General features: G+C 38.4%; 1 protein-coding gene across 1 annotated transcript; it reads left to right on the top strand.

Annotated features, from left to right (window-relative positions):
* The first annotated feature begins 26,735 nt into the window (after positions 1-26,735).
* IL33 (interleukin 33) lies at positions 26,736-55,794 on the top strand. Its single transcript, XM_052645263.1, has 9 exons — positions 26,736-26,789; positions 35,749-35,904; positions 38,665-38,772; positions 48,973-49,095; positions 49,631-49,771; positions 50,913-51,020; positions 51,590-51,640; positions 52,462-52,559; positions 55,568-55,794. Exons 3-9 carry the CDS (start codon positions 38,676-38,678, stop codon positions 55,772-55,774), a joined length of 825 nt encoding a protein of 274 aa, XP_052501223.1. The 5' UTR covers positions 26,736-26,789; positions 35,749-35,904; positions 38,665-38,675; the 3' UTR covers positions 55,775-55,794.
* The last annotated feature ends 16,295 nt before the right edge of the window (positions 55,795-72,089 follow it).

Raw genomic sequence — 72,089 nt, 5'->3', positions numbered from 1 at the left:
AACTTTTCCTAGAAATATGTAGCTTTTTATTTATATATTACACTGAAGTTAATATGTACAGTTAACTACATATTGTTAGTTGACTTAATATGTAAGTCATATTATATATTAATATGTAATAATTACATATTATTTGTAATTAATGCAACTACACTTAAGTTAGTTGACAAACCTAGGTTGCTTCCATGTCCTAGCTATTGTAAATAGTGCTTCAGTGAACATCTGGGTACATGTGTCTTCCTGACTATATTTTTCTGAAACCCAACTAACTTAGTTAACAAACACTTTAGAAAAAGATATCTTCCCTATGACTATATTTTGGAGTTGAAGTATTCCTCTCTTGTATACCAATAGCAAGAAAACATTAGTTAGAGAGGAAAACATTAAAACAAACCATTATGCTATATTTGGGTTTCAGAAAAATAAAAAAATTGTCAGGAAGACAAATGGACAGATGAATGGATAAATAAGTTGTGGTACATATAAACAATGGAATTTTAAAAAATGCTCAGCCATAAAATGGAATGCATTTGATTCAGTTCTAACGAGGTGAATGAACTTAGAGCCTATTATACAGATGGCAGTAAGTAGAAAGAGAAAGACAAATACTGTTTATTAGCACATATATATGGAATCTAGAATGATGGTACTGATGAACCTATCTCCAGGGCAGCAGTGGAGATGCAGACATAGAGAACAGACTTGTGGACACAGGAGGGAGGGAAAGGGTGGAACAAATTGAGAGAGTAGCACTGAAACATATACATTACATATGTAAAATTAGATAGCTGTATGATGCAGGGAGCTCAAATCCAGTGCTCTGTGGCAACCTAGAGGGGTGGGAGGCAAGAAGGAATTTAAGGAGGTTAAGAGGGGACATACGTATACTTATGACTGATTCATGTTGATATATGGCAGCAACCAACACAATATTGTAAAGCAATTATCCTCCAATTAAAAATAAAATAAAAAGTTACACTATAGGGGGAAAAAATGGATAATTTCTCTTATCCCCATGATCACAAATGGAGTTTCTATAGACCTTGAACACAACATACTTTAAGAAAATTTAGTCAAGTATTGTTGAATTATTATGAGCTAATAATCCACCTCAATGTTTTCTTAATTAAAACATAGTTCAAATGACATAGAATTTAATTTATAACAAGCAAAGTAATAAACCAGATAAAATAGAGGCTCTACTTGTGACATCAAAACTTTAAAGGCTGACAAACTGGCTGGTTTGGGGTCTTTATTAAGCACAAGGACAATTCTTATCTTCATTTCTTAATTTTTTGGTTGTCTATTTATTTTATGATTTTTTCTTTTTATTTATTTATTTATTTTTAATTTATTTTTTTATTGAAGGATAATTGCTTTACAGAACTTTGTTGTTTTCTGTCAAATCTCAACATGAATCAGCCATAGGTATAAATATATCCCCTCCCTTTTGGACCTCCTTCCCATCTCCCTCCCCATCCCACCCCTCTAGGTTGATATAGAGTCCCTGTTTGAGTTTCCTGAGCCACACAGCAAATTCCCGTTGGCTATATATTTTACATATGGTAATGTAAGTTTCCATGTTACACTTTCCATACATCTCACCCTCTCCTTCCCTCTCCCCATGTCCATAAGTCTCTTCTCTATGTCTGTTTCTCCATTGCTGCCCTGTAAATAAATTCTTCAGTACCATTTTTCTAGACTCCATATATGTGCATTAGAATATATTTATCTTTCTCTTTCTGACTCACTTCACTCTGTATAATAGGTTCTAGGTTCATCCATCTCATCAGAACTGACTCAAATGTGTTTCTCTTTACGGCTGAGTAATAGTCTATTGTGTATATGTACCACAACTTCTTTATCCATTCATCTGCTGATGGATATCTAGGTTGCATCCATGATCTAGCTATTGTAAATAGTACAGCAATGAACAATGGGAAACATGTGTCTTTTTCAATTTTGGTTTCCTCAAGGTATATTCCTCAGGGATTGCTGGGTCATATGGTAGATTTATTCCTAGTTTTTTAAGGAATCTCCATACTGTCTTCCATAGTGGCTGTATCAATTTACATTCCTAACAACAGTGCAAAAGAGTTCCCTTTTCTCCACACCCTCTCCAGCATTTATTGTTCGTAGATTTTTTGATGATGGCCATTCTGACCGGTGTGAGGTGATATCTCATTGTGGTTTTGATTTGCATTTCTCTAATAATGAGTGATGTTGAGCATCTTTACACGTGTTTGTTAGCCATCTGTATGTCTTCTTTGGAGAAATGTCTGTTTAGGTCTTTTTCCCACTTTTTGATTGGGTTGTTTGTTTTTCTGGTATTGAGTTGTATGAGTTGCTTGTATATTTTGGCAATTAATCCTTTGTCAGTTGCTTCATTTGCTATTATTTTCTCCCATTCTGAGAGTTGTCTTTTCACCTTGCTTATAGTTTCCTTTGTTGCGCAAAAGCTTTTAAGTTTAATTAGGTCCCACTTGGTTACTTTTGTTTTTATTTCCATTGCTCTAGGAGGTGGGTCATAGAGCACCTTGCTTTGATTTATGTCATCTACTGTGCTGCCTATGTTTTCCTCTAAGAGTTTTATAGTTTCTGGTCTCATATTTAGGTCTTTAATCCATTTTGAGTTTATCTTTGTGTGTATTGTTAGGAAGTGTTCTAATTTCATTCTTAGCTACATTCTGGACATGTAGCTGTCCAGTTTTCCCAGCACCATTTTTTGAAGAGGCTATCTTTGCCCCATTGTATATTCTCCCTTCCTTTGTCAAAAATAAGGTACCCATGGGGCATGGGTTTATTTCTGGGCTTTCTATCTTGTTGCATTGGTCTATATTTCTGTTTTTGTGCCAATACCATACTGTCTCCATGACTGAAGCTTTGTAGTATAATCTGAAGTCAGGAAGGTTGATTCCTCCAGCTCCATTCTTCTTTCTAAAGACTGCTTTGGCTATTCAGGGTCTTCCGTGTTTCCATATGAATTGTGAAATTTTTTGTTCTAGTTCTGTGAAAAATTCCATTGGTAATTTAATAGGGGTCACACTGAATCTGTAGATTGCATTTAGTAGTGTAGTCATTTTCACAATATTGATCCTTCCTACCCAGGAACATGGAATATCTCTCTATCTGTTTATGTCATCTTTGATTTTTTTCATCAGAGTCTTATAATTTTCTGTATACAGTTCTTTTGTCTCCTTAGGTAAGTTTATTCCTAGATATTTAATTCCTTTTGTTGCAATGGTGAATGGGATTGATTCCTTAATTTCTCTTTCTGATTTTTCATTGTTAGTATACAGAAATGCAAGTGATTTCAGTGTACTGATTTTGTATCTTGCAACTTTGCTAAATTCACTGATTAGCTCTAGTAATTTTCTGATACTATGTTTAGGGTTTTCTATGTACAGTATCATGTCATCTGCAAACAGTGAGAGCTTTACTTCTTTTCTGATCTGGATTCCTTTTATTTCTTTTTCTTCTCTGATTGCTATAGTTAGGACTTCCAGAACTATGTTGAATAGTAGTGGTGAGAGTGGACACACTAGTCTTGTTCCTGCTCTTAGGGGGAATGCTTTCAGTTTCTCACCATTGAGAATAATGTTTGCTGTAGGCTTATCATATATGGCCTTTACTATGTTGAGGTAGATTCCTTCTATGCCCATTTTCTGAAGAGTTTTAATCATAAATGGGTGCCGAGCTTTATCAAAGGCTTTTTCTGCATCTATTGAGATTACCATATGGTTTTATCTTTCAATTTGTTAATATGGTATATCACATTGATTGATGTGCATATATTGAAGAATTCTTGTATCCCTGGAATAAACCCAATTTGATCATGGTGTATGAGCTTTTTGATGTGTTGCTGAATTCTGTTTGCTAAAATTTTGTTGAGGATTTTTGCACCTATGTTCATCAGTGATATTGGCCTGTAGTTTTCTTTTTGTGTGTTGTCTTTGTCTGGTTTTGGTATCAGGGTGATGGTGGCCTCGTAGAATGAGTTTGGAAGTGTTCCTTCCTCTGCAATTTTTTGAAAGAGTTTTAGAAGGACAGGCATTAGCTCCTCTCTAAATGTCTGACAGAATTCCTCTGTGAGGCCATCTGGTCCTGGGCTTTGTTTTTTGGGGTGATTTTTGAGCACAGATTCAATTTCAGTGCTTGTACTTGGGTTGTTCACAATTTTTATTTCTCCCTGGTTCAGTCTTCAAAGATTGAACTTTTCTAAGAATCTGTCCATTTCTTCCAGGTTATCCATCTTATTGCTGTATGGTTGTTCATAATATTCTCTTATAATCCTTTGTATTTCTGCATTGTCTGTTGTAACCTCTCCTGTTTCATTTCTAATTTTGTTGATTTGATTCTCCTCTCTTTTTTCTTGATGATCTGGCTAATGGTTTGTCAATTTTGTTTATCTTCTCAAAGAACCAGCTTTTAGTTTTATTATTCTTTACTATTCTTTTTCATTTTTTTCATTTATTTCTGCTCAGATCTTTATGATTTCTTTCCTTCTACTAATTTTGGGGCTTTATTGTTCTTTTTTCAGTTGTTTTAGGTGTAAAGTTAGGTTGACTATTTGATGTTTTTCTGATTTCTTGAGGTAGGATTTTACTGTTATACACTTCCTCTCAGAACTGCTTTTGCTGCATCCTATAAGTTTTGAGTTGTCATGTTTTCATTGTCATTTGTTTCTAGAAATTGTTTGATTTCCCTTTTGATTTCTTCAGTAACCTTTTGGTTATTTAGAGCATATTTTTTAATCTCCATGTGTTTGTGTTTCTTGCATTTTTTTTTCTTGTAATTGATATCTAGTCTCATAGCATTGTGGTCAGAGATGCTTGATACGATTTCAATTTTCTCAAATTTACTGAGGTTTGATTTGTGACCCAAGATGTGGTCTATCTTGTAGAATGTTCCATGTGCACTTGAGAAGAAGGTGTATTCTTCTGCATTTGGATGGAATGTCCTGAAGATCAATGAGATCCATCTTATCTAATGAATCATAATGTATCATTAGACTTGTGTTTCCTCATTAATTTTCTATTTTTATGATCTGTCCATTGGTGTGAGTGGGGTGTTAAATCTCCTAGTATTATTGTGTTGTTGTCAATTTCTCCTTTTATGTCTGTTAGTGTTTGTCTTATGTGTTGAGGTACTCCTATGTTGGGTGCAAAGATATTTACAATTGTTATGTCTTCCTCTTGGATTGATCTCTTTATCATTATGTAGTGTCCTTCCTTATCTCTTATAATATTCTTTATTTAAAGGTTTATTTTGTCTGATATGAGGATTGCTACTCCAGCTTTCTTTTGCTTCTCATTTGCATGGAATCTACTTTCCCATCCTCTCACTTTCAGTCTATATGTGTCTTTAGGTCTGAAGTGGGTTTCTTGTAGACAGCATATATATGGGTCTTGTTTTTGTATCCATTCAGCCAGTCTGTGTCTTTTGGTTGGAGCATTTAATCCATTTACATTTAAAGTAATTATTGATATATGTGTTCCTATTGCCATTTTTTAATTGTTTGGGGTTGATTTTGTAAATCTTTTTTCTTCTTTTGTATTTCTTGACTATCTAAATCCATTTAATATTTGTTGTAAAGCTGGTTTGGTGGTACTGAATTCTCTTAACTTTTGCTTGTCTGAAAAACTTTTGATTTCTCCATCAATTTTGAATGGACCCTTTCCAGGTACAGTAATCTTGGTTGTAGATTTTTCCATTTCAGTACTTTAAATATATCCTGCCATTCCCTTCTGGCCTGCAGAGTTTCTGCTGAAAGATCAGCTGTTAAGCATATGGGGTTTCCTTGTACGTTACTTGTTGCTTTTCCCTTGCTGCTTTCAATATTCTTTCTTTGTGTTTAGTCTTTGTTAGTTTAATTAGCATATGTCTTGGTGTGTTTCTCCTTGGGTTTACCCTGTATGGGACTCTTTGTGCCTCTTGGACTTGATTGACTATTTCCTTTTCCATGTTGGTGAAATTTTCAACTATAATCTCTTCAAAAATCTTCTCATACCCTTTCTTTTTCTCTTCTTCTTCTGGGACCCCTATTATATGAATGTTGGTGGTTTTGATATTGTCCCAGAGGTCTCTGAGACTATCCTCAGTTCTTTTCATTCTTTTTACTTTATTCTGCTCTTCAGAAGTTATTTCCACCATTTTATCTTCCAGCTCACTGATTCATTCTGCTTCAGGTATTCTGGTATTGATTCCTTCTAGAGTATTTTTGACTTCAGTAATCATGTTGTTTGTCTCTGTATGTATATTCTTTGACTCTTCTAGGTCTTTGTTAATTGATTCTTGCATTTTCTCCATTTTGCTTTCAAAGTTTTTGATCATTACTATCATTATTCTGAATTCTTTTTCAGGTATTTTGCCTATTTCCTCTCCATTTATTTGGACTTCTGTGTTTCTAGTTTGTTGCTTCATTCGTGAGTATTTCTCTGCCTTTTCATTATTATTATTATTATTCTTATTATTTTAACTTCTTGTGTTTGAAGTCTCTTTTTCTCAGGCTTCTAAGTTTGGTCCAGTGATTTGTGTAAGCTTCCTATAGGGTGAGATTTGTGCTGAGTTTTTGTTTGTTTTTCCTCTGATGGTAAAGGCTGAGTGAGGTGGTAATCCTGTCTGCTGATGATTTTGTTTGTATTTTTGTTTTGTTTGCTGTTTAGATGAGGTGTCCTGCACAGGGTGCTATTGGTGATTGGGTGATGCCGGGTCTTGTATTCAGGTGGTTTCCTTTGTATGAGTTCTCATTATTTGATACCCCCTAGGGTTATTTCTCTGGTAGTCTAGGGTCTTCACTTCAGTGCTCCCACTCCAAAGGCTCAGGGCTTGATCTCTAGTTTTGCATGCATCTATATATTCTTTTATGCTAGTCATTTACTCCTGTTTGCTCTCAGCTGGTGTTCTGCATGCACTTCTGTGTGTGAATGTGTATTCCTGATGTACCTTGTGCTGTGAACTGGGACAGCAATCACATGTCTTAGGGGTTTAGTTTTCTTCCAGATCTCTTCATGACACTGGGGAAGGCAAATTTTTCTTAGGTTCAGTTCAGTTCAGTTCAGTTGCTCAGTCGTGACCTCATGAATTGCAGCACACCAGGCCTCCCTGTCCATCACCAGCTCCTGGAGTTCACTCACACTCACGTCCATCGAGTTGGTGATGCCATCCAGCCATCTCATCCTCTGTCATCCCCTTCTCCTCCTGCCCCTAATCCCTCCCAGCATCAGGGTCTTTTCCAATGAGTCAACTCTTCACATAAGATGGCCAAAGTATTGGAGTTTCAGCTTCAGCATCAGTCCTTCCAATGAACATGCAGGACTGATCTCTTTTAGAATGGACTGGTTGGATCTCCTTGCAGTCCTAGGGACGCCTAAGAGTCTTCTCCAACACCACAGTTCGAAAGCATCAGTTCTTCAGTGCTCAGCTTTCTTCACAGTCCAACTCTCACATCCATACATGACTACTGGAAAAACCATAGCCTTGACTAGATAGACCTTTGTTGGCAAAGTAATGTCTCTGCTTTTGAATATGCTATCTAAGTTGGTCACAACTTTCCTTCCAAGGAGTAAACGTCTTTTAATTTCATGGCTGCAATCAACATCTGCAGTGATTTTGGAGCCCCCCAAAATAAAGTCTGACACTGTTTCCACTGTTTCCCCATCTATTTCCCATGAAGTGATGGAACCAGATGCCATGATCTTCGTTTTCTGAATGTTGAGTTTTAGGCCAACTTTTTCACTCTCTTCTTTCACTTTCATCAAGAGGCTCTTTAGTTCCTCTTCACTTTCTGCCATAAGGGTGGTGTCATCTGCATATCTGAGGTTATTGATATTTCTCCCGGCAAAATTGATGCCAGCTTGTGTTTCCTCCAGTCCAGCGTTTCTCATGATGAACTCTGCAGATAAGTTAAAGAAGCAGGGTGACAGTATACAGCCTTGACGTACTCCTTTTCTTATTTGGAACCAGTCTGTTGTTCCATGTCCAGTTCTAACTGTTGCTTCCTGACCTGCATATAGGTTTCTCAAGAGGCAGGTCAGGTGGTCTGGTATTCCCATTTCTTTCAGAGTTTTCCACAGTTTATTGTGACCCACACAGTCAAAGGCTTTGGCATAGTCAATAAAGCAGAAATAGATGTTTTTCTGGAACTCTCTTGCTTTTTTGATGACCCAGTGGATGTTGGCAATTTGATCTCTGGTTCCTCTGCCTTTTCTAAAACCAGCTTGAAAGGACCTTGAAAACACCATCTCTCAGAGTTCAGTCTTCTTGGATGCTCAACAGCAATTCTTATTTTTTGCTGAGTGTCAGAAGCTTTAAAGTAGAAAGTTCAGACAAAGGAAAACATATTTTTAGAATTTACATTTAATCTTCATAATATTGCTAGAACGTACTATGTAGCAGTTGACTTCCATTCTTAAAGAAGCTTTTTCCTTAACTGTTTTTATTTTTAAAGCAGGTCTGGTACATTTATCTTCCACCAATGCAAAGATTTGCTATATCAACTACTGCTTTGGGTTGCCTTCTCTTGGCCCTTAATTTTTTTTTTTTTTTTTTTGCCTACACTGTTGCTGTGGAAGTCCCCTTTGGTCTTAAATTTTAGAGATTAGATTCCTTATTTCTTCACTACTATAAATATCTGGCTCACCCTTTCAGAAGCTCCTCTTGTTATTCCTCAGTTTTCCACATCTGCCTTCAAATGAAGTCTACTACCTCCAGGATCAATTCCAGAAGTATCTAGTGGCATCCCTTTGCACTGGGAATGGAAGTTAGGTACACTTTCACTGGCTTTAAAGATATATATATATCTGTGGTATCTGGAGGAAACTCTTCTTATCAATGTTTTATGTAGTTAATAAATGCACCACACCCAAATCAGGCTACTACTTTAGGAATTGAAAAATAAATATTGCATTCTTTGAAGATAGGCTTCAAAATCTAATGCTTTTTCTTGTCTAAAATCTGATGTTTCTCTTAAAAAAAAAAAAAAAACAAACATCAAGTCATCTGATAGAATTTTGGATGCTGCCCAAAGAACCCTATCCTTGTTAGGATTTGGAATTATAATAATTCACAAATAATAAGTCATGTTAGGCTCTGGAATCTGGGCACTATTCCCAGAGTCAGTGGTGAAATTAATGGGCAAATTCTTATCTTTGAGTAAGCAATTGTTTTGGTTGAATTGTTGCCATCCAGATTGGTGTTCATACTTGTTAATATGTATTTGCAGAGACTAGGCAAGAAATAACAGAAATAACACTTCCAAGCCTACATACAAACAGATACAATTACTATCATTAATAAATAACCAGGAATAATAGAGTTTGATATATCTTCATTGTCTTCCCTTGCAAGTTGTCTTCCTTTGTGGATCTAGGTATAAACTGCTTTTTGGCAGTGCAATTTCTGATAATATTTATTTTCACAAGTTTTCTGACACATAGATTAATTTTATAATCAGAAAAAGCTTATCATAGTATATTGCTAAATGAAAACAATTATAAAATAGTAACAGATGGTGGCTATTTAAAAATATATGTATATAAAAACACTAAGATAGATAACAGAATGTAAAATAATTCCACTTGAGTAATGGAATTATAAATTTTATTCATTATTTCCTAAATTTCTTATAAAAAAACATTGCTTTGGTAAAATTAACTTATGTTAAGTGGAGCGGGAGTTCTGGCATGCATTACCAGGAAGGGCATCATACCTCATGATCTCAACTAACTTGACCTGTGGCCATATGGCTACTTCCCATCCTAGTTTTTCTTCTCATTTTTTCACCCCTCCCCACAACATACCTAAATCTGCTCTTTTTACTGCTTAGCTCTGAAATCCCCCAGAAATGGTTCAGGCTACCCTCATAGTCAAGGTGAGAGGTGTGGAACACCACTAGGCAGTGGCATGAGAAGTGGAGAGAGAGGCTTGGCTGGATTGTGGGGATTTTTCTAAGGTGGAAGATTTTAGACTCTGGTGGTGAAGGAGAGGGAAGAGCAGAGATTTCTAATCTGGACAGCTGACTGGATGGTGGCAGGAATACAGGAAAGGTGCAGGTGTGGACAAGTTGAGTTTGCACAGCCACAGTCCTGGGGGTGATGTGCAATAGGTGGTTAGGTATGTGGATGCTGAAAGTTCAAGAAAGGTCTAGATTTGGGCATGAGGAATGCAGGGGTGAGCAGTACTGAAGTCATGGAGTGGGTAAGGTCAGCCACAAATGACAGAAAAGAGTAAATCAGGTTGATAGAATCTTGGGGATTCTCCCTTTAAGAGGTAAAGAGAACTCTTAAAAAGGGAGGGTAGGCAGCAACTAGACTTCAGTGGCTGAAATAAATGAGTTAGGAGAGTGGAAGCAGAAAATATTTAGATATCTTTACCACTTGGTGGTAGAAGAAGCCACAAACTGATGGTCTACCAGGCTTCTGTAAAATACTGAATTTATTGTCAGGATTTAAGTTAAGTAAACTTCTCATAAATCTGGATTTCTGGCTTTCCTCAAGAAATAAGGAGATTCAACAACACTGGACAGTTATTTCTGTTTGGCAATAAGCAGCAGGAATCACATACAAGCTACTTCATAGTTCTTAGACATAAACTTTTTAGAAAGCAAAGCAAGGCAAGTCTAAACAGTGAACTGGAGCAAAACAGATGGGATTTTGTCTTCAGTTTTGAATGCTGATTTTATGACCTAGTGACTCAGGTATATTCACACACTGTAGTTTGACACCTGCTTTTACCTTGTGTATTTTTTAGCAAAACCTTTGTCCAGGCTGGAATTTTGCTCCCGCTCCTTGTTCCCCTGCCATTAATGTAATGCTATGCCAGTAATATTTTCTGTAATTCAGTCTTAATTACATCTTCTAAAACCTTTCTCACTCTTCCCGCACTTTGTCCTACAAGCTAGAAGAAAACAAAGCAAGACTGCATGCCCTTATCCCCATCCAAAAAAGTGAGCAGTTACCTTGGTTCCTAGAGATGGGACATTATACTGTGGAAGAAGTTATTCAAATATTTATTAAATTCTGTAAGTGAGACAAAACAACAGCATCAAAAAGTTACCTGATAAAATGGAAGTCTTCCCTGTACTTTCTTCATTTTGTTTTTATTTGCTGCTGTTGCTTAAATTTTTAAAGAAACAGCATCAGGTTATAAAGGAAAGAGCAGTCATAGCTATGGCTCTGTGAGTTGGGGACCTAAGTTCTGGTCCTGGCTCCACCATGTACTCACTTCCTAGCTGTGTGACCTTGAAGAAGACCAGCTTTGAGTGTCACTTCCCTCATCTGTAAAACAAGGAGTTTTAGACCAGCCCTACAGTTTTTAACGGTACTCAGTGGACTAAAAAAATGTGCTTTCGTGGTTCTACAAATATCTGATGCTAATTTCATGGATTCTGGACTACATAGTTCTAAGACTACATACTCACCCATAAATCCAATAAAAAAATTCCTTTCTTCTAATCCAAATTGTTTCATTGTTTTTAGTGGCTGACATTACAATCTTCTCTTTTTAAAAATGTCCTGCAGTTTCATAATTAATATGTCAAGATGTTTATTTCTTTCTTTTGTTTTTTAAACCCACATTGGGATTTTTAGATCTCAGGATTTGAGTCTCTCAATAATTCTGGAAACTTCTCAGCCTTTATTCCTTCAAATATTGCTTCTTTCTTATTCTACTGCCTTTTAAAATTCCAACTAGATACACATTAGACTGTTTCATCCTGTTCTTTCAGTTTCTTACCCCCTTTTTATCTTTAAGTATTCCTTGACTATATTCCAAGGAATATTTTCAGGTATATTTTCTAGTTTATTGACTCTTCATTTGTGTCTAATCCATTTAATCAATCCATGGAGCTATAATTTCAATAATATGTTTTTCATTGCTAGATATTCTATTTGGATCTTTTTCATATCCATTTGTTCTTTGTTCATGTCTTCAATCTTTTTAGAACACTACCTAAATATATTAAAATCAGCTGCTGTATATGTCATTTCTGATTGTCCTAATACATAAAGTCTTTGCCATTTGGTTTCTGCTGTCTGTTCCCTTTTGGGGCTCTCGACATGGTGCCTACTATTCTTGTTTGCTTAACAAATCTTGGCTGCAAATAACTAATTCATCTGGGCAATTTTTTTGTGTGTAAATGTTTTGCAGCTTGGTATGCAGTTCACAAGATTCATCAGATAAGATTTGAGTTTGTCTTTCCAATATGACTTGGGATACTAGCAACCTACAACCATTTTATATTTAATTCTCTATTTCAGGCTTTTGGAAGCACACAGGTAGTGAGTATGATTTCAAGCTTCCAGCACTTGTGGGGGCTGATTTTTCATGTTGTTGTTGTTCAGTCGGTGGTTCGTGTCCAAGTCTTTGCAACTCTATAGTCTGTAGTGTGCCAGGCTTTCCTGTCTTTCACAATCTCCCTGAGTCAGTAATGGTATCTAGCCAGCTCCTCCTCTGTCACCCTCTTCTCTTCCTGCCCTCAGTCTTTCCCAGCATCTTTTCCAATGAAAAGTTGGCTCTTCGCATCAGGTGGCCAAGTATTGGAGCTTCAGCTTCAGCATCAGTCCTTCCAGTGAATTTTCAGGGTTGATTTCCTTTAGGATTGACTGCTTTGATCTTCCTGCTGTCCAAGGGACTCTCAAGAGTCTTCTCCAGCACCACAATTCAAAAGCATCAATTCTTAAGCCCTCAGCCTTCTTTATGGTCCAAATCTCACATCTGTTCATGACTACTGGAAAAACATAGCTCTGACTGTAAGAACCTTTGTCAGTAAAGTAATGTCTCTGTTTTTAAATACACTGCCTAGGTTTATCACAGCTTTCCTTCCAAGAAATAAGTGTCTTTTAAGCTTCAGGCCTGCAGTACCATCCACAGTGAGTTTGGAGCCCAAGAAAATAAAGTCTGTCACTGTTTCCATTGTTTCCCTATTTGTTATGAAACGATGGGACCAGATGCCATGCTCTTAGTTTGTTGAATGTTGAGCTTTAAGCTTTTTCACTCTCTTCTTTTACCCTCATCAGGAGGCTCTTTAGTTCCTCTTTGCTTCCTGCCATTAGAGTGGTAACATTCGCAAATCTAAGGTTGTTGATATTTCTCCTGGCAATCTTGATTCCAGCTTGTGAGTCATCTAGCCCAGCATTTCACATGAAGTACTCTACATATAAGTTAAATAAGCAGGGTTACAATATACAGCCTTGATGTACTACTCCTTTCCCAATTTTGAACCAGTCTGTTGTTCTATGTACAGTTCTAGCTGTTGCTTCTTGACCTGCATACAGGTTTCTCAGGAGGTAGGTAAGATCTAGTATTTCCATCTCGCCAGGGTCCAGCCCCGGTGGATCCAGGGTAATTCGAAGTAGCGATGGTGTCGGCGATCTGATAAGATTATTTATTTAGAGATATAAAGAGAGATTAGGAAAGAATAGTGTAGTGGAGAAAATAGAGGAGAAAAGAGGCTGTGTCCCTTGGTTTACATAAGAAGCCAATGAAGTCTCAAGACAAGAGACTTGCACTATCTGCGTAGGCTGCAGGTGCCTTCCCGGGTCTCCCAAAGGAGTGGAGATGCAAAGCGCCTCCCCGTTCTGGTCTTAGAAACCCAGGCAAAATTAGTAGACTCGGCGAGCCTTTGTGTTCCAGATGGGAATTCAGCCTGAAAAGGAGAATGAGAGAAAAGACGACATGGGGAGACCAGTCTTTCCAGGAACTGATCCAACTCTTTATTTTTCGGGGCAGCTTTTATACCTCAGGTTGTACATAGAGATAAATGGAGAATACAAAGTCATGCAGGGTCAGTAGTCCTGACCTTTGTTGAGACCAGACACTTCTTTATACATACGTACAAAGGTCTTAGATGGTTTTACATCATCTTCTGGCTAAGGGGCCTGCCAACATTTTATGAACCTTTCTGTCTGATAACGGTCAGTCAACCAGAAAACTTATTTTCTCCAGAGGTGATTTTTCTTAAACCAGGCACCACCCTCCGAAGGCACCAGATAAAGTTGCATTCCTATAGGGCAAAGGTTCAGTGGGCTATAATCAAGAAAAGAATTTACTAGCCTAAGGTCTAACGTGATTAATATCAAAGATTATTACTTATTTTTCTCATATGCTAGTTATATCAATTAATGTATATAAGGGACAAGGGATATGGAGACTTAGCAGCAAATATTGGCTCAACAATAAAACCCTCCACCAGTATATTTATAAAAACCCACTAATACTACACTAATAATTTCTAACTTCTCATAAGACTTTGTATTTAGAAAGTTCAAAACATCCCATGCCTCTCACGGTTGGGAGGCAGTGAACAATTATGTGTGGTTTTAAGAGGCCGGACAAACTTGTCAGACAGGATAGAAAGCCATCAGAAGAGTTTTTGGACTGAAACACTCTTGTTATGCCCAGGAGACTTATTAACTGGAGCTGCAAGTTAACTCCTTTTAGAGGAAGGTTGCAGGGGACAGCCCCCCTGTAATGTCAGAAGAGTAGGTGGAAAACATAATGCAGTAAGGCAGGCAGACTCTGGTTTTGGGGGTAGATGCTCAAGGAAGTCTAGGGGGACCCCTGAGGCCTGATCCTGCCTTTGCGTTTGTCAGGCCCCTTTCCTCATGACCTTTGCCATGGGCAGGATTCCCTATGCTGGCTCCCGGCACATCTCTTTAAGAATTTTCCAGTTTGTTGTGATCTACACAGACAAAGTCATTAGCACAGTCAATGAAGCAGAAGGAAATGTTTTTCTAGAATTCCCTTGTTTTTTCTATGATTCAACAGATTGGCAATTGGCAGTTTGATCTCTGGTTCCTCTGCCTTCTCTAAATCCAGCTTGTACATCTGAAAGTTCTCAGTTCAGGTAGAGTTGAAACTTAGCTTGAAAGATTTTGAGTATTACCTTGTTAGCATGTGAAATGAATATGGTAGTTTGAATATTCTTTCTCATTGCCTTTCTTTGGGACTGGAATGAAAACTGACCTTTTCCAGTCCTGTGGCCACTGCTGAGTTTTCCAAATTGTTGGCATATATTGAGTACAGCACTTTATTTTTTTAATATAAATTTATTTAATTGGAGGCTAATTACTTTACAATATTGTATTGGTTTTGCCATACATCAACATGAATCTGCCACGGGTGTACACGTGTTCCCTATCCCCTCCCACCTCCATCCCCATACCACCCCTTTGGGTCATCCCAGTGCACCAGTCCCGAGCATCCTGTATCATGCATCGAACCTGGACTGGTGATTGGTTTCACATATATTATACATGTTTCAATGGCATTCTCCCAAATCATCCCACCCTTGCCCTCTCCCACAGAATCCAAAAGACTGTTCTATACATCTGTGTCTCTTTTGCTGTCTCGCATACAGGGTTATTGTTACCATCTTTCTAAATTCCATATATATGTGTTAGTATACTGTACTGGTGTTTTTCTTTCTAGCTTACTTCACTCTGTACAACAGGCTCCAGTTTCATCCACCTGATTAGAACTGATTCAAATGTATTCTTTTTAATGGCTGAGTAATACTCCATTGTGTATATGTACCACAGCTTTCTTATCCATTCGTCTGCTGATGGACATCTAAGTTGCTTCCATGTCCTGGCTATTATAAACAGTGCTGCGATGAACATTGGAGTACACGTGTCTCTTTCAATTCTGGTTTCCTCGGTGTGTATACACAGCAGTGGGATTGCTGGGTCGTATGGCAGTTCTATTTCCAGTTTTTTAAGGAATCTCCACACTGTTCTCCATCGTGGCTGTACTAGTTTGCATTCCCACCACAGTGTAAGAGGGTTCCCTTTTCTCCACACCCTCTTCAGCATTTATTGCTTGTAGATTTTTGGATAGCAAACATTCTGAGTGGCATGAATTGGTACCTCATTGTGGCTTTGATTTGCATTTCTCTGATAATGAGTGATGTTGAGCATTTTTTTCACGTGTTTATTAGCCATCCATATGTCTTCTTTGGAGAAATGTCTGTTTAGCTCTTTGGCCCATTTTTGATTGAGTTGTTTATATTTCTGGAATTGAGCTACAGGAGTTGGTTGTATATTTTTGAGATTAATTCTTTGTTAGTTGCTTCATTTGTTATTATTTTCTCCTATTCTGAAGGCTGTCTTTTTACCTTTCTTATAGATTCCTTTGTTGTGCAGAAGCTTTTATTTTAATTAGGTCCCATTTGTTTATTTCTGCTTTTATTTCCAATATTTTGGGAGGTGGGTCACAGAGGATCTTGCTGTGATTTATGTTGGAGAGTGTTTTGCCTATGTTCTCCTCTAGAAGTTTTATAGTTTCTGGTCTTATGTTTAGATCTTTAATCCATTTTGAATTTATTTTTGTGTATGGTGTTAGAAAGCATTCTAGTTTCATTCTTTTACAAGTGGTTGACCAGTTTTCCCAGCACCACTTGTTAAAGAGATTGTCTTTCTCCACTGTATATTCTTGCCTCCTTTGTTGAAGATAAGGTGTCCATAGGTGTGTGGATTTATCTCTGGGCTTTCTATTTTGTTCCATTGATCTATATTTCTGTCTTTGTGCCAGTACCATACTGTCTTGATGACTGTGGCTTTGTAGTAGAGCCTGAATTCAGGCAGGTTGATTCCTCCAGTTCCATTCTTCTTTCTCAAGATTGCTTGGCTATTTGATTTTTTTTGTATTTCCATACAAATTGTGAAATTATTTGTTCTAGCTCTGTGAAAAATACTATTGGTAGCTTGATAAGGAGTGCATTGAATCTATAGATTGCTTTGGGTAGTAAACTCATTTTCACTATATTGATTCTTCTGATCCATGATCACGGTATATTTCTCCATCTATTAGTGTCCTCTTTGATTTCTTTCACCAGTATTTTATAGTTTTCTATATATAGGTCTTTTGTTTCTTTAGGTAGATATATTCCTAAGTATTTTATTCTTTCGTTGCAATGGTGAATGGAATTGTTTCCTTAACTTCTCTTTCTATTTTCTCATTATTAGTGTATAGGAATGCAAGGGATTTCTGTGTGTTGACTAAACTTTACTATATTCATTGATTCAGTTCGGTTCAGTTGAGTTCAGTCACTCAGTCGTGTCTGACTCTTTGCAACCCCATGAATCGTAGCACGCCAGGCCTCCCTGTCCATCACCAACTCCTGGAGTTCACTTAGACTCACATCCATCAAGTCAGTGATGCCATCCAGCCATCTCATCCTCTGTCGTCCCCTTCTCCTCCTGCCCCCAATCCCTCCAAGCATCAGAGTCTTTTCCAATGAGTTAACTCTTCGCATGAGGTGGCCAAAGTATTGGAGTTTCAGCTTCAGCATCATTCCTTCCAAAGAAATCCCAGGACTGATCTCCTTCAGAATGGACTGCTTGGGTCTCCTTGCAGTCCAAGGGACTCTCAAGAGTCTTCTCCAACACCACACTTCAAAAGCATCAATTCTTCGGCACTCAGCTTTCTTCACAGTCCAACTCTCACATCCATACATGACCACTGGAAAAACCATAGCCTTGACTAGACAGACCTTTGTTGGCAAAGTAATGTCTCTGCTTTTGAATATGCTATCTAGGTTGGTCATAACTTTTCTTCCAAGGAGTAAGCGCTCTAGTAATTTTCTGGTGGAGTCTTTAGGGTTTTCTAACGAGAGGATCATGTCATCTGCAAACAGTGAGAGTTTTACTTCTTCTTTTCCATTTTGGATTTCTTTTACTTCTTTTTCTGCTCTGATTGCTGTGGCCAAAACTTCCAGAACTATGTTGAATAGTAGTGATGAAAGTGGGCACCCTTGTCTTGTTCCTGACTTTAGGGGAAATGCTTTCAATTTTTCACCATTGAGGATAATGTTTGCTGAGGGTTTGTCATATATAGCTTTTATTATATTGAGGTATGTTCCTTCCATTCCTGCTTTCTGGAGAGTTTTTATCATAAATGGATGTTGAATTTTGTCAAAGGCTTTCTGTGCATCTACTGAGATAATCATATGGCTTTTATTTTTCAATTTGTTAATATGGTGAATTACATTGATTGATTTGCAGATATTGAAGAATCCTTGCATCCCTGGGATAAAGCCCACTTGGTCATGATGTATGATTTTTTAATGTGTTGTTGGATTCTGATTGCTGGAATCTTGTTAAGGATTTTTGCATCTATGTTCATCAGTGATGTTGGCCTATAGTTTTCTTTTTTTGTGGCATCTTTGTCAAGCTTTGGTATTAGGGTGATGGTGGCCTCATAGAATGAGTTTGGAAGTTTACCTTCCTCTGCAAAGTTCTGGAAGAGCTTGAGTAGGATAGGTGTTAGCTCTTCTCGAAATTTTTGGTAGAATTCAGCTGTGAAGCCATCTGGACCTGGGCCTTTGTTTGCTGGAAGATTTCTGATTACAGTTTCAATTTCCATGCTTGTGATGGGTCTGTTAAGATTTTCTATTTCTTCTTGGTTCAGTTTTGGAAAGTTGTACTTTTCTAAGAATTTTCCCATTTCTTCCACGTTGTCCATTTTATTGGCATATAATTGCTGATAGTAGTCTCTTATGATCCTTTGTATTTCTGTGTTGTCTGTTGTGATCTCTCCATTTTCATTTCTAATTTTATTGATTTGATTTTTCTCCCTTTGTTTCTTGATAGGCCTGGCTACTGGTTTGTCAATTTTATTTATCCTCTCAAAGAACCAGCTTTTGGCTTTGTTGATTTTTGCTATGGTCTCTTTTGTTTCTTTTGCATTTATTTCTGCCATAATTTTTAAGATATCTTTCCTTCTACTAAGCCTGGGGATCTCATTTCTTCCTTTTCTAGTTGCTTTAGGTGTAGAGTTAGGTTATTTATTTGACTTTTTTCTTGTTTCTTGAGATATGCCTGTATTGCTATGAACCTTCCCCTTAGCACTGCTTTTACAGTGTCCCACAGGTTTTGGGTTGCTGTGTTTTCATTTTCATTCATTTCTATGCATATTTTTATTTCTTTTTTTATTTCTTCTGTGATTTGTTGGTTATCCAGCAGCGTGTTGTTCAGCCTCCATATGTTGGAATTTTTAATAGTTTTTCTCCTGTAATTGAGATCTAATCTTACTGCATTGTGGTCAGAAAAGATGCTTGGAATGATTTCAATTTTTTTGAATTTACCAAGGCTAGATTTATGGCCCAGGATGTGGTCTATCCTGGAGAAGGTTCTGTGTGCCCTTGAGAAAAAGGTGAAATTCATTATTTTGGGGTGAAATGTCCTATAGATATCAATTAGGTCTAACTGGTCTGTTGTATCATTTAAAGTTTGTGTTTCCTTGTTAATTTTCTGTTTAGTTGATCTATCCACAAGTGTGAGTGAGGTATTAAAGTCTTCCACTATTATTGTGTTATTGTTAATTTCCCTTTTATACTTGTTAGCATTTGTCTTACATATTGTGGTGCTCCTATGTTGGGTGCATATATATTTATAATTGTTATATCTTCTTCTAGGATTGATCCTTTGATCATTATGTAGTGTCCTGCTTTGTTTCTTTTCACAGCCTTTGTTTTAAAGTCTATTTTATCTGATATGAGTATTGCTACTCCTGCTTTCTTTTGGTCTCTATTTGCATGGAATATCTTTTTCCAGCCCTTCACTTTCAGTCTGTATGTGTCCCTTGTTTTGAAGTGGGTCTCTTGTAGACAACGTATATTGGGGTCTTGTTTTTGTATCCATTCAGCCAGTCTTTGTCTTTTGGTTAAGGTATTCAACCCATTTACATATAAGGTAATTATTGATGTGTGATCCGTTGAGTTAAATTCACCCATTCCAGTCCATTTTAGTTCCCTGATTCCTAGAATGTCGACGTTCACTCTTGCCATCTCTTTCTTGACCACTTCCAATTTGCCTTGATTCATGGACCTGACATTCCAGGTTCCTATGCAATATAGCTCTTTACCGCATTGGACCTTGCTTCTATCACCAGTCACATCCACAGCTGGGTATTGTTTTTGCTTTGGCTCCATCCCTTCATTCTTTCTGAAGTTATTTCTCCACTGATCTCCAGTAGCATATTGGGCATCAACTGACCTGGGGAGTTCCTCTTTCAGTATCCTATCATTTTGCCTTTTCATACTGATCATGGGGTTCTCAAGGTAAGAATACTGAAGTGGTTTGCCATTCCCTTCTCCAGTGGACCACATCCTGTCAGACCTCTCCACCATGACCCACCCATCTTGGGTTGCCTCGTGGGCATGGCTTGGTTTCATTGAGTTAGACAAGGCTGTGGTCCTAGTGTGATTAGATTGACTAGTTTTCTGTGAGTATGGTTTCAGTGTGTCCGCCCTCTGATGCCCTCTTGCAACACCTACCATCTTACTTGGGTTTCTCTTACCTTGGGTGTGGGGTATCTCTTCATGGCTGCTCCTTACCTTAAATGAGGGATATCTCCTCACTGCCGCCCTTCCTGACCTTCAACGTGGGAAAGATACTACTGCAGGCAGGAATCCTTCAGAAGAAATGGAGTAGCCATCATGGTCAACAAAAGAGTTCGAAATGCAGTACTTGGATGCAATCTCAAAAACAACAGAATGATCTCTGTTCGTCTCCAAGGCAAACCATTCAATATCACAGTAATCCAAGTCTATGCCCCAACCAGTAACGCTGAAGAAGCTGAAGTTGAACGGTTCTATGAAGACCTACAAGACCTTTTAGAACTAAAACCCAAAAAAGTAGGAAGTCAAGAAACACCTGGAGTAACAGGCAAATTTGGCCTTGGAATGTGGAATGAAGCAGGGCAAAGACTAATAGAGTTTTGCCAAGAAAATGCACTGGTCATAGCAAACACCCTCTTCCAACAACACAAGAGAAGACTCTACACATGGACATCACCAGATGGTCAACTCCAAAATCAGATTGATTATATTCTTTGCAGCCAAAGATGGAGAAGCTCTATACAGTCAACAAAAACGAGACCAGGAGCTGACTGTGGCTCAGATCATGAACTTCTTATTACCAAATTCAGACTCAAATTGAAGAAAGTAGGGAAAACTGCTAGACCATTCAGGTATGACCTAAATCAAATCCCTTATGATTATACAGTGGAAGTGAGAAATAGATTTAAGGGCCTAGATCTGATAGAGTGCCTGATGAACTATGGAATGAGGTTCGTGACATTGTACAGGAGACAGGAATCAAGACCATCCCCATGGAAAAGAAATGCAAAAAAGCAAAATGGCTGTCTGGGGAGGCCTTACAAATAGCTGTGAAAAGAAGAGAGGAGAAAAGCAAAGGAGAAAAGGAAAGATATAAGCATCTGAATGCAGAGTTCCAGAGAATAGCAAGAAGAGATAAGAAAGCCTTCTTCAGCAATCAATGCAAAGAAATAGAGGAAAAGAACAGAATGGGAAAGACTAGAGAGCTCTTCAAGAAAATTAGAGATACCAAGGGAACATTTCATGCAAAGATGAGCTCGATAAAGGACAGAAATGGTATGGACCTAACAGAAGCAGAAGATATTAAGAAGAGGTGGCAAGAATACACAGAAGAAATGTACAAAAAAGATCTTCATGACCCAGATAATCATGATGATGTGATCACTCATCTAAAGCCAGACATCCTGGAATGTGAAGTCAAGTGGGCCTTAGAAAGCATCGCTACGAACAAAGCTAGTGGAGGTGATGGAATTCCAGTGGAGCTGTTTCAAATCCTGAAAGATGATGCTGTGAAAGTGCTGCACTCAATATGCCAGCAAATTTGGAAAACTCAGCCGTGGCCACAGGACTGGAAAAGGTCAGTTTTCATTCCAATCTCAAAGAAAGGCAATGCCAAAGAACGCTCAAACTACCACACAATTGCACTCATCTCACATGATAGTAAAGTAATGCTCAAAATTCCCCAAGCCAGGCTTCAGCAATATGTGAAACATGAACTTCCTGATGTTCAAGCTGGTTTTAGAAAAGGCAGAGGAACCAGAGATCAAATTGCCAACATCTGCTGGATCATGGAAAAAGCAAGAGAGTTCCAGAAAAACATCTATTTCTGCTTTATTGACTATGCCAAAGCCTTTGACTGTGTGGATCACAATAAACTGTGGAAAAGTCTGAAAGAGATGGGAATACCAGAGCACCTGACCTGCCTCTTGAGAAATCTGTATGCAGGTCAGGAAGCAGCAGTTAGAACTGGACATGGAACAACAGACTGGTTCCAAATAGGAAAAGGAGTACATCAAGGCTGTATATTGTCACCCTGCTTATTTAACTTCTATGCAGAGTACATCATGAGAAACGCTGGGCTGGAAGCAGCACAAGCTGGCATCAAGATTGCCGGGAGAAATATCTAGAACCTCAGATATGCAGATGACACCACCCTTATGGCAGAAAGTGAAGAGGAGCTAAAAAGCCTCTTGATGAAAGTGAAAGTGGAGAGTGAAAAAGTTGGCTTAAAGCTCAACATTCAGAAAACGAAGATCATGGCATCTGGTCCCATCACTTCATGGGAAATAGATGCGGAAACAGTGGAAACAGTGGCTGCCTTTATTTTTGGGGGCTCCAAAATCACTGCAGATGGTGATTGCAGCCATGAAATTAAAAGACGCTTACTCCTTGGAAGGAAAGTTGTGACCAACCTAGATAGCATATTCAAAAGCAGAGACATTACTTTGCTGACTAAGGTCCGTCTAGTCAAGGCTATGGTTTTTCCTGTGGTCATGTATGGATGTGAGAGTTGGACTGTGAAGAAGGCAGAGCACCGAAGAATTGATGCTTTTGAAGTGTGGTGTTGGAGAAGACTCTTGAGAGTCCCTTGGACTGCAAGGAGATCCAGCCAGTCCATTCTAAAGGAGATCAACCCTGGGATTTCTTTGGAAGGAATGATGCTAAAGCTGAAATTCCAGTACTTTGGCCACCTCATGCAAAGAGTTGACTCATTGGAAAAGCCTCTGATGGTGGGAGGGATTGGGGGCAGGAGGAGAAGAGGACGACAGAGGATGAGATGGCTGGATGGCATCACTGACTCAATGGACGTGAGTCTGAGTGAACTCCGGGAGTTGGTGATGGACAGGGAGGCCTGGCGTGCTACGATTCATGGGGTCGCAAGGTCGGACACAACTGAGCGACTAAACTGAACTGTGATATCGTTGCCATTTACTTTATTGTTTTGGGTTCAGGTTTATACACCCTTTTTGTGTTTCCTTTCTAGAGAAGATCCTTTAGCATTTGCTGGAGAGCTGGTTTGGTGGTGCTGAATTCCCTCAGCTTTTGCTTGCTTGTCTGTAAAGCTTTTGATTTCTCCTTCATATTTGAATGAGATCCTTGCTGGGTACAGTAATCTGGGCTGTAGGTTATTTTCTTTCATCACTTGAAGTATGCCCTGCCATTCCCTCCTGGCCTGAAGAGTTCCTATTGAAAGATCAGCTGGTATCCTTATGGGAATCCCCTTGTGTGTTATTTGTTATTTTCCCCTTGCTGCTTTTAATATTTGTTCTTTGTGTTTGATCTTTATTAATGTGATTAATATGTGTCTTGGGGTGTTTTGCCTTGGGTTTATCCTGTTTGGGACTCTCTGGATTTCTTAGACTTGGGTGATTATTTCCTTCCCTATTTTAGGGAAGTTTTCAACTATTATCTCCTGAAGTATTTTCTCATGGTCTTTCTTTTTGTCTTCTTCTGGGACTCCTATAACTCGAATGTTGGAGCATTTAATATTGTCTTGGAGGTCTCTGAGATTGTCCTCATTTCTTTTAATTCATTTTTCTTTTTTCCTCTCTGATTCATTTATTTCTACCATTCTATCTTCTACCTCACTAATCCTATCTTCTGCCTCCATTATTCTACTATTTGTTCCCTCCAGAGTGTTTTTGATCTCATTTATTGCATTATTCATTATATATTGACTCTTTTTTATTTCCTCTAGGTCCTTGTTAAACCTTTCTTGCATCTTCTCAATCCTTGTCTCCAGGCTATTTATCTCTGATTCCATTTTGTTTTCAAGATTTTGGATCATTTTTGCTATCATTATTTGTAATTCTTTATCAGGTAGATTCCTTATCTCTTCCTCTTTTGTTTGGTTTGGTGGGCATTTATCCTGTTCCTTTACCTGCTGGGTATTCCTCTGTCTCTTCATCTTGTTTATATTGCTGTGTTTGGGGTGGCCTTTCTGTATTCTGGCAGTTTGTGGAGTTCTCTTTATTGTGGAGTTTCCTCACTGTGAGTGGGGTTGTACGGGTGGCTTGTCAAGGTTTCCTGGTTAGGGAAGCTTGTGTCGGTGTTCTGGTGGATGGAGCTGGATTTCTTCTCTCTGGAGTGCAATGAATTATCCAGTAATGAGTTATGAAATGTCAATGGGTTTGGAGTGACTTTGGGCAGCCTGTATATTGAAGCTCAAGGCTATGTTCCTGCATTGCTGGAGAATTTGCATGGTAGGTCTTGCTCTGGAACTTGTTGGCCCTTGGGTGGTGCTTGGTTTCAGTTTAGGTATGGAGGCGTTTGATGAGCTCCTGTTGATTAATGTTGCCTGGAGTCAGGAGTTTTCTGGTGTTCTCAGGATTTTACTTAAGCCTCCTGCTTCTGGTTTTCAGTCTTATTTTTACAGTAGCCTCAAGACTTCTCCATCTATAAAGCACCATTGATAAAACATCTAGGTTAAAGATGGAAAGTTTCTCCACAGTGAGGGACACCCAGAGAAGTTCACAGAGTTACATGGAGAAGAGAAGAGGGAGGAGGGAGATAGAGGTGACCCGGATGAGATGAGGTGGAATCAAAAGAGGAGAGAGCAAGCTAGCCAGTAATCACTTCCTTATGTGTGCTCCACAGTCTGGACTGCTCAGAGATGTTCACGGAGTTACACAGAGAAGAGAAGAGGGAGGAAGGAGACAGGTGGCCAGGAGGATAAAGGGGGGAATCAAAAGGAGAGAGACAGATCCAGCCAGTAATCCGTTCCCTAAGTGTTCTCCACTGTCCGGAATACACAAAGAGATTCACAGAGTTGGGTAGAGAAGAGAAGGGGGAGGGAGGAGATAGAGGCGACCTGGCGGAGAAAAAGGAGAGTCCAAAGGGGGAGAGAGCAGTCAAGCCAGTAATCTCGCTCCCAAGTAAGAATGGGTACTGAAGATTGGGTTCCTAAAAGTACAAAATTGATAACAAATACCAAAAGTCAAAGATTAAAAAGCTAGAGTAGAGGTTGCACTTTCAAAAATGCAATATTAAAGAAAAAAGTCACAAAAATTATAATATATATATATGAAGTTTGCTTTAAAAATAGGGTCTCTCTTTTTTCTTTTTTGCAAAGTAATAGTAGGTTACAAAAATGAAAATTAAAGGAGTAATACAGAACTTAAAAATAAAAAAAGATTAAAGAATGATAGTAAAAATAGTAAAAATGTATCTAGGACTTTCTCTGGTGTTGTTATGGGCAGTGTGGGGTCAGTTCATTTTCGGATAGTTCCTTGATCCAGCTTATATTTCTTAAGATCTATAGGCCCTTTCCTAGGTAGTCAGTACTAACTACAGGGTTTTAATCGATTGCACCTGTCACTTCCAAGGAGGTTCCCTATGTTTTAGCTTCTTCTGTTTGCTGGTCTCTTCAGTGTCTAATTTCTGCCCTGACACAAGGGGGCAGTGGTGGACACTTTTTTAGGCTCACTTGTTCAGTCGTACTGCGGGGAGGGAGGGACGCTGCAAACGAATAACACTGGCATGTGCTCACAGTGTCTCGGCCACACTGGGTTTGTCCCCACTCACTGCATGTGTGGTTTCCCTGTCAACACTGCTTAGGCTCTAGGTTGCTCTGCTGGGAACTATCTGAGGCCAGCCCTGGGTTGTATACACTTCCCAGGTCTAAGCTGCTCAGGTTCAGGTACTCGGGTAGCCCTCAGAGGCGCAGACTCGGTTGGGCCTGCGTTTTGTGCCCTTCCCAGGTCCGAGCAGCTCAGGTGACCAGGTGTTTGGCAAGCGTGGTCACTGTGACTTATCGCCTCCCTCGTCCCTGTCACTCAGTTTTCTGGGTGTACAACTGGCGCACCTTCTCAGGAGGATGTTGAGCATCCAGAATCCCAAGAAGTCTTGGTTAGCAACGAAGCATGTTTGCAGTTTGGTAGATAATGCCTCTCTGGGGCCATGATTGCCCCTTCTGGCTTTGGCTGCACTCGCCTGCCCCTCCTTTGTTCTGTGAGTGGGCCTGGTGGTGTCTTAGGTTAGGGCTTTTCGCGTGGTAGCTATCCCACAGTCTGGTTTGCTACCTCAAGTTAGTTCCCTTGGATTGCCCTCGGGGCATTCAGGCCTGGTCCCTACTCTAAGCAATGCAGCCCACGCCTCCCTGCCCAGCCCCGGCTTGCTAGCGGCAGATGCAGGCGTCTGTGCTGCTTCTCCGCTGGGGCAGTTACCGTTGGGCACGTAATCTGTGGGTTTTAATTATTTATTTATTTTTCCTCCCGGTTATGTTGCCCTCTATGGTTCCAAGACTCGCCACAGACTCGGCAGTGAGAGTGTTTTCTGGTGTTTGGAAACTTCTCTCTTTTTTAAGACTCCCTTCCTGGGACAGAGCTCTATCTTTTATATTTTTTCCTACCTCCTTTCTAAGACAATGGGCTGCTTTTCTGGGTGCCTGATGTCCTCTGCTGGCATTCAGAAGTTGTTTTGTGGAATTTACTCAGCGTTCAAATGTTCTTTTGATGAATTTGTGGGGGAGAAAGTGGTCTCCCTGTCCTATTCCTCTGCCGTCTTAGGACCGCATCCCCCTGAGTGCAGCACTTTAAAAGCATCATCTTTTAGGATTTTAAACAGCTCAGCTGGAATCCCATCACCTCTACTAGTTTTGGTTTTTTTTTTTTTCCACAGTAAAGCTTCCTGCGGCCCACTTGACCTCATACTCCAGGATGTCTGGCTCTAGGTGAGTGACCAAACCATTGTGGTTATCTGGTCATTAAGATTTTTTTCTGTATAGTTTTTCTATGTATTCTTGCCACCTCTTCTTAATCTCTTCTGCTTCTGTTAGGTCCTCACCATTTCTGTCCTTTATTGTGCCCATCTTTGCATGAAATGTTCCCTTAGTATCTCCAATTAAAGAGATCTCTAGTCTTTTTCATTCTATTGTTTTCCTCTATTTATTTGCATTGTTCACTTAAGAAGGCTTTCTTATCTCTTGTTGCTATTCTGTGGATCTCTGCATTCAGTTGGGTATATCTTTCCTTTTCTCCTTTGCTTTTCACTTCTTTTCTCAGCTACTTGTAAGGCCTCCTCAGACAACCACTTTGCCTTCTTCCCTTTCTTTTTCTTTGGGATGGCTTTGGTAACCACCTCCTGTACGATGTGAGGAACCTCTGTCCATAGTTCTTCAGACATTCTGTCTACCAGATCTAATTCCTTGAATCTATTTGCACATATGTGAGGCATGAGGTGGGGCAACCAAAGGGAATAAAACAACACATTGAACTGAATAATTCAAAATGTTGATCACACGAAAACCACAGAGCCAGAGACTAAACATAAAGTCAGCTTCTTTAAATGCTTTAGAACAAGCACTGACCCAAGAACAAGAAGACCTGGGTTCTATCAGGTTGAGTCATATACAAGTGTTATTTTTATAGGTCAAAATTCAGTAGTGCCAGTTTCATATTGCTCAACCCACAGTTCCTGCTACACCACTCTGTGGTGATCTTTGGGATTTGGATAGGGCTTCCACATCTGTCCAGCTGATGATGCCTGCCTTGCCTAGTTTGTAGGGTTTCTGCAAGGACCTATACAAATTATACAACACTTTATTGAGTGTCTGCTTATGAGTAGTTGCTTGGAAAACAAAAAATGACTAAGGTATAATGTTCATTCCCAAGGAGCTAACAGCCAATGAAGGAAACAAAGAGAAACAACATTGGATATGAGAAGCAAGTAAGGAAGGAAACAATAAATTCTATTGGATTGGTAGACAAAGTCATTTCAATTGAGCTCTAAAGGTTAAATAGAAGTTTCCCATGTAAAGGGGAAGAGACAAATTTAGCAAGAGGAGCAACTTGAACAAGGCATGCAGGTGTGAAAGTGCATGGTAACTTGAGGAACAGTAAATCATCCAGTGGGTCTAAAATGTACAGGGTAATGAGGAAAGGGGTGTGTGAGGCCAAAAAGTTTGAAGGGGTGGGTCACACCAGGGTATGAAAATGATTGGATAAGATGCATCTAGAGGAACTGTAAGAAAGCATAGAGTGTTTTACAAATGCTGTTATTTACCTTGAATACATAAAAGAAAGTTTCCCTGAAAACTCACACCATCCCTCCCTGAAACTCACATCATCCCTTCCCTGAAAACTCACAAAAGGTTTGGCTTGAGTCATAGATTGATTTGCCAGATTTCTAATAGAGTGTTTCCTCTCCCTAGGAGGCACGTAGAAATTTTCAGAGTGGTGGGGAGTGGAGAACAGGAAGTGATTCAGTTTGAGTGCTATCTCATTGTTGCCCCCTTCTTCCATATCAGTTAGTCTGATCTCCCCCAAGAAAGAATTAAAGCCACCACAAACAATGGAGGAGAGGGTCAGTGTAAGCACACTTCCTTCTTATCTTTTCCCTTCTGCTTCCCTGTAAAATCTCTCAGAATTAAGGCATTTAGTGTTGCCAAGCTTAGTCATATTTTCCATTTCCCCTCTCTCCTACCAGCCAGGATCAATTTTGGGGTGCTGACTTCTTTCAATAATTTTCTTGTACCCAACAATGGGTTAGTATAATTCCACTATACCCTCAGAGTTCCTCTGCACAAACAAGAACATGCAAGCCTGACAACACAGTGAATGGCATTGAAGGCCCAGGAATTCAATTTCACCTGATTCTACCAATGGCTCCCATGGAATAAGAGAAAGAACCAAATGGACTTGATTTCAAATTCTGCCTTTGCTACTTACTGACTATGTGGCCTTTTGCAAGACAGTTAATCACTCTATTTCCTCACTTCTAAAATGGAGGAAATAATATCAAATACTGGTGATATGGTGACTATTATAAACAATGTATGTAAAATATCTGATCCACAGAAGATGCCCAAGATACTGTAACTGTTATCACCATTAGTGTTATCGCCACCACCATCATTATTAAGAGTCTGAACTAATGCAGACTCCCTGCTGGTCTCATTCCTTCTCTCTTATTGCCCTCCATCTGTTCCTCACATGGCAGCCAGAGCACTCTTTAAAAAACTAAGTCATATTCCACCTTACTTAAAACCCTTCTTTGGCTTCCCATTGCACTTTGAATGAAATCCAACTCCTTCCCCTGGCCTCCAGGGCCCAGCCCTACTTGGTTTCTTCCTCCTTCCATCTCCAACCCCATTACATTATACTCTCCCAATTGCCCAATCTGCTCCAGCCACACTGGTGCTCTTAGTTCCCTAAAAACTGCAAGTTCTGTCAGGGCCTTTGCCCCTGGAGTTTTCTCTATCCAGAAGGCATCCTCTGTCCCCTTTCAGCCATATGTTCTTCACATCCTTTGGGCACAGCTTAAATGCCACCTTCTCTGACCACACTATCTTAGTTCCATTCTAGTCCTTAAACTTCCTCATCAATCTAATTCTTATTTATCATATTGATTTATTTGTATGGTTTATTTTCTCAAAATATATCTCCCCAAAAAAGAATAAACTCCAGGAGGGCAGGAAGAAGTTTGCTTTATTCACTACTGTATCCCTAGCACCTAGCTGAGCACTAGAAAAGTGTTTGATTTATTATTGTTATTCTTAGCACTCTGTGCAGATACAAATCCATACCACTTGTGAACTCGGGACCTCAGAGAGGTTGGGATTTCTCTATAATGATTACTAGCTATATTTCTTTTCAAAGCATTTAACTACTTTGTAGGACATCAAAGATTAAACTTTCTATTTTCTGTATCATCCAAATTGTCCATAATGAACATATATTTTTAATAAAAATTTCTCATAAACTCTGCATTTTAACAAGACTCCTCACTCCAATTTGATTAAATTCATTTATTTTAAAAGTAAAATCCACAAAGAGGAAAGAAAGACCAGCAGCCAACTTAACACTCTTAAGGGTATCAATTTTGGGAAGAGAGAAATTGCTAATCAAACCTGATATATAAGAGACATTTACTGATTCAATAAACAATTTTCCATTTGATCAAATGTAGATTATATGACAAAGTAAAATGAAAACTGTTGTGCAGTGTCCCATGGGTTAATGCTGATGGAATACATAGTCCCTGGCAACTAATGGGCACTCACTATTTGTGGAATGTAGGTTTCTGGAAGCCTTCTCCAGCCAAAGAAGCAATCATACACATGGCAACTTTGGAAATGATAATATCGCATACATTTTTGTTGTTGTTGTTGCTCAGAAATGAATTACCAACTAATGAATTTCTTTTTAAGACACTATTCCTTGATTAAAATCTCATTTCAGGTTTTTATTTTACTTTTTTGTGATTTAGTGTTAGTCGCTCAGTCGTATCCGACTCTCAGTGACCCTATGGACTGTAGCCCGCCAGGCTCCTCTGTCCATGGAATTCTCCAGGCAAGAATACTGGAGTGGGTGGCGATTTCCTTCAGGGTTTAGTGATTTAAATGTATGTCATTTCCTCTGAAATGTTCCTCTCCACTACACATACACTCTTACCCTCTTCTTCCTCCTTCTTTCTTAAAAAGTTCCTTTTCTTTCCTTGTATTGTCTAAAACATGGCTTTCCCCTTGTGACACCACTATTCTTAAGTCCACTCTCCTTCATTGTGTGCCCATTTCCTAGCACCAGTACAGGAAGTGGCACATTTCTCATTTTCCACTGCCCTTGGTAACCTCAACCCTGGGCCCAACTACTTATGTTAATGTCTTTCCATTCTGGTTACCAGGGATCCCAACATCCTTTTCTGTTTGAGTTGCCGCCTCTATCATCACCCTCAGTTGACTTCACTGCCTGTTTTAATGATTCTTTAGTCCTCTACAGGGCTTTGCTGGTGGCTCAGATGGTAAAGAACCCACCTGCAATGCACAGCTCACTGACAAAGCCTCATCCTGACCACCATTATCATCAGAACATCTCCACCTCCAAGATAAGAACACTGGAATTCACCTGTTTATAATATAAAACAAGCTTCTGTAATTTTACTTCTCCCACTCCCATTTTTAAAACCTTTAGAAATTGTGCTAAAATGTAACAATAAATATAACACATCTGATCTTCATTTTAATCATTTTAAGTGTATATGAAATACACTGACATTAGTGAGCAACCATCATAATCCAGCTCCAAATTTTTTTCATCTTCCCAAAATGAAGCTTGATATCCATGAACAGTATTACCCCATTCCCTAGTTAAGTCTTTTAAGCATATTTATATTTCCCTTAATCGCTGTAAAGCTTCTCACAACCTACTTTATGAAGAAGAATCAGGCCATTTTACAAGACCCTCAAGTTCATGTTCCTAGACCTGACATTTCACATCTCCCTCATTCTCTCACTTTCCCTCCTCTCCTGCACAAAGAAATATGCCCCCTCCTTTTCAAAGCTGACCTTCCACTAGTATTCTTTCCCCCTCTCTCTTCTCTGTCTCCTCTGGGACTTTGATATAGAAAACTATTTATATAGTTTTGATATAGAAAACTATATCAGTTTTCTCTTTCTCATTCACTACTTTCTCTCTACATTGAAATACACCTAGGAGTTTAATATTCTAATAAAAAATAATAATAACGGGTTAAGTTTTACTATGTTCTAGCTATTATGCTAAGTGCTTAAAATGTACCTCCTTATATAATTCTCATAAAAATCCCATGAGTTCAAAATATTATAAGAAAAAGTGTTATTATGAGGAACCTGAGGCTTTAGAGACATCAAGTAACTTGCCCTAGACTTTCACCTGACTAGTTAGCAGCATCCTCCCTTCTCCATGCTGCTGTCAAGATACCATTTTCTCTGTGTTTCCCTTTCATTACTGTACTTTTTAAAAAGTCTTTATTCTTTCTTCTTCACACTGTGCAGTGCACTACAGTTTCCTACCTTGCCTAAAGGACTCTCTCCAAGGCCTCTAATCTGCTAGTTCTCTGCACTGCTCATCAAATGTTCCTTTTTGAGAGGATCTGCTTTCTTAGCCTTCATAATATGACCTGTTTTTTTTTTTTTGTCCTTCTCTTTCTGATCTTCTTTGCTAACTCCTTTTCTTCTCTTACCCCTTAAATGTAAGTCTCCACAGTTCCATCTAGACACAGCTTTCTCTTCCTGCTCCACACTCAGCTGAGCCAATCTCACTTTGCTCCCACATAATCAACAGTTATGCTTTCACAAATGAACAAATCCACATGGCTAACTCTGGCCTTCTCAACCCACAACCCAGCTCCAGCTCCCTGCTGAAATTTCCATATAATTGTTCCTTAAGTTTGAGATACCATTTGCCCCATATTACTCATTACTTGTTCCTGTCAATGAACTCTTCACCTGAGTTTCCTACCCAGACCACTGGCACCAATTTCACTTCCCTTTGCCTTCCCTTCCCCTGTCCAGAGCTAATACACCCACATCCAAAAAGAGCTATGGAGGCTCTGTGGCAGACACAACACTGAACTGCGAATGAATTTTTGTTCTAATCCTGACTCAGCCACTAAAGACCTATGCAACAATGGAGGTAGGACCAGGGATCTCTGGGGCCCTTCCTCATTCAACATTCAAGGATTCTTATGAAATATGCCTGAAGCACTAATCACATTCATCCCCTCCTGACTACTCTCACTGACACTGCCCTAGCTCTATCCTCACTGCTTTTTGCCTGGGTTATTTAGTTGGCCTCCTAACTGGCATTCTTTCCTTTCTTCTAGTCCTTCATACAGCCATAAAATTACATTCATAAAACACATCTTTGATATTTCTCACTTGCTTAAAAAACTTATAAAAGATTCCTGTTAGCTACAGAGTAAAAGTCAAACTCCTTACCATTATATTCACAGCTCCTTGAATTCTACTCCCCACATAACATATGAAGCCTCACTTTTTCTAAATTGGATTACAAAGGTGTTTGGGATAAGCATTTGGGGAAAAAAAAATCCCTAAATTACTCTTTGTACTAGACATAATAAGGGATTAAAGATTTAAATATTAAATAGTAAAGAATAAAACTTTTAGAAAGTGGCATGATAAGTTAATTTATAATCTTTGAGGAGGGGGTGTCTTCAAAGCAGGACACAAAATTCAGAAGTTATAGAAGGAAATGTTGATTAAAATTTATGACATAACATGGGTGTACCTATGCCTGATTCTTGTTGATGTTTGACAGAAAACCACAAAATTCTGTAAAGCAATTATCCTTCAATTAAAAAATAAATAAATTGGCAAAAAATCAATCAAACATGAGTAAACCTATGGCTGATCATCTTGATGTTTGCTAGAAACCGGTGCAACACTGTAAAGCAATTATCCTTCAATTAAAAATAAATAAAATTTTTAAATATCTTAAAAAAATTTGCCACATAATACTGGAAAACTTTTATGAAAAAATATTTTAAATGCAATTAATAAAGTAATAATCGGTACTGGGGAAATTTTTTCACAGACAACAGTTTCACCTCTTGATTTACAAAGAGTTCATATAAGTCATTAATTTACAGACAATGACAACAAACATGTTTTTTAAAAAATGCTAAATCTCACTAAATAATTAAAGAAACAAAATTCAAAACCATGAGCTATTTCCCACTCTTTAGAAAGCAAACATTTTAAAGGTGGTGACCTCCCCTACCCGCACTGGACCCCTGCTGCTAAGGCAATGGAGAAAGGGCATGCACTTGAATTGCTGAAATTACAAATCAATAAAAACTTTTTGAAGTCAGTTGGATAATATCTATCAAAATATAAGATGCTTATACAGTTTGATCCAGAAATCTTGCTACAAGGAATGTATGCTACCAATGAACTTCCAAAGGCTTACCAGAATCACAACACACAAACACACACACACACATAGACCTGTAAGTTACAACACTGGTTATAGCAGAAAAGAAGAAAAGGGGAAAACTGGAAACGGCCAAGGAATTCATCAACACAAGATTGCTTATAGTATATTTATATGATTATATATATTGTTGTTGCGGCCCTGTAATGGACCGGAACCTGGTGGTCCAGAGTCGACGTTAAGAAAGTGAAAGAGAAAGAGAGAGAGAGAGAAAGACAGACAGATAGACATGGGGACCCAAGCTCTGATGGAGAAAGGGTGCTTTATTAGCAGAAATGCAGGCTTATATATCTTTATAACAGACTGGTTCCAAATAGGAAAAGGAGTACGTCAAGGCTGTATATTGTCACCCTGCTTCTTTAACGTCTATGCAGAGTACATCATGAGAAACGCTGGGCTGGAAGAAGCGCAAGTTGGAATCAAGATTGCCGGGAGAAATATCAAGAACCTCAGATATGCAGATGACACCATCCTTATGGCAGAAAGTGAAGAGGAACTAAAAAGCCTCTTGATGAAAGTGAAAGTGGAGAGTGAAAAAGTTGGCTTAAAGCTCAATATTCAGAAAACGAAGATCATGGCATCCGGTCCCATCACTTCATGGGAAATAGATGGGAAAACAGTGGAAACAGTGTCAGACTTTATTTTTTGGGGCTCCAAAATCACTGCAGATGGTGATTGCAGCCATGAAATTAAAAGACGCTTATTCCTTGGAAGATAGCTATGACCAACCTAGATAGCATATTGAAAAGCAGAGATGTTACTTTGCCAACAAAGGTCCGTCTAGTCAAGGCTGTTTCCTGTGGTCATGTATGGATGTGAGAGTTGGACTGTGAAGAAAGCTGAGAGCCCAAGAATTGATGCTTTTGAAGTGTGGTGTTGGAAAAGACTCTTGAGAGTCCCTTGGACTGCAAGGAGATCCAACTAGTCCATTCTGAAGGAGATCAGCCCTGGGATTTCTTTGGAAGGAATGATGCTAAAGCTGAAAGTCCAGTACTTTGGCCACCTCATGTGAAGAGTTGACTCACTGGAAAAGACTGTGATGCTGGGAGGGACTGGGGGCAGGAGGAGAAGGGGAAGACAGAGGATGAGATGGCTAGATTGCATCACTGACTCAATGGACATGAGTCTGAGTAAACTCTGGGAGTTAGTAATGGACAGGGAGGCCTGGCGTGCTGCGATTCATGGGGCCACAAAGAGTCAGACATGACTGAGCACTGAAATGAACTGAATACATGCAAGGTCGCTGACGCTGAAAAGAATCGCTGCATGTCTCATCCTATGACTTCAGTCCTGAGAACTGCTTGCAGCTCTACTCATTCTCGGAATAGGAACAAATAAGGAACAGAGAATCCTTGAGAAATAAAAAACAGCATGCAGGAATAGGCCTGTTAAATGTTCTCTGACAATTTGTAATGCTCCCTGTAAAAAGAATTATTCTGACATGTAAAAATGTCATGTTTATGCTTATGATGTATGTTAACTGTATAATGAAAAAGCTTACAAAATAACATCTGCCGTATGATTCTACTTTTTATTTAAAAACATAGATATATATAGTACTTCTTCACTGAAAAAAAGAATGTTAGGATCTACAGTATACATGCTTTCCTGTCATTTACACATTTCCTAAGTGTACATATATCATTTTTATAACCAGAAAAAGATTACTTGAAAAGTTTTCAACTTTCTGTAGGAAAGAGAAAGGCAATTAAATAATCTGGGTCCTTATATGCTCCATGGTGAGTAATAAACAGTATGTAGAGTCCAAATGACAGAGGTTTTATCAAAGTTAATGATTAACTGAGTACAGCTCATTGAAAGTGCTATGGCTAAAATAATCTAAAAGCTCTGTTTAGGATTTAGTTGTGGGAATGGGAATGCATTCCCACCCATTCTAACCCATTCAACTGGCTCTATTAGGATTGCCTCATTCATCTAATGCTGTCATCCAACGTTGCTTAATCCAAGAGTGTGTATATATAAGTAGAGTTGGAATATAACTGCATCAACTACTACCAAGTGTGGACAACAGGAAGCCTCATCATTTGAGACCAGCCCTTCACATTTATAACTTAGGTGGGTATCATAACCAGTATGCGAGAATATTTGCCATATATTATTGGAAAGAGCAGCTCAAAAGAACCAGTAATGTTTACAATGCCATACTCTAATATTTCTGATTTTAAAATAAGAGAATAAACAATAAATTTTAAGCATAAAAATTTTTTTTAAAGAGTGATTGTATTTTTTAAGGTAAAAGATTTGTAGGTTGTTTAAAGAAAATGTTTTGTTTTTCAGACAAAGATTAGAAAATATTTCCTGTTTTTGACTTATTGCATGCTCCTTAAAAAGCAGTTGACCTTTTCTGTGTCAGTGACTCCATTTTAAATGTTATATTTCAGTTTCTTATCTATCTTACATGAATCTACAGGCTAATATTGGCTTAGAGCAGAGTTCCTCCAAGTGTGTTCTCTCAAACTAACCATGGGAATGTTAACAGAGTGAACTGAGGAGATTATTTGAGATCAAATAATCACTGAAAATAATTAGTTAAACAAAGGTACCCACAATTCTACAGTGAGGGAATGTCAGTACCTTTACTATGCTAATATGAATTCTGACTTTCCAAGAAGTGGAATATAGATTGAAATATTTCCCAGATTTATTTGAAAATACAACTTTTAAAAATGTCTATCCAAGAGATTTTTTTCTAGGACATAAGGATTCTTGGATAAAAGAGAAAAACAAATCCAGCAATGTAATCTTCATGTTATCAGTAAAATATTACCTGAACACCTACTGTGTGCAGGGTACTATTTGAACTATTTTCTATACAATTTAAAATTTAACACAATAAAGCTACTTAAATGCACTATCCCACATTATGGTTACAAATTAAATATCATATTCTGAAATTTATTATTTAAAAGAATTTGAACAATTGCTTGAGCATTTGAAGCTGAGTTCTCATTTCTGCTTACTTTCTTTCTACATTTGGAGGGAGAAGAGAATAGCCAGGGTCAGGAAGCTCTGGCATAAAGATGGAAATCATGAGACTAGATTCTAGTCCTGGTTCTGCTTTTGTGAACCTGGGCGAGGCACTTAACCTTTCAGACCTAGCCTACTCAACTACAGAGTTGGGGTGGGTGGGGTGCTCAGGAAATGATGTCTAAGTTTCTCTGCTTCTTATGTTCAACTGTTCTTGATCAATAAAGGCAGCAGAATCAGAGGAAGAAGGTAAGGATTGATGTGAGCCCCCATGCTCTGTGAGGATAATATTTACTCCCATGGACGATACATTCATTTCTAGGGGCAAAATAGGGAATCTCAATTATGCTATCATTGAAGGATTTTGCTCATCAGACAGGCTATAAATAGAATGGCTTTGTGTAAGATTCTAGTTCCATTTAAACAAGAAAATTTAGAATTTCAGCCTACTGGGGACTTGGCAAGGGACAAAAATAAAGGTGCAGGAAGTTTATTTTCCAATGAATCCTCTAACCCAGGAACTCAATGTTCCTCCTTTAGTCTGCTAGAAGAGCTGGTCCTAATGAAGTTTATAAGAGATTTAAATAGTAACCACTCTTGGGATAATTTGGATTAAAAAATTTTAAATCTAGCACAAAGAGAGCAATGCTTACTAAAAGAAGTATTAACTATTATAGAATTTCAGATAATATTAGAGAAAGTTTAAGACTGGAGGAGCAATCTTGCTCCCTCCACAAAGCACAGCAACAATGTCTTACCTTGACCATGAAGCCTGGTTGCAGTACCCTACTGAAAGAATACATGAAAGTGAAAGTGAAAACGTTAGTTACACAGTCATGTCTTACTCTTTGCGATCCCACAGATTGTAGCCCAGTAGGCTCCTTTGTCCATGGAATTCTCTGTGGAAGAATACTGGAGTGAGTAGCCATTCCCTTCTCTAGGGAATCTTCCTGACCTAGGCAATTTATAAGACAACTCCATATTCCTTCAAAATGGTACTATGACACAGCTTGATAATTAAGGAACAGCATCATTGATGATCCTTGCCTGAATCAAACATTAAATTGGACGCTGCAAAACGGTGATTTTTCTAATTCTATCATTCCTTCCATAATGAATAAATCTTATTTATTCTTAAGAAATGCTATGGACTTGCAGCTTTTTTTTTAAATAAAATGCTTTATAGTCAATTACCATCATTTTTTCTGATGCTCAAACTGTGCCAAATTTGTGCAGCAGGAGACCCTTCAAGGGGACTCCTGTGTCCTTTTGACACAATCTCACTAGTTTTTGAATGATTCACTGCTTTCTGGCACAATGAGATACTCAGTGTTCACTTCTATTATTTCTCAACCCAGATCTAGAATCTTGGTTCCCTTCAGTGGAAAAAGTAGTTAGAAACTAAGACACAGGCACAATGATATTGATAATTCAAATTTAACACTACAGGGATTTTCTATTCTACCTTTATTTTATATTTATATCTCCTTTTCCCTGCAGTGAAAATCCTATAACACCAATACATTTGTTCTATTCCATAGTATAGCAAAAAACAGTCTCAGAATTTCAAAACCAATATTTCCACTAACAACAAGCCCACAAGTAAAGTTTAAGATTGGAATTCTTTTCACCCTCTGACAATAGTTCTAGTATGTATGTATGTATGTATATATATATATATATATATATATATATATATATATATATATTCAGAATACTACATTTAAATTTTACTGAATTATTTTTCTATGTAGCTTTGTTATCAATTTTATATTGAGTTAGCCACAGTTGTTTCTGTTTGTTTTCAAGTTGAGACAATTGAACTAACATTATATTTTAATTCAACAGAAGCCTGAAAAATGAAGCCTAAAATGAAGTATTCAACCACCAAAATTTCCCCAGCAAAGATGAAAAGCACAGCAGGCAAAGCCTTGGTAAAATCTCCCAAGTTGAGAAGTAAGGACTTAAGTCTTTCTGATTGTTTTACACACTATTGTTTATCTGTTACCAAATCTTTATTAATCCAATGTTTATACATGTAAACTTATTAAAAACTACTAAGATGGCTCATAAGTGTATAATAGAGAAGGCTCTGGTTGTAAAATCAGACTATAAAGGGCCAACTTTTGTTTATTTGATATATCACAGAACAGGAGAGGCTTAGGTGATTTAAACCTGCTAATAGTGATAAATATAATTACAGCCTGTCATATCAATTCCTTCTCTACCCAAACCTACTGCCACCAAATCCCAAAACCTTTTTCCCAGATCACCTAACAAAAATTTAAACTGACTGACTTTTATTCAACAAACATTTATTAAGACCTTTGGTATATCAAGTTTTTGGTCTTGACTTCAGATAAAGGAGAGAATAACAAGTGAAGATATTTGAATAATCCGGACACCAAATAAAGCAAAATTGACCAAATGATGCTCAAGTTTATCCAGTTGCAAACTCAAAGTGTCTGAAATAAGTTGAAGGGCAGATAAAATCAGAGAGTAGCTATACCTTCAAGATGAAAGAATTATTAACATCTTTGATTCTTAAAATAACCTATCCTAGGAAACAATTATACAAATTTACACTCATGTTTTTCATTTGAGAGCAGTAGCACAAGAGAATTAACAGAGCTCTGGTGTACTGAGAGAAAAAAAGAGAATGAAAAATGGTAGTGGGCACTGGCATATCTTTGTCTTTTGTGCTCCTCTTCATTTCCCTGAACATGTAAGGCTAGAAGAGAAAGCAATGTCAGACAGAATATCATTTCTGTCTTCCCTGAGGCTCTAGCCCATTAATGCTCCTCTCTTATAAGTAGGAAGACCAATCTGCTGCGGTATCTGAATCACCAGGTATCGAGTCACAGCTAAGTTAGTTGTTTTATTTATGTCTGAGCCAAAATGCTCCTTTCAGGAACAGTGACTCATTAGAAGTGACTCTGTGTCCCCAAATTCCCTCTTAATAAAGAATGCATTTTCTTTGTACCCTAGGAGATGTGGGCTCTCCGTAGATACTGATATGAGGCAGCAGGCTGGGAATATATACCAGAGTCGCTGGCATTAATGGAAAATGAAAATGTAACCCATCCTTTAAGGGTGCAAAGGACCCAACAGCTTATTTATGCCATTTAGAGAAACAATGATTAAGATTATCCCCAAATCACATTACATTATTTTTATCGTCCCTTAGCAGATTTTTCCCTTCCAATAATAACTGGTTCAGTTTAATACTAAAATTGTCATTATTTAAACAGTCTTGGCTAAAATTGCAACAGATACCTATGTGGTATCTGACAGATACGAACTGCTTCTCAAAACTGAAGGTGCAAGGAATGTCACACCTTATTTTTGTAAATAAACTGCTCTGAGTATCCAAGCAACAAAGTCTATTTTAATACTGTCTCCTCCCGTGGGCTAGCAGGCTCTTACACAGTGCAAAAGCCACAAAACTCAGTACTTAACCTCTACCGGTATCCATACAGTCAGATCCCACGTAAGTTCTGGTCAGCACCAGAGCATTTCACCTCTAGTTTTCACCTCTAGTGCCAACACAGTACAGAACTTCAGGAGTTAGACGAAAGCCTCTCCCCAAATGTATCTCCTTTCCAGGAACCTACTCCTTAGAGTTAGCCCATTCTCCCCATACCCATTAATCCTTTCCCTGCCCTGACAATCCAGTGTCGTTATGGATCTATTCAGAAGTCACAATAAAGAAGCCTTGGCCCATATCCATCCAACAGAAGTATTTTAGTTGGCCTGAACAGGGTTACTGTTGTTTTTCAATTGAGGTAACATTTAAAAATTGGGAGATTTTGCATAAAAATCTGAATTACAGCTTCTCAGGAGAAATTTGAAGATCTAGCAACAACTGGGCCCATATATCCCTACATGACAATAGCCGGAGGCAGAATACAGTAGGGATCACCCCCTTTAGTTTGGAGCTGTCTATAAGATAATCTTCTGTTACAGTGAAGGAGCTTTAACTTTATCCTGTGGATAGCAGGGAACCACTGAAAATGTTTAATTGGGAAATAATAAGACATTTTTACTTTGGATAGATCATGTTGGTGGTAGTGAAGATAGAGTGAAGAGGCAAGAGTGGAAACAGAGACTGGGCAGAGGTCTACTGCATTCATCTTAGGGGACTGATGATGAGGGCCTGCCCTAAGATGACAGAATGGAAAGGAAAAACTAAAATTCAGATACATTCAGAAAATGAAACCAGTAAGGCTTAATAACAAACTGAATAAATTGAAGAATGGAGACAGGCGGGGAAATGATTAATTCTCAGCTTTTTGATTTTAAAGTTGGGCAGATATGGCAGATAGCAGTACTATTTTTAAAGATGGGGAATTCTTCAGGAATATATTGGGGGTAGAGAAAGATAAAGTTTATTTTTTTTTATTGTAAGTGTATTTTCATTTGGGGTTAGGGTAGGTCATCTGGGTCAAGATATCCAGAATTCAGGAGGCTCTACATAGATAGAAATAGGGATGCTTTCAGTTCAGTCGCTCAGTCATGTCCGACTGTTTGCGATCCCATGAATCGCAGCACGCCAGGCCTCCCTGTCCATCACCCACTCCCGGAGTTCACCCAAACTCAAGGCTATTGAGTCAGTGATGCCATCCAGCCATCTCATCCTCTGTCGTCCTCTTCTCCTCTTGCCCCCAATCCCTCCTAGCATCAGAGTCTTCTCCAATGAGTCAACTCTTTGCATGAGGTGGCCGAAGTATTGGAGTTTCAGCTTCAGCATCCAGAGAAATCCCAGGGCTGATCTCCTTTAGAATGGACTGGTTGGATCTCCTCACAGTCCAAGGGACTCTCGAGAGTCTTCTCCAACACCACAGTTCAAAAGCATCAATTCTTGGGCTCTCAGCTTTCTTCACAGTCCAACTCTCACATCCATGCATGACCACAGGAAAAACCATAGCCTTGACTAGACGGACCATTGTGGTAAAGCAATATTTCTGCTTTTCAATATGCTATCTAGTTGGTCATAACTTTTCTTCCAAGGAGTAAGCGTCTTTTAATTTCATGACTGCAGTCACTATCTGCAGTGATTCTGGAGCCCGAAAAAATAAAGTCTGACACTGTTTCCATTTCCCATGAAGTGATGGGACCAAATGCCATGATCTTCATTTTCTGAATGTTGAGCTTTAATCCAACTTTTTCACTCTCCACTTTCACTTTCATCCAGAGGCTTTTTAGTTCCTCTTCACTTTCTGCCATAAGGGTGGTGTCATCTGCATATCTGAGATTGATATTTCTCCCGGCAATCTTGATTCCAGCTTGTGCTTCTTCCAGCCCAGCGTTTCTCATGATGTACTCTGCATATAAGTTAAATAAGCAGGGTGACAATATACAGCCTTGATGTACTCCTTTTCCTATTTGGAACCAGTCTGCCACTGGTTCCATGTCCAGTTCTAACTATTGTTTCCTGACCTGCATATAGGTTTCTCAAGAGGCAGGATAGGTGGTCTGGTATTCCCATCTCTTTCAGAATTTTCCACAGTTTATTGTGATCCACACAGTCAAAGGCTTTGGCATAGTCAATGAGGCAGAAATGGATGTTTTTCTGGAACTCTCTTGCTTTTTCCATGATCCAGCAGATGTTGGCAATGTGATCTCTGGTTCCTCTGCCTTTTCTAAAACCAGCTTCAACATCTGGAAGTTCACGGTTCATGTATTGCTGAAGCTTGGCTTGGAGAATTTTGGCCATTACTTTACTAGCATATGAGATGAGTGCAATTGTGCGGTAGTTTGAGCGTTCTTTGGCATTGCCTTTCTTGGGAACTTAAGTCAAAATGCCCCATGGGATCAAAATTTCTGTGGAGAAAAAACAAAAGATACAAAGCTTGGGAGAGAGACCAAAGGTCTACTTACTTTTGGGGAATCATCAACATATAAAAAGATGATTGAAGTCATTGGAGCAAGCAAGATTGCCTGGAAAGTCTAAACTGAGAAGAAAGACAAAGGACAAAACCTTTAGGAAGACCAACATTTTAGGACCAAGCAGAGAAGGAAGAACAACAAAGAGACAGAGATGGAGTGATCAGAGGGAAATAAAAATAATCCAAGAAGAGTGCTAATTCAACAGTAAGGGAAGAAGGATTCAGAAAGGATGTGGTCCCCAAATCAAATGTCACAGACAGGTCAAAGATAGTAAACAGTAAGGGGAGACCTTTGGTGAAATTAGTGCTTGGGGAATAAAGAAAGATGAAGTCACTCACTTCTGCAGTTCTTGTCAGCCATGGTCTGGCTCTCTCTGTAGCATATCAAAAAAAAAAGATTTCTGGGCCCATCCTCATGACATGCCTGAGAAATCTCATCATGCTGTTGCTATGATGAAATTACAGGTTATGAGAATTTCCTTAAAAGACTTTTAAAGACATTTCCCTCAGATATCAAACAGGATGGAGACATAGGAAATGGCAACAGTAAGTCTGAAAGGCTTTGACCCTAATGGAACACTCTCTTCAACAGAGTTCTCATAGCCATGCCAGCTTTATGCTTTCCTCTCAAAAACACAACCTTCATACCAGTTTCAGCTACCCCAAATATTAAAGTATACCTTCTTCCAAATTCTCCCATCCTGGAATGTGAAGTCAAGTGGGCCTTAGAAAGCATCACTATGAACAAAGCTAGTGGAGGTGATGGAATTCCAGTTGAGCTATTTCAAATCCTGAAAGATGATGCTGTGAAAGTGCTGCACTCAATATGCCAGCAAATTTGGAACACTCAGCAGTGGCCACAGGACTGGAAAAGGTCAGTTTAATTCCAATCCCAAAGAAAAGCAATGCCAAAGAATGCTCAAACTACTGCACAATTGCACTCATCTCACATGCTAGTAAAGTAATGCTCAAAATTCTCCAAGCCAGGCTTCAGCAATACATGAACCGTGAACTTCCAGATGCTCAAGATGGTTTTAGAAAAGGCAGAGAACCAGAGATCAAATTGCCAACATCTGCTGGATCATGGAAAAAGCAAGAGAGTTCCAGAAAAACATCTATTTCTGCTTTATTGACTATGCCAAAGCCTTTGACTGTGTGGATCACAATAAACTGTGGAAAATTCTGAAAGAGATGGGAATACCAGACCACCTGACCTGCCTCTTGAGAAACCTATATGCAGGTCAGGAAGCAACAGTTAGAACTGGACATGGAACCAGTGGCAGACTGGTTCCAAATAGGAAAAGGAGTACGTCAAGGCTGTATATTGTCACCCTGCTTATTTAACTTATATGCAGAGTACATCATGAGAAACGCTGGGCTGGAAGAAGCACAAGCTGGAATCAAGATTGCTGGGAGAAATATCAATAACCTCAGATATGCAGATGACACCACCCTTACGGCAGAAAGTGAAGAGGAACTAAAAAGCCTCTGGATGAAAGTGAAAGTGGAGAGTGAAAAAGTTGGATTAAAGCTCACCATTCAGAAAATGAAGATCATGGCATCTGGTCCCATCACTTCATGGGAAATAGATGGGGAAACAGTGGCAGAATTTATTGTTTTGGGCTCCAAAATCACTGATGGTGATGGTGATGGTGACTGTAGCCATGAAATTAAAAGACACTTACTCCTTGGAATGAAAGTTGTGACCAACCTAGACAGCATATTGAAAAGCAGAGACATTACTTTGCCAACAAAGGTCCATCTAGTGAAGGCTATGGTTTTTCCAGTGGTCATGCATGGATGTGAGAGTTGGACTGTGAAGAAAGCTGAACGCCCAAGAATTGATGCTTTTGAAGTGTAGTGTTGGAGAAGACTCTTGAGAGTCCCTTGGACTGCAACGAGATCCAACCAGTCCATCCTGAAGGAGATCAGTCCTGGGTGTTCATTGGAAGGACTGATGCTGAAGCTGAAACTCCAATACTTTGGCCACCTCATGCAAAGAGTTGACTCTTTGGAAAAGACTCTGATGCTGGGAGGGATTGGGAGCAGGAGGAGAAGGGGATAACAGAGGATGAGATGGCTGGATGGCATCACTGACTCGACGGACAGGAGTTTAAGTGAACTCCGGGAGTTGGTGATGGACAGGGAGGCCTGGCATGCTGTGATTCATGGGGTCACAAAGAGTTGGACTCGACTGAGCAACTGAACTGAACTGAAAGTATTCTAAATACTTCAAACACAGTCAGCTCCCAAGGAATTATATCTAGATTTTGTCTCACTAGATGCTACTTGCTACATTACTATCTTCAGCCCCTAATCCTCTTCCACATCCACAATATTTCCTCAGTTCTATGACCTTCACTTCTAACTGCCCAAGACCCATATCTTACTCCCCACAGAGTCTACTTTCAATATTGGACATACCTGGCATGGCCCTATGGGACGCTACACATTAAGATAAGCTTATAAGGAATGAACATATTTAGAGTATCATCTATGCCTTTTAACTTGAAAAAGACAATGTGATACAATATAGTGTAAGCCATGACAGTTGAATTTTGCTTTTCTATTTTGTAATGCAAGTGCCTGACTTAAGCTTTGATTGCTGAGGCATCTACTTCAAAAATGATCATCTCAAATAAGTCCATGGAATTATCCAGGCCAGAATACTGGAGTGGGTAGCTTTTCCCTTCTCCGTTGGATCGTCCCAACCCAGGGATCGAACCCAGGTCTCCCACATTGCAGGCAGATTCTTTATCAGCTATAGTCCATGGAATTATCCAGGCCAGAATACTGGAGTGGGTAGCTTTTCCCTCCTCCATTGAATCTTCCCAACCCAGGGATCGAACCCAAGTCTCCCACATTGCAGGCAGATTCTTTATCAGCTGAGCCATAAGGGAAGCCCAAGAATACTGGGGTGGGTAGCCTATCCCTTCCCCAGAGTATCTTTCTGACCCAGGAATCAAACTGGGGTCTCCTGCATTGCAGACAGATTCTTTACCAACTGAGCTACCAGAGAAGCCCAAATATACACAGCCAGTCACAAAGCTAGATCTTGGTTGATTTCCATAACTGACCATTTGGACTACTTGCTTTTTTTTCCCTACTCTTACCATGCTTTAAGGGGCTTCCCTGGTGGCTCAGAGGTTAACGTGTCTGCCTCCAATGTGGGAGACCCGGGTTCGATCCCTGGGTAAGGAAGATCCCCTGGAGAAGGAAATGGTAACCCACTCCAGTATTCTTGCCTGGAGAATCCCATGGACGGAGAAGCCTGGTAGGCTACAGTCCATGGGGTCGCAAAGAGTCGGACACGACTGCGCGACTTCACTATTCACTATACCATGCTTTAAATTCCTGCTCGTATATTTTAAATTCACCAATAAACAGTGAGCTCTCACTATCCTAGGATCACACACTCAATCCCAATAAAAAGCAGAACCTCAGGCCCATGCACTCTCTCTACCTGTGACCTCTCTGTGTGGTCCCAGATATGCAGTGTAATTTCCAAATCCTATAATTATAGTCAAAGCTATGGGTTTTCCAATAGTCATGTATGGATGTGAGAGTTAGACCATAAAGAAGGCTGAGTGCCAAAGAACTGATGCTTTTAAACTGTGACGTTGGAGGAGACTCTTGAGAGTCCCTTTGACTGCAAGGAGATCAAACCAGTCAATCCTAAAGGAAATCAACTCTGAATATTCATTGGAAGGACTGCTGCTGAAGCTGAAACTCCAATATTTTGGCCACCTGATGTGAAGAACTGACTCATTGAAAAAGGCCCTGATTGTAGGCAGGAGGAAAAGGGGACAACACAGGATGAGATGGTTGAACAGCATCACTGACTCAATGGACTTGAGTTTGAGCAAACTCTAGGAGATGGTGAAGGACAGGGAAGCCTGGTGTGCTGCAGTCCATGGGGTTACAAAGAGTCAGACACAACTGAGTGACTAAACAACAACAAATAATTAATTAAACTTTATTTCTTCAATTTCCTGATGGTTATTGCTGAAGGGCATTTTGCAATCATAATAAGAACATTAAGGGCCAGTCCAAATACAATATTGGTTATTATTAACAGGCTAAGATCAGCACAAAACATACAATTAATAACATATTGTATTAAATTATTGTCAGGAGGCCAAGTTCAGGGTTGACTCTGGCACAGCTTTGTAAATTATCTTTGTGTTAAATACATGTAAGATACCACAGTTGACATATCTAAAGTTATAAAGGAATATTAGGAATTTCCAGGGCAAATGAGTATGATTAAATGGCCTTGCCCTGTTCAAACAGTTGAAGACACCTAAAGGTAGATGCTCATCTGAATTGGAGGCAAGATATAGAAAAGTCAAACCAGTAACTAACAAAAGTTTATTCCACTTAATTTTGTTAATCATATTAGGAAGGCAAATCTACAGAATTTTAAAAAAGATCATAGAATGTATCTGAAAATCACAAGTAATTATTTTCATTTTCTGAATTACTGTGAATTATTGAATTTGGCTATATTGTATAAATTTCTTGATAATTCATTGGCTATTATGTTGAAGATGGAGATCTTATCACCTAGGTGTTATCACTTTCTTTTCTATTTGACTTTTAAAGGCTTTTTAAAAAATGATTTTCAAGTGGCAAATTTAATTTTTATTTGAAATTTTAATTTTTATTTGGATAAGTTAAATGAGAATTAATGAATAACTGATTTTTTTTACTTCAACTGATTTAATCTCAGTTTGTGTTTTGTTAGTCTCTAAAATTGCAATATAGCATTTTCTTAGATGGAGTAGATGGAAGTATAGCTTTAATATTAGACACACTTGAGTCACAACTTCTCATCAGAACTTTGGCAAATGTCATGACTGCTAAGAACTTCAAATCATCATTTGTAAAATGAAATGAATAATATCTACCTGTAATATTATTTGTGAAGGTTTAAATGAAAATTATGCACAGTGCTTGGCCCACTGTAGACACACTAATATTTGACAAGGAAGCCAAGAATACTCAGTGGAATAAAAAAAACAGTCTCTTCAATAAATGGTGCTGGTAAAGCTGGATTATAACATGTAAAAGAATGAAACAACCCCTATCTACACCACTCACAAAAATTAACTCACAATGAATTTAAAGACTTTAACGTAAGACCTGAAACTATGAAACTCTAGAAGAAAACATAGTCAAAAAGCTCCCTGCCCTGGGTCAGTTCAGTTCAGTTCAGTTCAGTCGCTCAGTCATGTCTGACTCTTTGTGACCCCATGAACTGCAGCACGCCAGGCCTCCCTGTCCATCACCAACTCCCGGAGTTCACTCAGACTCACGTCCATCGAGTCAGTGATGCCATCCAGCCATCTCACCCTCTGTCATCCCCTTCTCCTCCTGCCCCCAATCCCTCCCAGCATCACAGTCTTTTCCAATGAGTCAACTCTTCACATGAAATGGCCAAAGTACTAGAGTTTCAGCTTTAGCATCATTCCTTCCAAAGAAATCCCAGGGTTGATCTCCTTTAGAATGGACTAGTTGGATCTCCTTGCAGTCCAAGGGACTCTTGAGAGTTTTCTCCAACACCACAGTTCAAACGCATCAATTCTTCAGCACTCAGCTTTCTTCACAGTCCAACTCTTACATCCATACATGACCACTGGAAAAACCATAGCCTTGACTAGATGGGTCAGCTATTCTTAATAACCTTTACAGACAATAGTCATCTCTCTAAAATTATTAAAAAATAGATTCTAGATAAGTAGAAAGGAGTATAGATTTCATATAACCAAAGAGCTCCCTGCCAGCTAGGCAAAGATTGATAAATGTTGGATGTAGAGCCACACTCTCTTAAGCCAGTTTTTAACCCAAAATTTTTTCTAAAGACCTAAAGCTTTTCATAACTCATTTAACAGCAAAATATGACCTGAACTCATTAACAGTTAAATCCTGACCTAAACCAACATGAAGTCTTTATTTATTTCACTTGATGTATATTTTCCTGTGCTTCACTATAAAGTTATTAATTTTTTATTATGAGGTGCTCTCCTAGTCCCTGCTGGGTGTGTTTCCCTAGCCTCTTCTCAATGTGCTAGTTATAGACAATATGTACTCTACACAACAATCTTAAAATCTAAAAAACTCTGAATTTTGAAAAACAACTGGCCCCAAGGTTTGTGATAAGATACTGTGGACTGTGGTTGTTTTCTTGATCTGCTACACTCAGGGTTTGTAAAAGGATAAAGAAGGATGGAATGAAATGGTATCACGATTTTTTTCAATTACTTAGAATCCCAACAGAAGGCCGAAGAAGTTTGTCAGATGTACTATATGCAGCTACGCTCTGGCCTTAAAATAGAAAAAAAGGTCTGTTACTTTAGGAAAGAAACCACCAAAAGGCATTCATCAACAGGTAAGGAGAAACTATGCACTTCCTGACAATTTTTCAACATAATGATGGACATTGATTTGCCTTCACTTATCACATCAAGATACATAATTTCTTTCCTCACCCAAATTCCTTCTGGAAAAGAGTAAGGATGAGGAACTATTTTTTAGTCATTTTCAGAATAGTGTGGAAGAAATGGTTATATCATGTTAAGTAAAAATAGAGGATACAAAATTATAAATATATTTTATAATATTTTAAAATGTTTTTCCTTTCATTTAATGAAAGTAAACTAAAACATTAATAGTGGTTGCCTTTTGGGTATTGAGACCATGAGTGACTAGCTTTCTCCAGCCTGGACTCCAGTGAGTGTGCCCTATTGAGATGTAAGTATGTAGAAAGTATTGACTTCTTCAGAGCATAGCATGACCAAAGCCCTGGGGTCAGTCATCACTGTGAGCAAGCAGCCTTGACTGGAAGTCCTCAAAGGGGTGACGGGAAGGGGTCTGCACTGAGTGAGGACTGACAGCCCACTCCTATCCCCACCCCTGTTCTGCAGCTGAGAAGTACAAAGAGCGTCTGGCACTATTTACCTGTAAGCAGACGAAACACTTTAGTCAGTCTGTGGACCAGGGCTTCACCTTGGGTAATACAACGGTCAAGAAATACTCTACAGCAAATCACCTATCAAGTATCAAAGGTAAGATTGGTCACAGGGGTGTGTGAGGGTGAGAAGGGAGGTAGGACATGGGACCCTCACGAGTGCTAGTCCAAGAAGCAGCCCCAACTCTACAATTTCATGTATATCAGAAACTTCTGTCTTTTTTAAGCGGTACCCAAAGTAGTACAGGGTATCTGCTCTAACAGTACTTGTGCATTCTATAGTCAGAACTATATTATTATTTTGAAATGCTTGCTATGGACTGGAATCTCATCTACATAATTCCTGAGATAAATATATTATCTTTTTGGGGGGAAAAAAACACACATTATCTCTCCAAATTTCAACATTTTGACAATGAAAGAAAAGGAAGAGCTATTATATTTTCAAATATAATTTCAACTCAAAAATTTTAAATAATTGTTGATTGTTTTAAATTATATCACACATGTGCAAATAAATTCAATATTTAAAGTTCTTAATGTTCTATATATTATTTTCTTTAGCATAATTCTACACTATAAATAAAATATAATTATTTTTTCTCATCTAGGGCCTATATATGTAGTCTCTAAATCTGACGCAGTTTACCCCAGCATGCTGCAGAAATATCATTTTCTGTGTGTGCTGATATATTAAAAAAAATTGAGAGTACTGATTTAAGTGTTGCAGTTTTTTGGCCAGAAGACAAAATGAGGCTCACACCTGCATCCTCCAGGACTGTTGAAAGTCTCCAAGTAACTCCATCTTTACAGTTGTCTATCCATGTCTATCAAAATACAGTCCCCCGTTGCCCACAGTTCCCTAGATCATGTGAAATTAAGAAGCAGAGTTTTCTTCGGGCAATGTCTATCACTTTTCCAGTTTCTTTCTCCCCATCAAACCCTCCCCTAAGCACACTAATATGGCCTCCCATAGCCTTCACACAGGAGGCTAGCATCTTTGATATCTTTCATGCAGGAGGTTAGCATCTTATGATCCCATAACATAGCTCAACCTTTGAGCTATGTTAAGTTTGTGCCTGAGACTTTCATCTATTCAACGGTGATAGACAAAGTACAACTCAAGTTGCAAAGACAAAAAAAACCACAACACATTTAGAAGGTTTCTTAATTTTCAAAAGATTTTTCATGGAAACAAGTCTTTAAATTCTTAATGACAAGATTTTTACTTGTTACAGAACATTCTGCTTCCCTGAGTACATACAACGATCAGTTCATTAGTTTTGTTTTTGAGGATGGAAACTATGAGATCTGTGTTGAGGACTTGATAGGAGACCAAGAGAAAGGTAGACTATTTCCTTTTGTCTATAATGATATAATGATGACCAGTAAAGTAAAAATTAATAAATTTAACAAACTATAAACAATAGATTAACTCAGATATGGCTAATAGATTTCATGCTATGTGCTAACTCCAATGCACTGGCAATAGATGCTTGAATATCACCATATTGGGGAGGATTCAGAAGCTTATTCAGGGTTCATCAAGGAAGAATGATGATATTGAGAAGTTGTATCTGTTGTGAAATACGGAAGGAAGTACCACACATATTTACTGTCATTAAATTATTAATATCTACTAGGTCTTTCCAGTTTTATCAATACCACTAGAGTATAATTCTAGCAAAAGAGTATACCAATGCTATGAACAACATTTTAAATATTTTAATACCAACATTGTTGGGGAAATCCTCAGAGCATATTTATACATTTTTAAGACCTTTCTCAAAGCCACAAAAGTTTTGCTTTTATTGATACATAATAAGAGGATATTTTCTGATGTTATATATGTTGAAACTGAAATCATTTGGTAAAATTGTATCTCACTAAAGGGATTTTATGCATTCTCTTTCAGACAAGGTGTTACTCCGTTACTACGAATCCCAATTCCCCTTAAGTGAAACAGGTAATTTGGGAGGCTGGGTAGCTCTGGGGCTTGAATTCTTAAATTTAGGGTAAAGACAAATCCAAACATGTTCCATGGAAAAGGAAGGTGTCTCAGAAGGTTCTCTCCTACCCAATTCATGGTAAAAATATTGGATTTTAGATTTTAAAAGGACTTATTCCCTTTCATCCATTTTGCAGTTTAATAATCAGGATAAATTGGCTGCATTTAACAGAGATTCAGAATAACAGTGTCTTACTGAGTGACTTCACTCTCACTTTTCACTTTCATGCATTGGAGAAGGAAATGGCAACCCACTCCAGTGTTCTTGCCTGGAGAATCCCAGGGACAAGGGAGCCTGGTGGGCTGCTGTCTATGTCCTTCTTATCAGAACAAACTATGAGTTTTATTTCCTTTAAGAACACAACCTGGAAGTTGTACCTGACACTTAACATTCACCTTATGTTGGTCAGAACTAAGACATATTGCTACATAAGGCAGGCCTGGAAACATTCTGTTATTACACAAAAGAGGAATTAGATATTGGGACAACTATCAGTGGCTTTCTATGCAGACAGGGAAGCTGACACTGAGAGCAATACTCATTAGAGTCTCAATTCTACTATTAGAAAGCATATAAGAAAACTAACCTCTCTCCTAAGGGGACTTAGAATTACACCTTATTGTCCAGTGTTTTATCTGGGTACAAATATTTCTAATAGATGTGTTGGTGAATGAAATAGTCATTTTACATCTGGGACTCTTTTCCTGGGTGCTAAATTCATTTAAATTAAAATGAGTTACAATTCTTAAGTTTATAATTTGTGTTTTTTAATTGCAAGATGGTGATGGTAGTCATCGGAAGTTAATGGTAAACCTGAGCCCCACGAAAGACAAAGACTTCTTGCTGCACGCTAACAGTAAGGAGCACTCTGTGGAGGTAACAGAAACATGCACCTAATTGTCATGACTGACTACTCATCTGTGCAGATTTGGGGGTTTGGGGTACTTTGAAGAAGTTTTGTTTGTAATATTGTAAATAAAACAAAACCAGTTACAATTAATACCTTGCTTCTGAAATAGGGAAGGGAGTAAAATTGGCATGTGTCCCCTTCCGACTGAAAGTCTGGTCTCTGCCAGCAGTGCAGCATTACCCGGGAGCTTGTTAGAAATGTAGACTTCCAGACTCCCTCACAACTGAATCAAAACGAGCATTTTAACAAATCTCCAGGAGACTCATAGGTACCCCTGGGTACATAGGTACTCATAGGTACATAGACTCATTAAAGTTTGAGAAGCACTGCTGAATAGAATGATATAAAATCCTTTCTCTTTGGCTGTAGGAACTACTGTTTTCGTCCAGGCAGTATTTCCTTGTAAAATATCATTATCTTGGGCAACTGAAAAGTAATTTTATAGTCTGAAACTGCTAAAGGGATGGGTTCATAAATATTTCCATATGCCAAGATATAGAGATAGCATAACAACCTACATTCTGATCATAGGATTCACTGCGCTGTCTTCCTCAGTTAGTAAATAGAACTGTTATATTGGTCATGATAAGTGAACAATGAAAAGAAATAGAGGAAAGCAATAGAATGGAAAAGACTAGAAATCTCTTCAAGAATATTAGAGATACCAAGGGAACATTTCATGCAAAGATGGACACAATAAAAGACAGAAAAGGTATGGGCCTAATAGAAGCAGAAGATACTAAGAAGAGGCGGCAGGAATACATAGAAGAATTGTACAAAAAAAAGATCTTAATGACCCAGATAACCACAATGGCGTGATTAATCACCTACAGCCAGACATCCTGGAGTATGAAGTCAAGCAGGCCTTAGGAGCATCACTACAAACAAAGCCAGTGGAGGTGATAGGATTCCAGCAGAGCTATTTAAAACCCTAAAAGATGATGCTGTTAAAGTGCTGCACTCAATATGCCAGCAAATTTGGAAAACTCAGCAGTGGCCATAGGACAGGGAAAGGTCAGTTTTCATTCCAATCCCAAAGAAGGGCCCTGCAAAAGAATGTTCAAACTATTGCACAACTGTACTTGTTTCACATGCTAGCAAGGTAATGCTCAACAATATGTGAACTGAAAACTTGAAGATGTACAAGCTGGATTTAGAAAAGACAGAGGAATCAGAGATCAAATTGCCAACATCTGTTGCATCATAGAAAAAGCAAGGGAATGCCAGGAAAACATCATCTTTTGCCTTCATTGACTAGGCTAAAGCCTTTGACTCTATGGATCACAACAAACTGGAGTATTCTTAAAGAGATGGGAATACCAGACCACCTTACCTGCCTCCTGAGAAACCTGTATGCAGGTCAAGAAGCAACAGTTAGAACCAGCCATGGAACAATGGACTGGTTCAAACTAAGGAAAGGAGTACATCAAGGCTAGATATTGTCACCCTGCTTATTTAACTTATATGCAGAGTACATCATGTGAAATGCTGGGCTGAATGAAGCACAAGATGGAATCAAGATTGCCAGGAGAAATATCAATAACCTCAGATATGCAGATGACACCACCCTAATGGCAGAAAGCAAAGAGGAACTAACGAGCCTCTTGAGGAAGGTTAAAGAAAAGAGTGAAAAAGCTGGCTTAAAACTCAACATTCAAAAAGCTAAGATCATGGTATTGGTCCCATGACTTCATGGCAAATAGATGGGGATAAAATGAAAACAGTGACAGACTTATCTTCTTGGGCTCCAAAATCACTGTAGATGGTGACTGCAGCTATGAAATTAAAAGACCCTTGCACCTTGGAAGAAAGGCTATGACGAACCCAGATAGTCTGTTAAAAAAAACAGAGACATCGCTTTGCCTACAAAGGTCCATATAGCCAAAGCTAAGGCCTTTCCATTAGTCACGAACAGATGGGAGAGTTGGACCATAAAAAAGGCTGAGCACAAAACAATTGATGCTTTCCAACTGTGGTGCTGGAGAAGATTCTTGAGAGTTCCTTGGACAACAAGGAGATCAAATCAATCAATCCTCAAGGATATCAACTCTGAATATTCATTAGAAAAATTAATGCTGAACCTGAAGCTCTAATACTTTGGTCATCTGATTTGAAGAGCCAATACCCTGGGAAAGACCCTGATGCTGGAAAAGATAGAGGGCAAGAGAAAAAGGGGACAACAGAGGATAAAATGGATGGCATCACTGACTCAATGGACATGAGTCTGAGCAAACTCAGGGAGATAGTGAAGGACAGGGAAGCGTGGCGTGCTGCAGCTCATAAAATCACAGAGAGTTGGACACGACTTGGTGACTGGACAACAGCAGCAGCAGTGTAGCCATGCAAGGTACTAATGTAAACTCTGGGTGCATCTCCCTCAACAAAACATTTCTAAGTTTATATAACAGTGTTTGGCATATATAACTACTCAACAATACAAGCTGACTCCCAATGAGCTCTATTATATATACCAAGTTGTATGCTAAAGGTTAAGTAATGTCTTATTTAATTCTCACAGTAACTGTCTTATGAAGTCATTGTATTGGTCAGGTACACTGTGTAACGAACCACTTAATAACTTAAAATAATACTCATTTATATCACTCACATATCTATGGGTAAGTTAGGGGTTGAACTAGAAAACTGGCTGCAATAAAAACTTGAGACTTGAAACATAAACAAAGTGTCTAGTTCTCAGAGATACCACATGGCAAAAAGAGAAGTATGAATCCAGAACTACTGCATCAAGCCATTATGTCTCTCAAAATATACTATCAGGGAATCAAATCAAATTCCCCTGCTTGGGCCCTCTGTTCACTTTCTCCCCACTTCCTATCCCCTATCCAGTAAGCAGGCTTGCTAGAAATATCAAGTTATGAATAATTATTCTCTTTTAGTTTTCAACACAGGGATGTAAAGTTGACTCTGAACTTCCCACTCCCATATTGATTACTTTCTCTCTTGTTTTCCTCAGCTACAAAAATGTGAAAACCAGTTGCCAGAACAAGCCTTCTTTGTCCTTCATGAGACGTCCTCCCAGTGTGTTTCATTTGAATGTAAGAGCAATCCTGGAGTGTTTCTAGGAGTAAAGGATAACCAACTAGCTCTAATTAAAAGAGGGGAAGACCCTGAGGATTCAAATACACAGAATATCACATTTAAGCTCTCAAACTTAATGTGATGGAAAGCTGCAGATCTTTGGTTGAGTAGCCCCAATAGCTACCACTGAAAAAAAGATGAGATATAAAGAGACAGATAACACGAAGGCAAATGGAATGTTTAGTATGGTGTGGAATGTTTTCCTTATTATGTACAAAAATTTTTTTATAACCCTTCAGTTCTGTTTTTCATTTCCCTCTGTATATTCTACTGCATATTCAATACAAATATTGGAATATTTAATAGCATACTGGTAAAGAGACTTGCCAACATTCTGAAGTATACACCTGACCTTTACTTTTTTCCTACTTTCAATCCAGAAAGAACTTAGTATTTAGAGTGAGACCTCTGGGGAGAAGCAAAGGGCCTTATCCCTAGTCTTGCTTTAGTCAAAGATCAATTTTAAAGAGCTACATAGGGACATCATTTTCCATGATTCTAAACAATAGCCTTAAAGGCTTAATAAAAAGACAACTGGAAGCTACACAGATTGACCATTTCACAACCAGAATAAAACATCAAGATTGTTTATAAATACTCAAAACTTCAGATACCTAAATGGCCAAGCAGGTAATATGAATATGTGAAAAGGCAAGAATAATTTTAAAATTAAGAAAATTAAATCTAGTATTTAAAAGTGAATAATTTCATCTCTCATTTTTTAAATTCCAATTTTTATAGATTGCGTTAACTTTAAGCAAGGCATTCTTACATTAAAAAGTAAAATAAATTTTATTTCAGACATAAAACTGAAATTATGAGGAATATCTAACAAACTAGAATTTTTTTTGAAGCACTGAACCACAATATATGTCAGGCATGCAAGTACCATGGGCTGCAAGTACTATGGAGGGGCTAGAAGTCCTCTAACCTACTAGAGCTTATATGGGACATAGGATTAATATTACAATTTCAATAACTGGCTATCCCTCATATGTTCTTCTGACCCTGACTTTCAGGAACCCATGACTTTTGATCTATTCATCACCTTAAACAAAATTTTTTCTAATCCTTTCTTCTCACATGTGCAAGTCCTTTTCTTGTCTGATTTCCCAATGACCCTGCTTACTATGGAATATACATGTGACTTGTTCCTTCCTCATTTCTTTTGACCAACTATGTCATGTACTCCCAAATGTACTTCCTGACCTCACTTCTACATCACCTGATCTCTCATGCCAGTATGTTTATTCTGCTTTTTCTACCTGATGCTGTAGAATTTTACATAAACCTATCAGTGGTAATATTTTTCATTAAACATCTTTGTGTTTTATTGTTACTAAGGTACTAAAGTTTATAGTCAATCATATAATAACATTTCTCAACTACTAAATAGTTTCTGCTTACTTTAAAACCTTTGCAATTTCTACTGTAATTTTTCATAGGTAGAATACTGACAATAAATGATAAACATAATGACAAAATACTTACAAAATAAGACTTTTTCTGAAAGTGTAGGCTTTTTAAGTTGTTGAGATATATTGACTATAACTGTTGGTGCAACATAAAAGAGGCTGTGAATTACTATATGAGGGCAAAAACTTATAGAACAATATATCTTTGTTTCATTACTTTGTCAATAATTTAACTACAGAAACAACAATAAAAACAGAATCTATATCATTCCCTCTGAAAAACACTAAATGTTGATGATGTGCATCTGTATAATATACTTAAAATTATTATTAAGTAACCAAATATATCCATTACATTATTCATATTCTTAAATAAACTGTGTTTTTCAAAAGTATATGAGACCATAGTGATTTTATCATAAAATGACTCAATATTGTGAAATTCTTAAGTGAAAGTACACATACCCTAATCCATCAATGTTAGTAAAGTGGAGGAAGTTATTTGCCTAATATTTTTGGTGATTCAAAATTAACTAAAATTTTCCAGAGAAGAGATTGTGTCTTTTTCAGCTTTGCGCTCCCAGTGCCCATCATGGTGGCCAGCACAAAGTAGGTATTCAGTGACTTAAACCCAAGATCAAACAGCCAACACGTACTTGCATTATAATTTTAACCTAAGACTTCCAACCTGGTTTTCTTATTTTACGTGATTAATTTTCCTTTAAAAAACACTTTCTGTCATCACTATAGTCAGTGTTATTTGATTAAAATATTCAAATGTATGGTGGTTTTTGTCACTTAGATGCCTGTGTTTTGATGGTGGATAAAAGCAATGCCAAAGAATGCTCAAACTACCGCACAATTGCACTCATCTCACATGCTAGTAAAGTAATGCTCAAAATTCTCCAAGCCAGGCTTCAACAGTATGTGAACTGTGAATTCCTGGATGTTCAAGCTGGTTTTAGAAAAGGCAGAGGAACCAGAGATCAAATTGCCAACATCTGCTGGATGATGGAAAAAGGAAGAGAGTTCCAGAAAAACATCTATTTCTGCTTTATTGACTATGCCAAAGCCTTTGGCTCTGTGGATCACCAGAAACTGTGGAAAATTCTGAAAGAGATGGGAATACCAGAACACCTGACCTGACTCGTGAGAAATCTGTATGCAAGGCAGGAAGCAACAGTTAGAACTGGACATGGAACAACAGACTAGTTCCAAATTGGTAAAGGAGTACGTCAAGGCTGTATATTGTCACCCTGCTTATTTAACTTATATGCAGAGTACATCATGAGAAACTCTAGGCTGGATGAAACACAAGCTAGAATCATGATTGCTGGGAGAAATAACCTCAGATATGCAGATAACACCACCCTTATGGCAGAAAGTGAAGAAGAACTAACGAGCCTCTTGATGAAAGTGAAAGAGGAGAGTGGAAAAAGTTGGCTTAAAACTCAACATTCAAAAAACTAAGATCATGGCATCTGGTCCCATCACTTCATGGCAAACAGATGGGGAAACAGTGGAAACAGTGTCAGACTTTATTTTCTTGGGCTCCAAAATTACTGCAGATGCAGCCATGAAATTAAAAGATGCTTGCTCCTTGAAAGAAAAGCTATGCTCAACCTAGACAGCATATTAAAAAGCAGAGATATTACTTTATCAACAAAGGTCCATCTAGTCAAAGCTTTGGTTTTTCCAGTAGTCTTGTATGGATGTGAGAGTTGGACTATAAAGAAAGCTGAGTGCTGAAGAATTGATGCTTTTGAACTGTGGTATTGGAGAAGACTCTTGAGAGTCCCTTGGACTGCAAGGACATCCAACCAGTCCATCCTAAAGAAAATCAGTCCTGAATGTTCATTGGAAGGACTGATGTTGAAGCTGAAACTCCAATACTTTGGCCACTTGATGTGAAGAACTGACTCATTTGAAAAGCTCTGATGCTGGGAAAGATTGCAGGCAAGAGGAGAAGGGGATGACAGAGGATGAGATGGTTGGATGGCATCACCGACTCAATGGACATGAGTTTGAGTAGGTTCCGGGAGTTGGTGATGGACTGGGATGCCTGGTGTGCTGCAGTCCACGGGGTCGCAAAGAGTTGGACATGACTGAGCAACTGAACTGTGCTGAACTGAAGAAGGCAAAAGAACTGTACTCCAAAAACTATAAGATGCTGATGAAATAAATCAAAGAAGACACAAACAGATGGAAAAATACACCAATTTCTTGGATTGGAAGAATATTTTATAATTATATATTTGTTATATTTTACAATATAAACAAATATCTAATCATTATGTAGCATACTTAGAACTAATATAATGTTATGTCAATTATATCTCATTTTAAAAAGATTACAATAGATTAAACTCTGCAACAGTAACCATCTGTCATATAAGTGCCCTTGTTCCTAGAAAGAATTAAGTTACATGATATTGATGATTTAACACAACTCCATCACCAGCTCAGAACCACTTGACTGATGTTCAGTGATTTATCTTTTCAGATTAAAGTTTGGAACTCATACACATTTAACATTTAGCATTAGTCACCTTTGTTTTTTCATATTAAACTTCAACAGGTGTTGGCTCACTTTAGCCAAACCTGCTAGTTTTCTAAGGATGCCTCTCTCCTGCAGCCTCCTTATTGCTCCTCTACCTGAAACATTCATTCTGACCAGTCTATTTTTTCACATCTGATATATCTTCTTGATTCTTTTCTATCAATGTCTTTCCCATGCTTCCTTCAAAATCCAGTTGTCTCCATCATCTTATTATCTTTTCAAGACTTATGGATGACTGTGACTGTGGTGACAAAGTTGATTGTATTCTGCCTAGCACTGTATGTATACATGATTTATCTTCCATAAAGGGGTGTGATACTATAAGGACATGTTTTTTTCTTTTAATCTTCCTGCTAGGACACACAGTGATCTATAATTAGGACAAGTTAATTTTATTCTAGTCTTATTTTTATCTTCATTCCAGGATTATAGCAAACTTTCGTCAGAACACATCTTTCAGAGAATATCCCAAACTTCTTTGTCCTATGTCATTCTCTTCTCAAACATCTGTTAATCACTTTGCCAGCAAAGATCCATATAGTCAAACCTATGGTTTTTCCAGTAGTCATGTACGGAAGTGAGAGTTGGACCATGAAGAAGGCTGAGTGCCAAAGAACTGATGCTTTCAAACTGTGGTGCTGGAGAAGACTCTTGAGAGTCCCTTGGACTGCAAGAAGATCAAACCATCCAGTCCTAAAGGAAATCAACCCTGAGTAATCATTGGAAGGACTGACGCTGAAGCTGAAGCTCCAATACTTTGGCCACCTGATTCGAAGAGCCAACTCAATGGAAAAGACCCCAATGCTAGGAAAGATTGAGGGCAAAAAAAGAAGTGGGTGACAGAGGATGAGATGGTTGGATGGCATCATCAATTCAATGGATATGAGTCTGAGCTAACTGCAGGAGATAGTGAAGGACAGGGAAGCCTGGTGTGCTGCAGTCCATGGTGTCGCAAAGAGTAGGACAGGACTGAATGATGGAACAACAAATTAATTCTTTAGATCTTGGTAAAGTCTTCTCAAGTGTACCGTATTATTGATGCAAAATATTCACACTAGGAAAACAATTCCCACATTAATGGGGTAAAGGAGTGAATATTGATAGATAAGGCTAAAAAGTTAGGCATGGAACATATCACTCAGGGTTTTATAAGTCATGTTAAAATTTTTGTTTTTACCCTATGTGCAAAGGGAATCCATCAAACTTTCGAGCAAGATGACAAGATTCAATGGATTGGAAGGAAGGAAGAAAAGAAGTAGAGAGATTATTTGGAGAGCTATTACAATAATCCAAGTTTTTAAAATGATGTTTGGTTTAGGGTGATGGCAGTAGACAATGGAATTAGTACACAGATTGAAGATACATTTGAAAGAGTTTTAAACAGCACTTGGAGATAAACTGGATTGAGAACTGAAGGATGGAGTGATTTGGAAATGATTCAGTTTTCTGACTTGAGCAGAGATGCACAAAGGCACTGAGATGGCAAAACCTGAAGAGAAACAGATTCATGGATGAATGAACAAGTGCTTCATTTTGAATAGTTTGAGATGGTTGACATATCCACATGTAGATAACAAAACAAGTTTCAATTCTGGAGCTCAGAGGTACTATGCACAGAGATAATCTGCACCATAGTTGTTTTCAGTCAGTTCAGTTCAGTCACTCAGTCATGTTCGACTCTTTGTGACACCATGAATCACAGCAAGCCAGGCCTCCCTGTCCATCACCAACTCCTGGAGTTCACTCAAACTCACGTCCATCAAGACAGTGATGCCATCCAGCCATCTCATCCTCGGTCATCCCTTTCTCCTCCTGCCCTCAATCCCTCCCAGCATCAGGGTCTTTTCCAGTGAGTCAACTCTTCGCATGAGGTGGCCAAATTATTGGAGTTTCAGCTTCAGCATCAGTCCTTCCAATGAACACCCAGGACTGATCTCCTTTAGAATGGACTGGTTGGATCTACTTGCAGTCCAAGGGACTCTCAAGAGTCTTCTCCAACACCACACTTCAAAAGCATCAATTCCTGGGCTCTCAGCTTTCTTCACAGTCCAACTCTCACATCCATACATGACTACTGGAAAAACCATAGCCTTGACTAGATGGACCTTTGTTGGCAAAGTAATATTTCTGCTTTTCAATATGCTATTTAGGTTGGTCATAACTTTCCTTCCAAGGAGTAAGCATCTTTTAATTTCATGGCTGCAGTCACCATCTGCAGTGATTTTGGAGCCCCAAAAAATAAAGTCTGCCACTGTTTCCACTGTTTCCCCATCTATTTCTCATGAAGTGATGGGACCAGATGCCATGATCTTCATTTTCTGAATGTTGAGCTTTAAGCCAACTTTTTCACTCTCCTCTTTCACTTTCATCAAGAGGCTTTTTAATTCCTCTCCACTTTCTGCCATAAGGATGGTGTCATCTGCATATCTGAGGTTATTGATATTTCTCCCGGCAATCTTGATTCCAGCTTGTGCTTCTTCCAGCCCAGCATTTCTCATGATGTACTCTGCATAGAAGTTAAATAAGCAGGGTGACAATATACAGCCTTGACGTACTCCTTTTCCTATTTGGAACTAGTCTGTTGTTCCATGTCCAGTTCTAACTGTTGCTTCCTGATCTGCATATAGGTTTCTCAAGAGGCAGTCAGGTGGTCTGATATTCCCATCTCTTCCAGAATTTTCCACAGTTTATTGTGATTCACACAGTCAAAGGTTGGCATAGTCAATAAAGCAGAAATAGATGTTTTTCTGGAACTCTCTTCCTTTTTCCATCATCCAACAGATGTTGGCAATTTGATCTCTGGTTCCTCTGCCTTTTCTAAAACTAGCTTGAACATCTGGAAGTTCACAGTTCACATATTGCTGAAGCCTGGCTTGGAGAATTTTGAGCATTACTTAACTAGCATGTGAGATGAGTGCAATTGTGTGGTAGTTTGAACATTCTTTGGCATTGCCTTTCTTTGGGATTGGAATGAAAACTGACCCTTTCCAGTCCTGTGGCCACTGCTGAGTTTTCCAAATTTGCTGGCATATTGAGTGCAACACTTTCACAGCATCATCTTTCAGGATTTGAAATAGCTCAACTGGAATTCCATCACCTCCACTAGCTTTGTTCATAGTGATGCTTTCTAAGGCCCACTTGACTTCACATTCCAGGATGTCTGGCTCTAGGTGAGTGATCACACCATCATGATTATCTTGGTCGTGAAGCTCTTTTTTGTATAGTTCTTCTGTGTATTCTTGCCACCTCTTCTTAATATCTTCTGCTTCAGTTAGGTCCAGACCATTTCTGTCCTTTATTGAGCCCATCTTTGCATGAAATGTTCCCTTGGTATTTCTAATTTTCTTGAAGAGATCTCTAGTCTTTCCCATTCTGTTCTTTTCCTGTATTTCTTTGCACTGATCGCTGAGGAAGGCTTTCTTATCTCTCCTTGCTATTCTTTGGAACTCTGCATTCAGATGCTTATATCTTTCCTTTTCTCCTTTGCTTTTTGCTTCTCTTCTTTTCACAACTATTTGTAAGGCCTCCCCAGACAGCCATTTTGCTTTTTTGCATTTCTTTTCCATGCGGATGGTCTTGATCCCTGTCTCTTGTACAATGGCATGCACCTCCGTCCATAATTCATCAGGCACTCTATCTATCAGATCTAGTCCCTTAAATCTATTTCTCACTTCCGCCGTATAATCATAAGGGATTTGATTTACTGTTACCTAATTTATTTTCAGTAAGAGAGCAATTTCATAACTGTATCTTCTAGATTTAGTCACCACAAAATTGCAGCTTAAATCCTAGCATAAGCTTGGCAGTATGGAGACTCTTTTTAAAGCCTTGTTATAAAAACACTTATAAAGCAAACTTCAAAAAATGAAATGGATCACTGAGCTCATGAACCCAAGGGCCTTCAAATTAAGGTTGATTATGCACCCACCATGCGCTAAGCTACATGCTTTACATGCATTATCATAGTCTGCAAAGTGGTTCTATTACTCTGCCTAGTTTACAAATGAAGAAACCAAGGCTTAGAAAAATTAAGGCATTTTCTCAATGATATTTGGCATCACAGCTTAGTGACTAATAAAGCTAGGACTAGAAGTCAAGTTTATCTTTCATTGTTTTCTTGGAGGTCATTTTATGTAACATGACCACCCAAAATGTCAGCAGCAACATTTTCTTTTCCTAGAATATGAAATATTACTTCCTTCCCCAGTCCCAAGTCTCCTTTTTCTTTACTAGATTTTCTCCCCCAACCCTTTTCCTTCTCTCTGCTGTTTCTTTCTTTCATGGAGGCTATTATACAGAGTGAAGTAAGCCAGAAAGAAAAACACCAATACAGTATACTAACACGTATATACAGAATTTAGAAAGATGGTAATGATAACCCTGTACGCAAGACAGCAAAAGAGACACAGATGTGTAGAACGGACTTTTGGACTCTGTGTGAGAGGGCGAGGGTGGGATGATTTGGGAGAATGGCATTGAAACATGTATACTATCAGGTAAGAAACAAATCACCAGTCTATGTTTGATACAGGATACAGGATGCTTGGGGCTGGTGCACGGGGATGATCCAGAGAGATGATATGGGGTGAGAGGTGGGAGGGGGGTTCAGGATTGGGAACACATGTACACCTGTGGCTGATTCATGTCAATGTATGGCAAAACCAATACAGTATTGTAAAGCAAAATAAAGTAAAAATTAAAATTAAAATAAATAAATAAATAAAAGGTAAGATTCGAAATGAAAAAAAAAAAAAACAGTTCCTATCTGAGTGATGGATGAGAAAGGATGGCTAAGAATCCAATATTCCAATGATACTGGTTAATTTTGGCTTTCTCGAGACACTGTTAAATATGCTACTAACTGAGAGCTACAGAGAGAAAATAGTCACTCTGGTCTGGTACTGGAAAACTCATTTGCCTTCATTATAAAACCATTATGATTTGATGGATGGGGAATGAACTGTTGTTACAACAGCTGTTATAGTCATTAATTACTCAAGTAGACTCTAAGGAAAGGACATTCTGCTTTTGCAAAACAACTTACCACACCCTTCATATGGTCTCATTTTACTGTGTGTAAGTCAGTCTCAAAATTAATACAAAGTTATTTTGCAAACTAGAGACTGCCAAAATTGATTTCAATGTTGGTGTTGAAATTGTCTTTTAAAGTATTTTATTGTATATTCTCCCTCTAGACTTCCAGAATACCAATGGTCAATTTGGCAAATTATTCCTCTCACATAGCCAATTGTTGACACCATACTTTTTATCCCTAAAGACCTATGAATTATTTTTTAAATGAAAGGGAAAAAAAAGAACATAATGGACTATGTTAACACTTCCTGGGCATGTACACCCATGGTGGATTCATGTCAATGCATGGCAAAACCAATACAGTATTGTAAAGTAAAATAAAGTAAAAATAAAAAATTAAAAAAAAAAAAAGAAGTAATTTGAGCTATTGTGAATCTTCCTGTTGGATGGTATAGCAGACACTGCTCATGATCTACATAACATGTCCGGTAATCAGACCATCCCTCCTCCTAGTTCATGAATAATGAGCCTTATCATTTTCAAAAGACATCTGAAGTGTTTTCTGTTTTTCACTGTTACAAGCTGCATTGCGTTTAACATTCCTATACTTTCTTTATATGTCTTCCAGGGCATATATGCAAAAATTTCTCTTTAAGAGTGGGACCGATGAATCATGGGGTATTGTATTACCTTCTTTAATTTCAGAGTGCTTATACCAATTTACATCCCCATCCACAGTCTAAGTATTCCTCTTATTTCACATTCTCACCAAAACTACTTATTGTTAGCTTTTTATTTTTGCAAGTCTCATGGGTAAGATGACATGGTACTATGTTATGATTTTAATTTGTATTTCCTTAACTACTGAGGTAGAACATTCTTTAATAGGTTAATTTGTTATGCAGCTTTCTGTTTCTATGAAATGCTTTTTGAGCTTTTTCCTATTTCTCTATGAACTTTTTTCTAACTTAAATGTAGAACTTATGTATATATCCTGGATACTGACTTTTTGTCAGTTTTATCAGTTGCCAACATCTTCTTCCAATTTGTGCCCTATATTAGTAATTTCTCTTTGTGCTGTCTTTGGTAAAGGGAAATTCTTAATTTTAACATAGCTGAGTTTATGCACCTTTAATGATTTATGCTTTCCGTATTTTTTAAAGAAATCCTTCCCTACTCCATGTCATCCACATCATTAAGACATTTTTCTATACTGTTTCTAACAATTTCATTATTTTGCTCTTCATGTTGAAATCTGAATGCATCTACAGCCCATTTTGCCACGTGGATAATCGATTTTCCCAGTATCATTTCTTTAAACATTCATTCTTTCCTTCACTTATTTGCTGTAAGTTTTCATATACAGTGTAAGTTTTCATATATACATGGACCAGTTTTCTTATGCCTCTATTCTGTCCCATTACTCCATTTGTCTGTCTTGATATCTAATAGCATTTTGGTAAAGCAAGTCCCCCAAGCTAGTACTTCTTCGAGAATGACATGTATTCTTATAGTTCTTTGCATTTCCACATGAATTTTAGAATTGATTCATCAGGTTTAAATATACAATTGGGGGACTTCCCTGATGGTTCAGCAGTTAAAAATCTGCCTTTGAATGCAGGAGACACAGGTTCGATCCCTGGTTGGGAACTAAGAGCCCACATGCCACAGGGCAACTAAACCCACGCGCTGCAGCTACTGTCTGTGCACTCTAGAGCCTGTGGTCCACAGGAAGAGAAGCCTGAGCACTGCAACTACAGAAAGACTGTGTACCACAACGAAGACCCATTTAGCTGAAATAAAAAGTAAAATAAAGTCTTTTTAAATTATAAATTAAAATAAACAGTTGACACTTTTGATTGAAATTGCACCGAATCTGCTGATCACTTGGAACAAGTTAAATATTTACAATAACACATCTTCTAATCCGTGAATGTAATTTATTTCTCCATTTAGGTATTTTCTAATGTCTTTTGATAATGTTTTATAATTTATGCCAAAACTTAGTTGGACTCACCTTGTTAGGTTGGCTCCAGAACTTAACATTTCTTAATGTTATTGTAAATTTTATTAAAGCATACTTTTTGTTGCTATTGTATAGAAATATAATATTTGGGGCATGTTTATATTGTGCCAAATAGGCTTGCTAAACTTTCTTATTAATTCTAGTAATTTATCTATTGATTTTCCAATCTTTATACATTTTATTCTTTTTTCTTGCTATATCACACTGGCTAGAACCTTCAGTACCATATTAAAAGAAAGCAGATGATAGACACTCTTCTTGTTCCTAATTTAAAAGCAAATTCTTTCAACATTTCAACACTGAATTATGCCTATATCTAAAGCTGAAGAAATTGTACTGCTCAGCAGTAAAGCAGTTGCTCAAGATCATAAAGCCTTTAAGTGATAACTCGAGGATTCAACATTAATCCAAGACCCATGTTTTTTGTTTTTTTTTTAAATCAGTTTGTGTCAGTGGCCAAAAATTTGACCAGAGAGACTTAAATTAGGCAGAAGCAAGGGGATACATTTGGATTTAAGACAATCTAACCCAACTCATGTACACCCGTGGCTGATTCATGTCAATGTATGGCAAAACCAATACAGTACTGTAAAGCAAAATAAAGTTAAAAAAAAAAAAAAAAGACAATCTAACCCAAAGTAAAAATTAAAAATAAAAGCCTTAGAGCTTTGCTAAAACTTCAAAAAATTCTGGTAATCATCCTGAGGTTCAAACATGGACATAATCCTTAAAATATCCTGATAGTTCCTTGCTTCTCACAAGGATAAAGTCCCAATTCTCAGCAGAATACCCTTCGAGATTCACTTCTAGCTACCTTATCCCCAAACACCTTCAACACTGCACGATCCACTATTCTCTAAACCTGTCATACATTTTCATCTCCTGTGACTTTGAGCATTCAGTCCTACCTGTTCTACAATTAAGAATCTTAAACATCAATTAATTCATTCATTCAACTAACAAATACTTACCAAGAGCCTTGAATATGGCAAAAGTTGTGGTAAGCACTGAGGATATAATGGTGCAAAAAACAGTAAAGTCCCTGCATTTGTCAAGGCTTTAGAAAATAGGAAATTGTGAGAAAAGAACAGAAGACAGAATAGCAGTGTTCTAATTGTATTTCTGTTTGCTTTAATTGAATCTTTGATTTGTAAGCTGGGTTACCCATTCTGAAGTCCCCTATCTTTCTTACTTATCCTTTTACTTCTCGTATTAGTCAGTTCTCCAGAACAAAACAAATGGATCAATGTGTACCTGTGAATGTATGTACAACACATATAGAGAAAGAGAGAGATTTTAAGGAGTTGACTCACATGACCGAGGGGGCTTGGTGAGTCTAAACTATGATGGATAGGCCAGCATGCTGAAAATTCAGGAAAGAGCTGCAGTTTGAGTCCAAAGGCAGTTTGCTGGCAGAATTCCTTTTTACTTTGGGAAGGATGGAGGAAAGGTGTCAAGTCTATTGAAACTTTCAACTGATTGGATAAGACTCACCCGCCCATTATGGAGGACAATCTACTTTACTCAAAGTCTAACAATTCAAATGTTAATCTCATCCAAAATATACCCTAACAAAAACATCAAGAATAATGTTTGACCAAATACCTGGGCACCATGGCCCAACCAATCTGACATATAAAATTAGCCATCACACTTATCCTTTCCTCTCTTTTCTACACTCTTGAATTAATTTTTTTAAAGGAGAACGAGCAGGAGAAGGGAGAGGGGGATAGAAGGAAAGTTTCGAGAATAACCATCTGCTTTTTTCTCTTTTTCTACAAGCTTAAGCTATGAGGACGGTGTGGTTGAAGAAGGGCTCAATTGTTCAGTCTGTTTGTCTTCATGCTCATCTCCCTCTGAAGCTCCAAGTACATCCATAGATTATTTGGCAAATGCTCCTACAGCTGGAGGGAAAAAAAATCTTATAAAGTAGAGTAGTTATTTTCTTTCTTAGGAGAAAATAAATGTAAAACTGTTTCAGATTTGCGGTTTATGTTCACAAAAAGGGCCCACATAGGCTCCCCTTTCTGAAAGAAATTTAGTTTTAAATGTTAAATAACAGAAAATAATCCTTTAAAGTCATATAAAAATAATATAGGAAAGAAAGACATACTGAATATAAAATGAGGTCCTTTGGGGGATATCAGAAGCAATAAGTATTTATTTTTCTAAATCTCTCTTCCACACAGATTGAAAAAGATGTATCAAATAAAAAAATGTATCCTGCTTGCAAAATCATGTGAAATAGTTCCTTCAGGATAGGAATAAAGCTCTGTGAATTGACAGGGAAATATCAATAGATAAAACATTACAAGGGTGCAAATATACAAATCTGAATTCACCCTGGATTAGCTGAAGAGGACATCATGAGAAGAGTCCACACTGCCATCTAGTGGTTTATCTAAGGAAATGACATTTGTACCCTTCAATATGTTTCAACTAGTTAGGCAATCCAGTCGTTACAAATGGACCATTTTGCTCCGAGAGAAAACACGCTAAGAAAAATTAAACAGATATACAGTGTGCCATGGCAAACATATCACTGGACTAAGAAGTCTGATATCTGAATTCTAGCTGTGAGTTCTACTTTTCATAGCTGTGTGATTTTGAGCAAACTTTACCTTTCCATACTCGATCCTCGTCTGTAAAATAAAGTGGCTGCACTAGGGCTTCTCTTGTGGCTGAGTGGTAAAGAATCTGCCTGCAAATGCAGGAGACACAGGTTTGATCTCTTTCTGGGAGGATTCAGCATGCCATGAGAAGACTAAGCCCATGCACAGCGACTCTTGACCCTGTGCTCAAGAGCCTGGCAGCACAACTACTGAGCACACAAGCCGTAAGTACTGAAGCATGTGAGCCCAGAGACCATGCTCTGCAACACGAGAAACAACGGCAACGAGATGCCCTCTCACCGCAACTAGACAGTAGCCCCTGCTTGCCACGACTAGAGAAAAAGCTTGACAGCAATGAAGACCCAGCACAGCCAAATATTTAATAATAAATATTTATTATTTATAAATAAATAAATGGGACTGTGTTAGATTAATGTTTCTCAGGGCAATTTATAACACAGTAGTCATACAATCAATTTAATGGGTCATTAAATACAGTACAATCAAAATAATGGGTCACGGGCTCATTTGCTATGTGGCAGTTGCAATCTTTCCAGGCCAGGGATCCATGTCTCCTGCCTTGGCAGGCGGATTCTTTACCACTGAGCCACCAAGGAAGTCCCATACTAGGCAGTTTTAAACAGAGTCCCGATCCTTTCTCTCCCAAATTTCAAAATAAATTGTTGTTGTTGTTGTTCAGTCAATAAGTCCTGTCTGACTATATGTGACCTCATGCTACAACCTGTCCTCCACTATCTCCCAGAGTTTGCTCAAATTCATGTCCATAGCGTCGGTGATGCTATCTAACCATCTCGTACACTGATGCTCCCTTCTCTTTCTGCCATCAATCTTAACCAGCTTCAGGGGCTTTTCTAACGAACTGGCTCTTCACATCAGGTGGATAAAGTATTGGAGCTTCAGTTTCAGTGCTTTCCATGAATATTCAGGGTTGATTTCCTTTAGGATTGACTTGCTTGATCTCCTTGCTGTCCAAGGGACTCTCAAGAGTCTTCGTCAGCACCACAATTTGAAAGCATCACTTCTTTGGCATTCAGTCTTCTTTATGGTCCGGCACTCACATCCATATATGTCTACTGGAAAAATCATAACTTTGACTATACAGACTTCTGTTGGCAAAGAGATGTCTCTGCTTTTGAATACGCTATCTAGGTTTGTCATTGCTTTCCTTCCAATGAGCAAGAGTCTTTTAATTTCATGGCTGCAGTCAACTGTCAACAATGGTTTTGGAGCCCAAGAAAATAAGTCTCACTGCTTCCACTTTTTCCCATTTGCCACGAAGTGATGACACTGGATACCATGATCTTAGTTGTTTGAATGTTGAGTTTTAAGCCAGCTTTTTCACTCTCCTCTTTCACCTTCATCAAGAAGCTCTTTAGTTACTCTTCACTTTCTGCCATTAGAATGGTGTTTTCTTCACATTTGAGGTTATTGATATTTCTCCTGGCAACCTTGATTCTAGCTCGTGACTTATCCAGTCTAGCATTTCACATGATGTACTCTGCACAGAAGCTAAATAAGCAGGATGATAATACACAGCCATGTTGTACTCTTTTGGCAATTTTGAACCAGTCTGTCATTCCATGTCCGGTTTTAACTGTTGCTTTTTGACACGCATACAAGTTTCTCAGGAGACAGGAAAGGTAGTCTGGTATTCCTAGCTCTTGAAGAATTTTCCACAGTTTTTTGTGATCCACACAGTTAAAGGCTTTAGCGTAGTTGAAGCATAAGTAGGTGTTTTTCTGAAACTCCCCTGCTTTTTCCATGATACAACGGATGTTGGCAATTTGATCTCTGGTTGCTCCGCCTCTTTGAAACCCAGCTTGTACATCTAAGTTCTCAGTTCACGCACTGCTGAAGCCTAGTTTGAAGGACTTTGAGCATTACTTTGCTAGCATGTGAAATGAGTGCAACTGTACAGTAGCTTGGACATTCTTTAGCATTGCCCTTCTTTGGGATTGGAATGAAAACTGACCTTTTCCAGTCCTGTTGGCCACTGCTGAGTTCTCCAAATTTGCTGGCATATTGAGTGCAGCACTTTAACTAGATGATAATCCTAGAAGTATCATCTTTTAGGATTTGAAACAGCTCAGCTGGAGTTCCATTACCTCCACTATCTTTGTTTGTAATAATGCTTCCTAAGGCCCACTTAACTTCACACTCCAGGATGTCTGGCTCTAGGTGAGTGACCATACTGTTATGGTTATCCAGGTCATTAAGACCTTTTTTGCATCAGTTCAGTTCAGTTCAGTTCAGTCGCTCGGCTGTGTCCGACTCTGCAACCCCATGAACCACAGCACGCCAGGCCTCCCTGTCCATCACCAACTCCCGGAGTTCACCCAAACCCATGAGTGGATGATGCCATCCAACCATCTCATCCTCTGTTGTCTCCTTTTCCTCCCACCCTCAATCTTTCCCAGCATCAGGGTCTTTCCAAGTGAGTCAGCTCTTCACATCAGGTGGCCAAAGTATTGGAGTTTCAACTTCAACATTAGTCCTACCAATGAACACCAAGGACTAACCTCCTTTAGGATGGACTGGTTGGATCTCCTTGCAGTCCAAGGGACTCTCAAGAGTACTCTCCAACACCACACTTCAAAAAGCATCAATTCTTCAGCGCTCAGCTTTCTTTATAGTCCAACTCTCACGTCCAGACATGACTACTGGAAAAACCATTGCCTTGACTAGACAGACCTTTGTTGGCAAAGTAATGTCTCTGCTTTTTAATATGC

Source organism: Budorcas taxicolor, chromosome 8 (assembly GCF_023091745.1).
Source record: "Budorcas taxicolor isolate Tak-1 chromosome 8, Takin1.1, whole genome shotgun sequence".
NCBI classification, from domain to species: domain Eukaryota; kingdom Metazoa; phylum Chordata; class Mammalia; order Artiodactyla; family Bovidae; genus Budorcas; species Budorcas taxicolor.
The sequence above is the reverse complement of the archived record's forward strand: the minus strand, read 5'-3'. Positions and strand labels throughout refer to the sequence as shown.

Excerpts from the sequence above, each read along its gene's own strand:
- IL33 (XM_052645263.1), top strand. The coding sequence starts at position 38,676 with ATGAAGCCTAAAATGAAGTATTCAACCACCAAAATTTCCCCAGCAAAG. Across the intron at positions 49,096-49,630 it reads CAAAAGGCATTCATCAACAG|CTGAGAAGTACAAAGAGCGT; the intron begins GTAAGGAGAAAC and ends CCTGTTCTGCAG. Across the intron at positions 51,021-51,589 it reads GATAGGAGACCAAGAGAAAG|ACAAGGTGTTACTCCGTTAC; the intron begins GTAGACTATTTC and ends ATTCTCTTTCAG.